Source organism: Perognathus longimembris, chromosome 18, assembly GCF_023159225.1.
Source record: "Perognathus longimembris pacificus isolate PPM17 chromosome 18, ASM2315922v1, whole genome shotgun sequence".
NCBI lineage: Eukaryota > Metazoa > Chordata > Mammalia > Rodentia > Heteromyidae > Perognathus > Perognathus longimembris.
Window position 1 is genome coordinate 11,268,723 of NC_063178.1, and position 70,679 is coordinate 11,339,401.

Genomic DNA, 70,679 nt, shown 5'->3' on the forward strand with positions numbered 1-70,679 from the left:
ATTTATCATGTCCCCATGTACTTTAGATATAGCTTCCACATATGAGTGAAAATATGCACTGTTTGTCTCTCTGAGTTTGGCTTACTTCACTTAACATGATATGTTCTAGGTCCATCAATTGCCTTGCAAATGACATAATATTATTCTTTGAATGGCTGTATAAAATTCCATTGTGTATAGGTACCACACTTTTTTGATCTACTCATTGATTGTACAGCATCTGGGCTGTTTCCATAGCTTGGCTATTATGAATAATGCAGCAATGGCCAGTGATGTTGAGCATTTCCTTATGTGTTTCTTTGCCATTTTTTACCTCTTCTTCTGAGAAGTCTCTCTTTAACTTCTTTGCTTCATTTAGTGATTGTTTATTAGCTTTAGGAGTTGCTTGTATATTTGGATATTAGACCTTCTCCTATTATAGGAACATTTTGGAAAATGACATTAAACTTGGCAAATCTCAGCCTCTACAAATTCTAAAACCAAGGAGGAAGTAATATGTTAAATCCATAGAAGAGATCTCCTGCTGGAGCCTACCTTGTGTGAAATTCTCCTCCCCTAAAACTTCTCTGATGCTCATTTTTATCTCCCCTTAATATGGCTTGAAATAACTTGTCAAAGTTCCAACAGTTCAGTTTAACAACCTTCTTTATGCTGTTGTTGTTGCTGTACCAGTACTAGGGCTTGAACTCAGGGCCTGGGCACAGTCTCTTAGATTTTTTGCTTAAGGCTAGCTCTCTACCACTTGAGCCACAGTTCCACTTTTGGCTTTTTTGCTGGTTAATTGCAGATTAGAGTCTCATGGACTTTCCTGTCTGGTGTGGCTTTGAACCTTGATCCTCAGATTTTTTTATTCCTGTGTAACTAGGGTTAAAGCCACTGCCTGGTTTTAACAAGCTTAATTGGTTGTATTCTTTACCGTAGATTCAGCAACACTTCACTCCAACAAATAGGATAATAAATGTTCTGATAAGCCAGGTCAAAGAGATTGGTTTGCAGGCCGAAAAGGGCTGAAAACAGAAACAAAACCAGAAAGTGGAAGGCAAGGTCAGAACAATTGAGAAATAACCGATTGGTTAACATCAGATCTGCTTTTCTGTGTGAGAATTAGGGCAGGGGGGACCTCATTATTGTGCCAACTGAAAACGCTGGGAAGTTTGGCTTGCCAAATTTCTAGCTAGCCATGATGAGAAGAATGGATGCCTTGGCCTCCCAAAGTGCCTTCTCCCGGCTCCCACCCAGTAGAGACCTTTCCCTGACAGTGCTTTCTAACTTCCTTGTATTACCTCATCACCCTGATAACCAGTTGTAAAAACAAAAACAAAAAAATATCTCCTGGCTTCTCAGATCAGATCAGATCAACAGATTAATTCAAGCTTGGTGAATGGACTTTAGCATGAGTTTTTGTTTGATTTTGTTGTTCTGTTTTGTCTGTTTCTTGAAAAAGGGTCTTCTCTCCAGCTCAGGTTAGACTAGAACAGATTGTCCCGCCTCTTCTCCCAAGGGCTACGATTTCAGGCCTACGCTGATCTTTAAGCATACCATAGCCTGGTGTGGTAGATTTTACTATAGAAACATAGTCCAAAACTGTGGCAACAATGCTGCCCTGTAATTTTTATTTAAGAACTGGAGTACGGGCTGGGCATCTGTGGTTCATACCTGTAATCGGAGTTGCTCACTAGGCTGAGATCTGAGGATTACGGTTGAAGTCAGGTACAGATATTTGGCCCCATAGAAAGTGTCTGAGACAAACTCACCTGGGAGTATACAAATAGAGGACATAAATTATCTTTCTGGTTCATGCCTCTGGGACAGCAGGTTCAGAGTCCTCCCACTTTTGCCCATCCTCGCTATTTACCTTCAGCTAAACTTATTGTTTACTTTTCTTGCCTTTTTATTAAGAGAAAAGGACCTAAAACACTCCTTGATGGAGACTCTTATCTGCAACAAACCACCAAAAAGCTGGAAGTGGAATGGGAGCCAGCCTTGAACAGAAACTGCTAAGGGACAGCACTCAGGCCTTGAGTTCAAGTACGTGCACATGTTGCACGCACACACCACACACACACAAAACCTGGTGATGCATACCTGTCCCCCATGAATGTTGTTCCACCCACCCACACAAATGACACAAATGCACTGATTGTGGAAGAAAATGACCATTTCTCTACCTCTTTCCCCAGGCTCCTCTTCTCCCACCTCACTCTCCTACACCAGGACTCTGGGGCTCAGGGCTTGGGTCCTGTTCTGCTAGCCCTCTGTGAAACTGAAATATACATTCAATCTTGCTCCCATGCCCTGGCATACAACTCCCCAAATATTTGGAATCTTGTTTTTGTTTTTGTTTTGTTTTGTTTTGCCAGTCCTGGGCCTTGGACTCAGGGCCTGAGCACTGTCCCTGGCTTCCTTTTGCTCAAGGCTAGCACTCTGCCACTTGAGCCACAGCGCCACTTCTGGTCATTGTCTATATATGTGGTGCTGGGGAATCGAACCCAGGGCTTCATGTATATGAGGCAAGCACTCTTGCCACTAGGCCATATTCCCAGCCCAATATTTGGAATCTTGAAAATGACAGTTGTCTTTTTTTTTTTTTGGATGCTAATAAATTGATTGGTGGTTAGTGACTTCTAGGTAGCTTCTAGATGTGGGTAGTTAGCTGAAAGATAGGATTAGAGGCTGGTAAATTTTCAGTCCAACCCCAACTTCTGGGGTGGGGAGAGGGGCTGAAGATTAACCAGTGGCCTATGAATTAGCCAGTCATGCCTCTATAATGAGGCCTCCATGAAAACCCCAAGGTGATTGAAGACAGTGGCTCCTTACTATTGCAGTGAGGTGATTGGGTCTGGCTGGCACCATTTTGGCCACGTGGTAGACAGTAGGGTCTGGCATCTTATCTGCATGGTGGGAAAAAGTGAAGCCAATACCTCCCAGGTGATAGGTGTGCCTAAATCCCTAGAAGTAGGGGTGGGGACTTAGGTGATAGATAGGTTACTAAACTTGTTACTCCAGTGCCTGGGACTCCAGTTTCCTGTGACCCTGCCCCCTGACCAGCACAGGTGCCATTACGCCATGCCACGTGTGTTCTTGCCCTGTCTCTTGTCTCCTGTCTTCTGGCTCTTCCCCAGTCGGGTCACCATGGTGCCCCACTTCAGCTCTCCACTGGAGCTGACTTGGTTCGTTGGTATTGTTTGTATTCTTCAGTTCCTCTCCAGCCTTCCTGGCTCAGTTTCCTAACAGTGTTGAGGGTATTTGCTGGCTTGCTGGGCTTTGAGACAGGAGTCCACCAGGCAGACACCAGCCTTTTAATAAAGACTGTAAAATTCGACCTCTCAAAATGTGGTTTCTCAGTTTTCATGCGGTACACTGTAATCCCAGCAATTAAGGGGGCAGAGATTAGGAGGACAGAGGTGAGAGATCAGCCAGGAGAAAAAGTTAGAGCACCCTCATCTCAACAAAAACAGCAAAAAATCCAGCTGTATGTGGAGTCATCTCAGCTACACAGGAAGTGTAAGTGGGAGGACCCAGGCCAGCTAGGCAAGAGCTCAACATCCTATCTCAAAATCAACAAAAGCTCCACGCAGTGGAGCACGACTCTAGCAAGTGTAAACCCTGAGTTCAAGCACTGTGAGAAGACGCAAACTTTCCTGTTAAACTAACATGTCTCCATCTGGTAATCAGTCACCATTATATACAGATACTTTCTGGTACTGCTATTACCTGGAAGTAAAATTTCTTGGCTTCCATTGTAACTATCATCTGTGTTATTTGTGACCAATCAGTCATGTCAGGTGTATAAATCTTTGTCAAGTGGGTTAAAGAACAGCACCCCTCCCCTTGAATGGGAACTTTCCACTGACTTTACCAACCTCCTCCAACAGTAACCATTCCCAGCCAGCCAAGAAAAGAATGTGTGCCATTGCCTCTACAAGTATACCCACCTCTAGTAGGGACCTTTCACTGACAGAGCGCTAACTTCCTTGTATTACCTCATCACCCTGATAACCAATCGTTTAAAAAACAAATGTGAGCCTGACTCCTTAGCTAGAAGGAAAAGGGCGACTGTCACCCCTGGGGTTAGGATAAAAACCAAGCAGACCACCCCACCCAGGGTGTGCCTGCCTAGCTCTTGGGAGATTGGCAGACTACCCTTCCATACAGAAATAAACTACCTTGACAAAAAGCTCCTGTATCTCTTGTGTATCTATTCCTTTTCTGACACTAGAGGGGGTCATTGTGTGTTTCCAACAGCCTAATACCACCAAAACAAAACACTGAGAGGATGGGATCTGGGGAGCTTCCGGGCGACTGAACACATAGAATTTCCAGGGAGGTGGGCTAGGACATGTCCTTGTGTGTGGAAACCAAGTAAAAGGTGTAAGGGAACCCCCTTTTTTGAGTCCCTAGAAACAGGGCAAACCTAAGCAGAGTAACAGGAGCCAAAAGCAGCTTGACTTTGAGCTGCTTAACCTTGGCAAAAGAAAGGAATGGGGAAGACCACTCAGTTTAGGGGAAGTTCCAGCGAGAGAAAGATTTAAGACCAGTCACATCCAGAACCAAGAATTGTATCGCTTTGATTGCTTTGCTTACTGGAATTTACTGGGCTTGTAATCACTAACAGCAATTCCGCTTTTGTATGTCTGCCTGCTTGCTTGGCCTAACTTGCCAGACCACTTGCGTGTGGTACATGTGATTTTTTTTTTTTTTTTGGCCAGTCCTGGGCCTTGGACTCCGGGCCTGAGCACTGTCCCTGGCTTCTTCCCGCTCAAGGCTAGCACTCTGCCACTCGAGCCACAGCGCCGCTTCTGGCCGTTTTCTGTATATGTGGTGCTGGGGAATCGAACCTAGGGCCTCGTGTATCCGAGGCAGGCACTCTTGCCACTAGGCTATATCCCCAGCCCTACATGTGATTTTTGCTTAAAAAAAAATCCCAAACCCAATGAGAGGCCCAGCGCTGTTTGTCACCATCCTGGTGGTGGCGAACAGGTGCTGTGCCCAGCTAAATGAAAACTCCTAGCCCAATTGACTGAGTGCTGGTGACTGTCGTGAGTCCAAGTTTCACCTGGGTATCTGGTATACCACAGCTGCGCTAGGACAGAGCATCTGCACTAGCCCTATGTAACTCCTCATCTGGCTATTTATTGATATAATTTCAAATACTCAAAATGGTAAACAAAAGTGTTTCCTTGCATTCTGTAAGCTGCTGTAGCAAATTAATAAAAACCCAATAATGGGGTCCTAGGAACTCCGATTTATAGCAGATTAATTAGTCAGAAACTCAGAAAGAACAACCCAGGGCTTTTAAGTGGGGGTCCATCTGGTGTAACTGACTCCTTAGCCTATGGGATTTACTGTTAGTATTTCCCCCACCTCAGGTCCTCTGCCCCTCCCATTAGCCCCCAGCTCTACCCATACCTGAACTCCCTGCCCTAGAACTATAATGGACCACTCCCACTCACCATTCAGACCTACCTACTTCCCCGTTAGGTTTAGGGCCACTGATATATAAGCGACCACCTGGATTCAGTTACAGACGCCATATTGCTCCCTTTCCCGTGGAAGATATGGCCCCACTAATAAGCCTCCTTATAAACTTTCTTCTCCTGTCCGAGACTATCTCCGCATGGTTCCCTGGGATGGCTGAGAGAGATTCTTTCATTCGCTACTACCACGCAGGTAGGAGACAATGACTTTGCTTATTAACTATTCTCAGAGCCTGCCTGCCTGCCTGCTCTAGGGGCTAAGCTAACATCAACCCTGAGGGACAGGCAGCAGCAGGTGGTCTAGACTTTTCCATATACTAGAGTGTTATCTGCCGTTTCCCTGCAGGGATCAGGGTTTGCTTGTTCCTTCCAGTCTGAGAGCAGGTGGAAAGCCAGCCACACGCTGCTTGATTCCACTGATCCGAGCAGCCTCAGCTACCAAATCAAGTCTTTTTCCCGTGAAGCATCCTTTTCGACCTGGGGCTCGAAGCTGCTCACAGACTTTTCTCCACATCCCCTGGGACCCCGCCCAGTGTCTCCTGTCTTTCCCTGGGATCCTGTTGTTTGGAGGGAGGATTTGGCCAAGACTTAACCTTGCAATCGGGCGCCACGGGTGTCCGACGACGAAGCCCTTAATGGTGCAAGGGCAGGTGCTTGGCATGCAAATCCGGGCAGGCCTTCTCCCCGGCCGCGGCCGGCCCTTTAATGCTGCCGTCTCACGCAGGGGCACCTCCTGCCCTCCGCTGAGCAGATCTGTGTTTTCCACCGCCTCCCAGACAGAATCCAGGGCAATCCGCTAAGCTCACGAGCCTGGGGTATGGGAAGTATCTAGGTACTCACGGAGCTGGGAGCATTCGGCCGGCTTTTGTTTGTAATTGGGGCAAAATGACGTGGGAGGCAATAGAGGCTGTTACCTGTGGCCAGGTGTGGGGCTTTCTAAGGCAGCCACTCGTAGATGAGCATGCCTGGAGCCTCCCCGCCAGGGGCGCAGCGACCTCTGGTGGCTCCGGTCTCCTCTTAGGGACCTCGCCAGGGGGCCCTGGGGAAGCCCGAGTGCCCACACTTGGCCTAATTACCAGAGCTTATTGGCGTCGGGCACCTCGGCGTCTCCTCGGTTCGCGCGGGTGGCGTCCTGGCTGGGGCGGGGGGCGTGGCCCCGAGGGGGCGTGGCCCCGAGGGGGCGTGGCCCAGGAAAGTCCCCGGCAGGGGGCGGGAGCGGGCGCCGCGGTCAGCTGAGCGGCGCCGGGCAGGTCGCGCGGCCGCGCGCGTCAGCCTCTCGCCGGCCGCGGTCCCTCCGCCCCCTCGTCCCCCCGCGGCCGATCGCCGGGCCGGCGCCCGCATCCGGGTCCAGAGCCGTCCTCCCGGAGCCGCGATGTCGCCGACGCAGTGACTCAGTGGGAACCGAGCGCGGCGGCGGCGGGTGAGCCGGGACGGGAAGCCAGCGAGCTGGGCGGGCAGGGCGGGGCGGCCCAGTGCCCGGCGGCCCGCGCCCGGGAAGCGGTTCCCCGCGTGGGGGTACGCGGCGTGGGGGCGCCCCTCCCGCGGGACGGCGGTCCTGAGAAGGCTCCAGGCCCCGCCGATCCACCCGCACCTGGCGGGAAAGGGCGTCGGGGTGGGGTGGAGGGGTGGGGGGGCGGTACCTCCGAGGACCCCCGCCCCCCAGCAGGTAAACCCACCACCAGCCGCGGGTGAGTTCCTCCTCAGGTCATCCAGGGGGATTGAGGGTGACGTCTTCCCACAGGTGGAGAACGACTGTGCAGCCAGTTCTTGGTTGTAGTTAGGAGATGGCTAAAATGGCTAATTACTGTCTTCATGCCGTGTCTGTGTGACCCCTCTCCAAGGTGGTGGGCAAGGCTCAGTGGGGTCTATCTATATGAAGCCTGGTGTCAGGGAGAGACTGGAAAGGTGTGTCACACACACACACACACACGCACGCATGCATGCACGGTGTGGGTATGAATATTTCATGAGGCTAAGAACCTCCAAGGAATCACTTACCCCGGGAACAGTGTATGCAGGAAGCAATGAAGGAGGCTCAGAAAATTAGAGAAGCTTCTGACCTGGTCTCACCTCCACCCCCAGCAGGACTGCTTTACAGGCCTAAGGACAGGACCAAAAACTTGGAGTCAGGAAAGTAGGGCTGGGATGCCCAACCCCTTCAGAATTCACTGGACAGCCACCCTAGGGAGAAAAAAGGTAGGGCGTCCAGGCTGCCTCCCAGGGTGCACTGCGGTTTGTACTGTGCTGAGAGCTGCCTGGAGCAGAGGTCAAGAGCAAGGACTACCCTAGAGTATGGGACACAGTGACGTGTCAGTGTGACCTGAGGCTAGAGGACAAGGAATGATGAGTCTGTTTGGTCCATTTTTGGAGTTGTTTCTATGTTATGGGTCTTTAGATTGCATATTATGCTATAAAATCTTTCCCTCAAAGTATATGTGTGGGTGGGTGGGTGGGTGGTGTCAGTACTGGGGCTTGAACTCAGGATGTGAATACTGCCCCTTAGCTTTTTCCACTCAAGGCTGCCTGCTCTACTAGAGTCACATGTCTACCTCTAGCTTTTTGGTGGTTAGCTGGAGATAAAAGCCTTCCCCCACTAGCTTCTAATCCCTGACCCTCAGATCCCAGGCTCCTGAGTAGCTAGAATTACAGGAGTGAGCCACCAGCACTCAGACCAAGTAGACTTCTTGAAAGGAATTGGTCCTCATATTCCCTTCCTCCCTATATATAGTAACAGCATACGATATATACCTACTCATCCCCAACCTGCTTTTCTGAGCTTTGTATACACTTAGCATATTTCATGAGTTTTTAGGATTTATGAAATAGTAAAACCTAAATTCAAAGGAAAGGTTAGAGATTAAACTATTCTGTTGAAAGTGTTCACGGTTTCTACTTTGTCGTATGTATGGTAATGAAATATTAGAGTGTGTTATGAAATAATATTCAGTGATGAGATAGGCAGTCATTTGGAAAGCAGTTCTGATTTCTAAAGTAAGTTTTCAAAGTAGCCTTCTAGAAGGTGGAAACGAATGCCGAGGAGCCGTGGGGAAACCACAGCAATGCCAGCATGTGGGGTTTGTCGTTTACACAGCAAGAAGCATTTTCCAGGTGTTCGTACAAGCACCCCATTCTTCTGTAGTTTAATTTCATTTCAACAAACACTGAGAGCCTGCTGTGTTCCAGTCTCCAGGTAGAATAAGATGGAGGAAATGCATGCACAAGGTGATGGTCATAACTGTCAGAGAGGCCAAGGCAGAAGGACTGCAAATTGCTCTTGGGTGCCTGAGGAGAGAGTTCAGTCTTCAGTCATATTGGAGCTGGACATTGAACTGTCACCAGGATATATGCCAGAGCAAATGGGAGCCAGCCATTTCATGCAAAGGACATAAAAGAGGGAAGGGCACAGAAGCTAAGAATGCATGGAACTGTGAGCCCTTTGTGGAACAGTGGCTGGGTGGCAGGAGGTGACCCTGGTGGGTAGATAAATTGGGCCCAGACACTGGGATGCCTTATTTATCTTTGTTGAAAACTCTCTTCTATATGAGAATAGGTGTGCTCTCAGGGGACGGTGCCTTGTTCCCAAAGAAACCATGAAGCCAGCCATGGGACTGAAATGGGGAAAGATGCACGTGAAGCCATTGAGGGAGCCATTAAAATTCATTCCACAAATACGTGTTTGTAAAGTTCTCAGTGCTGAGGATACAGCAGTAGAGGACACAGGCAACCCATTGTCGGTGGACCTCATCAGCACCGAAGTCCAGACAAAATCAGAAGCTCCCAGGCTAAGCCTGTCGGATGGAGAGGAGGTGGGCTTCACAAGCATTTGGGAAGTGAACTGACTGGAATTGATGGCTGAGGAGAAGAAGGGAATGGAAAGAAGGAAGTATCACTCCCAGACTCCTGCCTGGACATCCAGGTTCACTCTGTATCATATTAAATCAACCTCATGTCCCATACTGGAATGGTGAGACGCCTTTTAGTCCTTTAGGGTCTGTACAAATTCGGAGTGCTTTTCTAGAATGCTGATGGATTTAGTCAATGCAGCCTTGGAATCTTGCTCAGGTCCATTGTGAACCCAAACCAAAATTTGCCAACAGCCAGATATTATTCTAACCAAGAAACAGGTTGTTAGTATGTGCAATTAACTTACCTAAGAACTGAACCTGTGAATACTTCATAAGCAAATTTGAAGACTGTCCTACACCAGGGTAAGGGCCTAAGCTTATTGTGTCACTGGATAAAAGTCAGTGGAAGACAGATGCTGTTTGACACAAGGGGCGGTCATAGAATGGAATGGAGAGGACACTGCCTGCTAGGCTCAGTGCCCTGATTGATGTTGAAGTCTCCAGGCCTCCCCTCTGTAACCCTGCACCATGGGGGACCAGACAAGATGTTCTTGCCTTGAACAAAGTGTTGGACTAGGTTATCTCCAGAGCCAACTCAGGAATAAGATTTATGCTCATGTCCTACAAGCTCAAGTCACTACCAGAATGATGTATTCTCTGGAATTAAGAATAAGAATGTGCTGGGCGCTGGTGGCTCACACCTGTAATCCTAGTTACCCAAAAGGCTGAGTTCTGAGGATTGTGGTTCAAAGCCAGCCTAGGCAGGAAAAGCCATGAGATTCTTACCTCCAATTAACCACCAGTAAACTGAAAGTGGCACTATGGCTCAAAGTAGTAGAGTGCTAGCATTGAGCAGAAGAGCTCATGGACAGTGTCAAAGCCCCAAGTTCAAGCCCCACAACCAAAAATAAAGAAAAAGAAGAAGATTTATTGTTAAGTGTTCAGGCAGCAGATCTGGAAATAAAATCCCTCCTTCCTTTCTCCTTTCCTCTTTCATTCCCTCCTTACCTCTCTTCTTCCCTCCCTCACTCCTCTTCCTTCCCTTCTTTCCTGGATTGATTTTACCAGAATCTTAAGAATATCAGGCTGCTGAGCTGAGATCTGCCATAAGGATCATTGCTTTAATAGATGAACCTTTAAATAATGACAAGAGGCCAGGTGACTCCCAAAGCTACATGACTGGCAACTGCTACATGTTGCTACTTTCTCTATATATAACCCTGCTTTTTCAGTGTCCTGATAAAATGGCAGGCAACCTAGGCAAGTTTGAAGTCATACCAGTCTTAACTTTATTATGTCTGTATCTGTGGTTTGTAAAGTTGTAGGTTCCGGAGGAAAGAAACCTGACTAGTTTTCAAGAACACCATCTCTCACACCCTTTTCATCCTCCGCTCCCTCTCCTCTGCCTTCTCCCTCCTTTCTGCCTCCTCTCTCCCTTTCTTCTCCTTGCTTGGAAATAAAGCCATTAAGGGGAAATTTGTGCATATAAGAAGATGAAACAACATGTGTTAAGTGTTTCCCTGGCCTTTTGGAAGTATTACATAATCACTGTATATTTAAAGGAGCTTTATGTTGGCCAATAAATTATATATATATGTTACAAGGATTTTTTTTTATTTTTTTATTTATTTTTGCCAGTCCTGGGCCTTGGACTCAGAGCCTGAGCACTGTCCCTGGCTCCTCTTTGCTCAAGGCTAGCTCTCTGCCACTTGAGCCACAGCGCCACTTCTGGCCATTTTCTGTATATGTGGTGCTGGGGAATCGAACCCAAGGGTTCATGTATATGAGTCAAGCACTATTGACTATATGGCACTAGGCCATATTCCCAGCCCAAGGATTTTCTTTTATTAGACCAACTACCCAGAATTTTAGCATCCTTCTACAAAATAGGTAGAAAAGCATTTTTTCAGTAAATATTTTATGATGTCATTGATACACAAATGAATTTTATGGGAAGTTAACAACTGGAAATTTAGCCAAATTACTTTTTTAGGTGAAAGATGACAACTTTGGGAATAAATATCAGTCGTTAATAATTAATTGATAACTAAATGATATATTATTATGAGCTGAGTTTGTAATATAATTATTTAATAATTATACTCTGTTTGTAGAAGAAATTGTATTCAGGTCCACTTTGTCTGTGTCTGTAGATACTATCCTGGTCCCCATGTCATTGTGCCCTCTTTCTCCATCCCCAGTTCCTCACTGGGTACCTTTACACACCTGTCTACACACCCAGGCACACATCCCTTCAAACTGGTATATGTCTTTTCTGTTCAAAAGGAAGAATCTATAGTGTTTGAAATGCAATGGAGGGAAAGTTGACAACTTTGGGAATAAATATCAGCCATCTATAGTTAAATAATTGATAAGTAAATGATATGAGCTGAATTTGTAATATAATTATTTAATAATTATACTCTGTTAATAATAACTTGCAAGACTCATGGAGACACCTAGGAGAGATGGGAACATGGCTTCCGTTTGTGGCTTTGCCGTAGGACCTGTTGCCATGTCCCACCAATCTTGGGGCTGCCTGAGTGAAAAGGGGGACAGCCCCAGTGAAACCCCAGGAAATGGACCCCCTCACCTGGCCCACCCCAGCCTGGACACCTTCACCCCAGAGGAGTTGCTGCAACAGATGAAGGAACTCCTGGCCGAGAACCACCAGCTCAAAGGTGAGCAGTGCTGCCAGCCCTTGAGCTTTGCTTTGGGGGACTTCTGGGAAACAGAATCCCTGGGCACTAAGCTCCTGGATGAGCTTGCTCTCTTTGTCTCTGAGGAGGAATCAGCACAGGGTGGCTTTCTGCAGAGCTAAAGTGCTTTTAATTGTCTATTTCTAGATGTAGGTAAAGTATAAGAGTTTATGTAGTCTATCTAAGAGGAAAAGAGAGAAAAAGTGTTACTATGAATACAGACAGCCCTGACTATTACCTCCTAAGCAAAATCACTCTTCGTGCTTGCATGCATGGGGGGGGGGAGGAGGGAGTGGGGTAATACCTGAGATCACAAGTTCAAGGTCTGCCCTTCTGGTGTGTGACTCCCTCACTCTGGACTCTTCCCCACAGAAGCCATGAAGCTAAACAATCAAGCTATGAAAGGGCGATTTGAGGAGCTTGCAGCCTGGACAGAGAAACAGAAGGAGGAGCGTCAGCTGTTTGAGATACAGAGCAAAGAAGCGAAAGAGTGCTTGATGGCCATGCGTCATGAAAATGAGAAACTGAAGGAAGAGCTTCGAAAGCTGAAAGGGAAATCACAGAGGTCATCTGAGGTGAGTAAGCTGATCAACTGTGATTTTACTCTCTAATATTAGCTGTCCCATCTTATTTATCTAGGCTTCTTGGTCAGTACCTTTCCGGGTTCAGACAGGACTGGTATTTTGCATGGTCTTGAAAGTAGTGTTTCTGCTGAAAAAGATTGGTTGCAATTTTAACCATCCTGTATTAATTACCTCCATTGGGAGAAATTTGTAAGGCTTTAACCAAATTGACTGTAGTCATTTTGTGGCAATCTGCCTATGATTTTTCTAGAAGGCTCTTGAGAGAAGTTGAGATTTAAAAACAAAAAAAACCCTGGAGCTCTGGTCAGTTACTTTCAAGGCAGATGATGGCTGGACTCCAGCTCCAAGCTAGACTGCATGGGGAGAAGGGCAGCTGGGAGGAAGAAAGTAACAAACAGCTCCTGAACCCCACTCCCCCACCCCCCCCACCCCCGCCCTTCATCCTCTCACCCCAGCTCTACTTCCTTGACCCACCCATTGCTTCTCTGCCTCTCCTTTCACTTTTACTCCATAGGCCTTTTTATTATTTAGTCTTTAGCTTCCTCAGACTTTTAGCTCACACTCATGCTGCCCATCCATAGTGCTGTTTTCTACAGATGCTGTCTGGAAAATCTCCCCAAGCCATCAGGGCTTCTCCAGTGTTCTGAGCTACACAGGGCAGGGGTAAGGATTTTCTGTGGAGCTTTGTCTTCCTGTCCTCCGAGTGAGGCGGAGGCATGAGCACTGCTGCCTGACTTCACTGAATTAGGCATAAAGTTATCTCCAGAGAGCACTTTGTAACTTTTAATTGTGCAGGTAGCAAGGCAAAGGTTATTAGACTGACTTTCTCTCTGGGATTATAGCTGGTGTGTTAGCCTGGGCATAAGCTTTCCCAGACTGTGGGATGGAAGGCTTTACATACATGAAAAGATAAAGAAATTGTGTTATCGAAAGGGCAAAGGGAAGTGCTCAAATGTGATGGGTGTTTCTGATGGCGCTGTAGAAAAGATTGGAGAGATGAACCATAGGAATTCCAGTGCAGGAAAAAAGGAAGTCTCAGTGGTAAAATGAAGGGGAATTTAAGGAGTTGTTTACAAGGTGTTTATGGCTAAGTAAATGGATTCTTGATTTCCCAAAGTGAATAAAGAATGAGTCTGGTAATCTGAAATTCTAATGTCACAGACTTATATCCCTGGGCTTACCCTATTGAAGAGTATGTAAAAGTTCATTCTAAGCCTAGAAAAAGCACTTATCTAGAATGCCCTGAGTTCAATCATCAGGAACACATACAGACACACTCTCTCTCTCTCTTTCTGTGTGTGTGTGTGTGTGTGTGTGTGTGTGTGTGTGTGTGCTCAGAGTGGTCAAAAGGATACAAGGGTAAAGATTCCTAAAGTAGTATAGTCTTCCCTTTATATGCCTAGTTCCTAGTTTCAGGTTAAACTTGATGGTTTTCATTCTTTAAATTTGCTTCTTTCATCTGAGTCATTACTGAGAGGTTGTGCAGAGATAACTCTCTGGGTGCACAATGCGTTGTTCTTCTCTGAAGCCTATGGTGGTTTGCCAGCAAGAGACAGGTCAGTAGTACAAACGGCAAATCATGTTGCAAGTCAGCACCCGTGTCTCTGTTTTTCATATCTTAGCAACTATCAGACTTATGGCTCATCCATGTGTTTTCCTCATACTGCTCTGGTTCTGTCAGGAGACTTGGGGTCAGTTTCATGTTCCTTAGGAAATCTATCTGTGAGGGCAGGGCCAGGAAAGGGATATGTTGAGATCACTTCTCTAAATTCTGTATTTGGAGAATCTGTAGGTGCTGATTGCTCATGCTTTATGCCTAAGGGGAAATAAGGTGTTTTTTTCTTTAAAAGCTGATGGCCTTGAGGTATTTGATATTTTCCACTCTACTATTAAAATGAAGGCCTGGGAGTTTGTACTGCAGTTTTCTGATACTCTCAGGCATCTGTTCTGGTTTAGAAAGGGAACTGATGCATGATGAATATATATATAAGCACCATGGAGGTTCTTGGGGAAAAGCCAGGAAGCCCCATAGGTCACCACTGGAAGAGACCATGAGCCATATGGTATCAACATCTTTCCTCCTTGCCCAAGAAGACCAAGGCCAGGAACTTTGGGGAGTCTGTTCAAGGTCATTCCCCCAGTCATTGGCAGAACAGTCTGCATCTGTTCTCCCTACCCCCAAGTAAAAACGCCACATCCGACGGGCTTTCTCCTAAAACTTGGTCTTCTATAGTCATTGCAACAGGTGAATGAAACACATTCCTCATGGTAGTGGGATATAAATGTTTTTATTTTATTTTATTTTTTTTTAGCCAGTCCTGGGGCTTGGATTCAGGGTCTGAGCACTGCCCTGGCCTCCTTTTGCTCAAGGCTAGCCCTCTGCCACTTGAGCCACAGCGCCACTTTTGGCCATTTTCTGTATATGTGGTGCTGGGGAGTTGAACCCAGGGCCTCATGTATACGAGGCAAGCACTCTTGCCACTAGGCCATATCCCCAGCCCCATATAAATGTTTATTTTTTGTGTGCTGATCCTGGGGCTTGAACCCAGGGCCTGGGCACTATCACTGAGCTTTTGTGCTCAAGGCTAGTACTCTACCTCTTGAGTAACAGCTCCACTTCCAAGCCTTTTGGTGGTTAATTAGGAGTCTCACAGCCTTTCCTGCCCCAACTGGCTTGGAATCATTAGTAACTAGGATACCTAGTATCCATCAGGCAGAGTAGCTAGGGTTACAAGTGTGAGCCACCAGTGCTCTGCTTAATGCTTATTTCATGTTTATATGGGCTAAACTTTCTTGCTATTGGCACCCATCTATGAATTTTAAATTGTATGTCATCTGATTTACTTTTAGCAGTCTTAAAACACCCACAAAGAATATTCACCAGCTAACACTGAGGGAACTTGAAACCTTTTGTTGTTTTACTATTGCCAAATAGTATCCTTGGTATTCTGACTTCTAACTAGGTTATGAGGAGTGTGGGAAGAGTGGGGTAAGTAGGCTTTTGTGGGAAGGAGCAAAAGTAGGAGGTAGAAGTTAGGAGTTTTTGTCTTTGTTTTCTGGAATTTTGAGCTATGAATAGTTTACCATTGCCAGTTTGGGTTGTTATTTTCATGATGCCTGATTGACTAATTAGTGTGCTGTAGAAGCTTTTCGTTTGTCCTAGGAAATTATGTTAGCTTTCTATTGTTTTTAATACCACAAAATAATATAATTCTCCCATTTTATTTTATGGTGTTGGAGACTGAACTAGAGGCTTTGTGCATGCTAGGCAAGCACTCTACCACCGAGCTTCATCCCTAGCTCCCAAATTTCCCTTTTAGATGATATGTCAGAATAAATAAGAACTAGTATTGCTGGGCGCTGGTGGCTCATGCTTGTAATCCTAGCTACTCAGGAGGCTGAGATCTGAGAATTGCAGTTTGAAGCCAGCCTGGGCAGAAAGTCCCTATGGAGGCTCTTACTTCCAATTAATCACTCAAAAATAGGAAGTGGAGCTGTGGCTCAAGTGGTAGAGCGCTAGCCTTGAGCACAAAGAGGCTCAGGGACAGTGCCCAGTTCCTGAATTCAAGCCCCACACCAGCCAAAAAAGAAAAGAACTAGTATCTTCTACCTAAAACATGAAGGAAGGCCAGGTGTAGTGTTACATGCGTGTAATCCCACAACTCAGGAGGCTGAGGTAGGAGGATCACAGATTTGAAGCTAGCCTGTTACCTTCTGAGATTCTGCCTCAAGGGGGGAAAAGCATAGGGGACAAAAATTAAGAAATGGTATTGTTTGTTGATGGTGTGGATGGCCAAATCAAGTTTGGTGATTAGGCCCTTAGTTGGTTTTGCCTATTCACTTTACCCCTGTCATTTCTAGGACCCCACCAGTGAATTCAGACATGCCAAGGTGGAAGTGGAGCAGGAAGTAGAGCAGCTAAAGACACAAGTGGCCCGCCTTCAGGCTGAGAAAGCCGACCTGTTGGGCATTGTTTCAGAATTACAGCTCAAGCTCAACTCCAGTGGCTCTTCAGAAGACTCCTTCGTCGAAATTAGAGTGACTGTAAGGAGTTGGGGTTGTGTTTCTGTCTTAAGAAAACTACAAAACCTGGTTTGGATAAATGAAACAAATACCACTATTTTGTCAACATAGAGAAGGTGAATAGTGAGGAATTTTGGAGGGTAGCAGAGACTGCTGTGCAGTTTACCGCTCCTTTTTGTCTCTTGTAAACCTTGTGACCCTGGGGATGGACCCCAGGGCCTTGTGCATGCTAGGCCAGCACTCTGTGCTGACAGTTTCTTATTTTGCCAGTCCTGAGGCTTGAACTCAGGGCCTGAGCACTGTCCCTGGCTTCTTTTTGCTCAAGGCTAGCACTCTGCCACTTAAGCCACAGCACCCGCTTCCAGGTTTTATTCTGTTTATGTGGTGCTGAGGAATTGAACCCAGGGCTTCATGCATACTACTAGGCAAGCACTCTACCACTAAGCCACATTCCCAGCCCTTAGATATTTTTATGACTGACCTAAAAGCAAAACTAAAACAAAACAAAACACACACACACACACACACACACACACACACACACTCAAAAACCAAAAACCACAAACAGGAACATTCTGTCATTTTCACAGCCAATCTAATCTCAAAGCTCTGTTGAGCAATTCACTGGGGTGAGTAGTGGTCAAATGGAGTAAAAGAATGCCTCTCAAACACCTTTTAAAAACTCTAACAGGGCTCTTTCAGAATCTAATGAGGAACTATGGGAATTAAAACAATAGGAGAAGAGCTGAGTGGCTCTGGTGGCAGGTTGAGAGGTATGGAGCATTTTTCTCCCTTCTAACAGCTGCTCCCCGGACACCCCTGGGAATGAACTGTGATACCATGTCTGTAGTACCCAAAACAAAGTGGGCTCAGTGAGGTGGTGTGTGAGAGACAGTCATTTACCTTGGCCAAGAGACACACCTGATATAAGAAACAGAATCATGAGAAAAAGAACAGTGTGCTTCAGAGATAAGTCACGAGGAGTAGAAGATAACTTGCAAAAAAAAAATAAAGCAAAACTACCAGGTATGTCTGTAGTACACTGTTGGGCTTCCGGGTTCACTTGCTGCACTAAGGAGGTAGAGTTTGGAAATGGCTCTTACTCCCCTTGCCAGCCATGCATCCAATAAATTGTAGATTATGAACAGTGGCCTGAGTCTCAAAAGAAAAATCAAGATGTAAAGCATACTTTGCTGGGAGAGCCTGTCTAAAAGGCTGTTTACCAAAGATGCCTGAAGCAGGAATTTGAGCTTTTTAGCCCACTGCAAATAACTGATAAAATTCAGGAAGCCCAAACATCTTATCACAAGTTTCCAAATGAAGCTTCTTTTCGCAGTTGACATCACCTTCTGCCTCCCAGAGGGGTGACAGTTATTGTTGGCATAATTTTTTTTGCCTGCCTGGCTTCTGTGAACTAGAAAACACCCCCTATGGTTTAGAGAAGAGCATTCCCAAAACATATAGAACCATCCTTGTGCATTTTTGAAGATTTTTCTCCAGCTTATTGGATTATAACTGTCTTGCAAATCTTGTAAGATGTAGTCTTAGCTTTTTTTTGTTTTTGAAGTGACCAGTGATGCATGCAAATTTATAATGGCAGCCAGCTTGACAAACACATTGCTTTGTAAGTCTGGCATGGGGAATTTTGATTCAGCATTATTCACTTCAAAGGAACATACAAAAAAAAATGCGTTGGACTTGTCTGTCACTAGCTCCGTGAGAGTTTAACCTGGGGAAAGAGGAAACTGCCATGGAGAGAGACAGGAGTCAGGTTGGAGTCAGGTTGAATGTGTTCAGTAAGAAGAGCCCAACCTTCTTGCCTTAGCCTAGATATTTATAATCCTGACAGAATCTGAAGCTAAGTAAATTTCCATTGCATTTGAATGACCCATTTGCATCATTTCACATTCAAATAGTGGGTTGTCTCCCCAGGTGTCATTCTTGATCTTTTGTCTTTTTCCCCCCTTTGGATAGTTTGTCTTACAAATACATTGTGTTAAATCTCTTTCATGTCTGCTTTCCTTTTTCAGGAAGAAGCAGCAGATGGGTCAATAAAAGAAATGAAGAACAGTCCTGGGCCCACAAGAATGGACTCTATTGATATGTACGTGGTGTATGGTGTAAGATGAGAGCTATCAGGCTGACAGATGGGGCAGTCTTATCACTTTGAACCTGTCACTCAAGATCAAGCATGATATGATAAAAAATAATCTTTGAAACTGGGCACTGGTGGCTTATTCCTGTAATGATACTCACTCAGTAGGCTGAGATCTGAGGATCCTGGTTTGAAGCCAGCCCATGAAGGAAAGTCCATGAGACTCTTTATCTCCAATTAACCACCAGAAAGCCAAAAGTGGGACTGTGGCTCAAGGGGTAGAGCACCAGACATGAGGGGAAAAAAGCTAAAAGACAGTATACAGAACCTGACTTCAGTGCCAGTACTGGCACAAAAGAAGAAAAAAAGCATTTTGTATTTATTTATTCTTGGACCTTTAAAAAATAGTTTGAGTGGTATTTAATGTTGGAGCCCACCTTGTAAGAGAATAAAAACAATGTCTGGTGCCATTCAAGACTTAGAAATGCTCACCACTCTGCTTTAAGAGAGAAATGAAGACAAACTTGTGCTAGAGCAAAAGAAGGGATTTGTTCCTTGTCACCAGACCCCTGCTTGCTCTTTACCAGTGCTATCTGACCTAGACCAAGATGCTCAGCTTCCCTAGGTGGGCTATGTCTATTTCCTGATCCCTCTTCTAGAGGGCAAGCCAGGAGGTCTGTAATACCAGTTGACAGAGCCCTCCGTCACTGGGCATTTCTTCAAGGTGTCCAGGTATCTTACGTGTGGAGTCACATGTTTACCTGTTCCAGAAAGATACTGGAAAAGAGATATCTCAAATAACTGGAGGGCCTATGATGAGGGAGGCAGAGAACTGAGGATCTGAACCTTTCGATTCAGCGCTCACCCAAAGGGCTTGTTAGCTTCTCCTCGCATCTGTGGGTTACTTCTGTGTTCGTCTACCTTTAAGTCCATTTTCTGAAAGTTTCTCTAGATGTTTTCCTTCATGGACTCCCTCTCACCCCAGTACTGGGCTTAAGTGGTTGGTGTCCTTGAGCTTTTTCATTCAAGACTAGTGTTCTACCATTTGAAACACAGCTCCACATCTAGCTTTGTGGTGGTTAATTGGAGATAATTCTCAGTGAGATAATTTCTGCCCTGGCTGGCTTTCTTGAACTGTGATCCTCATATCTCAGCCTCCTGAGTAGCTAGGATTACAGGTGTGAGCCACTGGTACCCAGCTCCTCATAACATTTTTTCTTCAATAACTTGGTGAATAAGCATACAAAATGATGTAAAAGAAGTTAAAAAAAATCAACTGTATTCCCAAGCCTTCTTATCACAGAGAACACAGCAAGGCAGTTGGCAAAAATGAGCTTTATTTCTATTTTTAGTTTGAAATTCATCTTTCCCCAAATTGCTGTTTTTAATAGCAAAAGACTTTTCTAGAAGTAGAAGGAAGAAAGAAAACTATGTTTGAAGTTTTCAAACCACTTCCTCCTCATTCATATCCAGTGCAAAGACCACATCCTCTTCTAGGCCACACTGCTGGTTTAAAAAAAAAATAAGACAGGTTCTGCATTGACTTGAGTGTCAAGAGTCTGAGATTGATTTCAAGGTTTAGGGTTCCAACGTTGGAGTCCCGATAGCTGAGATTTAATCCTGGCTGTTTATTACGTATGTGAGCTCAAGTGGGTGGCGTCATAATCCTCATCATCCCCAATTTTTTTGATTCCAGGGTGGTTGTTGTGTTTGTATTGGTCTCATTAAAATGCCTCATTCAGTCATACTTGCAAATCAAGAAATATCATTGGCTACGTTACCAACATTTCTCTGCCGTATTTGGAACCCAAACAGGCTTTCTTTTCTTGCCTTGCAACTGTGACCGCTCCTGTCAAGTGGGAGAGAGGCAGTGGTATGCCCACATGCACCCACATGGTTTGAGACTAGAGCTCTGGAGAGCCCGGCACCTACCCCCAGCCATGGTGGTGTGGTTTGTGTTGTGTCCATGTGGCCATTTGGGGGAAATGATCTCCGGATCCTCCTGTTAATCCTCACTCCTTCCCCAAAAAGCATGGCACTGTGGGTCACAGCATTGCACTTGGTCAGTAGATGAGAAGTTATTGGAGAATGTTCTCTAGAAAGTAGTTCCTTTAAGTTGGTCACAGTTCTATTGGACTACTCTACTTCTAGACTTGACATTTTCATTTTCTTTTTTTTTTTGCCAGTCCTGGGCCTTGGACTCAGGGCCTAAGCACTGTCCCTGGCTTCTTTTTGCTCAAGGCTAGCACTCTGCCACTTGAGCCACAGGGCCACTTCTGGCCATTTTCTATATATGTGGTGCTGGGGAATTGAACCCAGGGCTTCCTGTATACGAGGCAAGCACTCTTGCCACTAGGCCATATTCCCAGCCCCGACATTTGCATTTTCTAATGAAAGCTGTTGTAACCTTTATACTGACTGTGGTGGTGATGTCTTAATGTAGGAGCAAATCTGCTGAAGGTGCCAGAAATTGTGCAGAATTTGAGGAATTAACTGTGAGCCAGCTCCTGCTTTGCCTAAGGGAAGGAAACCAGAAAGTAGAAAGACTTGAAATTGCACTCAAAGAAGCCAAAGAAAGGTATGAAATAGATATTGTGAAATGTGTATACATTTTTAACAGCTTTCTGAAGACACCAGAGTTCACTCTTTGTGTGTGTGGGGTGGGGGGGGAGGGCATGGTTGAATATTTCATTCCTTTTTGCTGCTGAATAACCCACTATATGGATATAAAACATTTTACTTTTTCATGCCTCATTTGATTCATTCTACTTTTGCCAGTAAGGAATAACACATCTATGAACATTGGGTGTACAGAACTTTCCTTGGCCATGTGTTTTTAATTCTCTGTGGTATATCATTAGGAGTTAGAATTGTTAAGCCCCATGGAAACATCTGCAAGTATTCCCACCAGCAGTGTAACTGTCATTTTGATTTTAGCTATCCCAGTGGAGAGAATTAGTATCTCATTTTAGTTTTGCATGTCACTAAGGAATAACAGTGTTGATAACTTTTACATATTAAATCTTCTTTGGAAAAATGGTTTTCAAATTCTCTGCCCACTTAACAAAGTGCTGTCTTTTGTTATTGAGTTCCAAGGGTTTATTTTATGATTTGCATATTAGTTCATATTTTCACTCTTCTTGGGGTTGTCTTTTTTTCCTGTCTCGTCCTGTCCTTTTTTGGCAATACTAGGGTTTGAACTCAGGACCTCAAACCTATTAGACATTTGCTGAGCTGCTGAGTCGCACCTTCAAAGTTGTTTTTTCACTTTCTTGATGGGTATCATTTGCATCCTGAGATGTATATTGGCTTGAGGCTAGCCTGGTCTATAATGAGATCCTGTCTCAAACAAACACAGCAACAACACCAAGCTCATCACAAGACCTATCATTTGTTTTCCTGAAATAAATCAGTCTTCAACCTTTTCCACTAATCACAGAGAATAGGATTGTAAATGTTAGAAGTCTTATTACTCTGAAAAATGTTTCTCGGTGATGAATGGTTGTTTTGCCAAGATTAACATTTGTATGTTCTAAACGTACACTGACAGCTGGTAAGGGAAGGAAACATATCCGAAATGTGGTCCAGGCAGGAAAAGAGCCTTTAGGTGACAGTTTGCCCTAGGAAATTAAGAGCTTGTAATTCCAAAGTGGGTCAACTTTGCATCCTATGTGAGCATGTTCAAAGGCTACCTTCCCACCCCCACCCTCTGCTTAATCTACTTATTCAGCCTGGTCAAAGTGGGTGAGGAGGGGAAGAGCCCGCACTGAAGGCCAATTAGGTTTGACAATTTGTAACCGATTCTAGTGTGGCTTATATTATTTGTATTTTATCACTAAATTTTCTTTAAAATCAGTTGACTGGACATAGTGGCTCCAGCCTGTCACCCCAGCTACTTGGGAAGTAGTCCAGGCTGTCCTCCAACTCAAGATCTTCCTGCCTCAGCCTCTAGAGTACTAGAATTACAGGCATGTGCCACCACGCCCAGCACTTTGGATGCTATTAAATATATCTAGGGATATATATATATACCTAATATATCTAGGGATACTAATGATAGCCCCCTCCTATACATTCTGCTGATGACAGAAAAAGATGTTTTATTTTAAGGTTCCCCTTAAATGTCTGGTGGTTTGGGGTGCTTGATGAGGATTAAGAGGTAGGGAAGTTAGGAGCTATTTTGAGCCGGGCCAATCACTCATTCCTCTGATCCTAACTACTCAAGAGGTTTTGGAGCCAGCCTGGGAAAACAAATCTGAGTGACCCTTATATCTCCAGTCACTCAGCAAAAGCTAGAAATGGAGGCATGGTTCTGGTGGTAAAGTGCCAGCCATGACCAGAAAGTCAAGTGTGAGTGTGAAGACCAGAGACCAAGCCCCAGTACCACCCAAAAATGAAGAAAGGAGAAAGGAGGAGGAGGAAGAAGAAAGGAGGGGTGGGGAATCATTTGCATCCTGGTGAGCAGCTGTAGGAAGTTCTCTTTGAAGAGGCTCTATGTCCAAGATGGAATCTTTGTTTCATGATCTAGTCCAGTTCTGCAGAGAAGACTTCCAGCCTCTTGTTTGATGGTATTTTTTTTTTACATGTCTTGAAATGGGTTGGAAAAGATGGCCTGAGAGCCTCCGGTGGCTGTTGTAAATTCCTTCCTTTCTAAGTAGGAAATATAGTCCTTCAGCTTTGCCTACCATCTCCAGGTCCTGAACCAATGGACTGGCTTGCCCATGCACAGTTCTTGACGGGTTACACAACAGACAGGCTAAAGCCCTTTTGCTGATAACTAAACTTACAATAATGAAAGAAAACATACTTTGCCTAATTACTGTGGAAGACAAGAGCCAGGTGATATTAAATAGGGAGTCAGGCAGGAGACTCTCATCTTCCAGTGCCTTGTTCATCACTTTCAGAGGCACCTGATGTCCCCTTTTCCAGCATTTTGGGGTCTCTACTGTGTGAACCAGCTTACATAGTGGTTCTCTTATTTCTCACTTAGGTATACCTTCCTGTAATACTCAGCCTATCCCCACTGATTCCTAGTCATCTCCTCTTCCTCTCTTTGTTCCTGTAGGCATACAGTTGTTCAAGAATCATTTTCATAGGGCTTGGGATGGGAGAAAATCTACATGCATATACTCAACTTCCCATATTTTCAACACAGTCTCTGTTACATTGTACTAGGATGGCTTTCTTGTGATTCTGACTCAATGTAACAACTGTGCTACATTTGTTTGTGCAAGGACTAGAATCTTCAATGGATCCTCCAAGGACAAGTCTTTCTTTCTCTGATGATTCTTTAGTTGATTTTGGCTGGTACTGGAGCTTGAACTCTGGGCCTGGGAGCTGTCTCTGTGCATTTGTGCTCAAGGCTAGTGCTTTACCACTTACTTGAGCCATTGCTCTACTTCCAGCTTTCTGTAGTTTTAGTAGAGATAAGATTCTCGTAGACTTTCCTACCCAGGCTGGCTTCAAACTATGATCATCAGATCTCAGCCACCTGCACCTGGCCTCTGACGATTCTTAGGAATGGGACTCACCCACTCCTGGCGTGCATGCATCCCGACGTTGTGCACATGCAGGAACAAATTTCAAAAATCACTCTGGATCATCTAATCACATGAAGACAAACAGTGTTTAAGATGAGTCATACTGTCTTTTTCATTTTGTGTTTTTGAGATGGGGGTCTCATTATATAGTCAAGACCTAGCCTTGAACTCACACATTTTCCTGCCTCAGCCTCCTGTGTGCTAGGATTATAGGCATGTGCCACCATGGTCAGCTTATATTCTTGTCTTTTATCCTTGTGTGTATTTGTCTATGTCACATCAAGTCTAGTCAGTCTTAGCAGGGCTGATATGGTCTAATGAAGAGACCTTTGGGAACCCTGATCCTTGTCCAGGTTTTGAATGATGTTCCTTTGAGAGGTTCTACAACTGTCATCCCTCTTGAAACCAAAGAGAAAGTAATCTGTGTTTTTGTAATTTTTCAGAATTTCAGAATTTGAAAAGAAAGCAGATGATCATTCTGATATTGAGACCCAGACAGAGGAGAACACAGAAAAAGTGAATGAAGAGGAGACAGGCACAAAGACTGTGGGTACTAAGATTCCACACCCTGGTAGACAGAGAGTACAGAAGCTGGATTCGGGTTTTGTCATGTGCTGCTTGTTTTAGAATTGTAGAAATGGTATTCATGTTAATATTCTCTATTTATTTTATTTTTTTTTTGCCAGTCCTGGGCCTTCAACTCAGGGCCTGAGCACTGTCCCTGGCTTCTTTTTGCTCAAGGCTAGCACTCTGCGACTTGAGCCACAGCGCCACTTCTGGCCGTTTTCTTTATATGTGGTGCTGGGGAATCGAACCCAGGGCTTCATGTATACAAGGCAAGCACTAGGCCATATTCCCAGCCCCAATATTCTCTATTTTTTTTCTTATTCCCTTACTGTGAGTTTGAACTTCACTCTATGTCCATCATAATGAGATATATCTTATCTATATAAAAAAAAAATCATTCCTACATCTTTTCTGGACTGATTGCATCTCCTAAATCCTTAAGTAAACTTTAAACACACTAAATGGAAAAGGAGTTAGGATTATTTTCTAATAAGATCATTTTGAGGATATGACTCCGAAATTTGTAGAATTGAAAGATCTTGGTTCTATCTAGTACTGCTAGGAAAATTGGCATAAAAATAGCATAAAAAGTTGGCATAAATATATATTGAGTGTTGTATGGCAACTTAGTCAGGCACTTTAACCTGCACAGTTTTAGCTCAGGGAAAGTTAACAAAGCCAGCAACTTTGAAGAGCCCACAGGATAGGCACTTACATGAAATACTCATTTTAGCTAATTAACTTCTTTAACAATACATTAAATGTCTACCATTTGTTTTTGTTGGTTTGCTTTTGTTTTTGTTTTCTTTTGAGATGGGGTCTTTTTAAGTAGCCAGGGCTGGGAAACTTTGTCTTCTTGCTTCAGCCTCTGGCAGCTGGGATTACAACTGTGGACCACTCTCCCCAGCTCTGAGTCTCCTGTTTTTAACACAATGGAGAACATTTAGAAAACAAAGATGAGCTGCACACGGTGGTAGATTCCTGTCATGTCAGCACTCAGGAGACTGAGGCAGGAGGATCCTCAGGTTGAGGCTAACCGACGCTAGGTAGTGAGTTCCAGAGCACCCTGAGTTACTGGCTATTTTTTCAGACCATTTCAAAAATAAAAAAAATAGAAAAAAGTAAAAGGAAAAAGATGAAGTGGCCATCAGTGTATAACAGGACCCTACTGATTAAAACTAATTGAACAACTGATAATAAAGAACTAATGAAACTGCTGACATTATGAAATTCATTTCCAAATTGGAGAGTTGCCAAAATAGTTGAGACTATTTTATTTATTTTTAACTTGTATTTATTAAACTATGAAATTATGAAACTAATAAATTTTCAAGGCAATAGGATAGTCTATGCAAGCCCACTCACCAGAAAAATATACTTTCACACCTGTGTCTCCTGGGATCACTGAGGCATGGAGAGAGTGAGGTAGAAGAGTGACCAAGTCAGGATCACAAGTGTGCCCAGACTAGACTGATCAGCCCATTAGGAAACAGAATTGTATCCAAAAACATTCCTTTCACCCAGATATCTGGGATTAGCAAGTGTCAAAATTGACTCGGTTCCCCCAATCAGAATTAACTGGATATGAGTGGTTTGGGCTTTTCCCAGAGATTTACTCATCTGCTGATGATAACCACAGTTGACTGTTGGGCCTTTCCTGTGTGACAGGTTGGCTGTGAAGTACAAACCTTGAACCTTCAGATGACCTCCCTGTTTAGGGAGCTTCAAGAAGCTCATACAAAACTCAGTGAAGCCGAGCTCATGAAGAAGAGACTTCAAGAAAAGTAAGAACGAGAGGTTCCTTTAATCCTCCTTTGAAAATATTTATTTTTTCATAAAGCATGTGTTCATGTGTAAAAACACACCAACCTAGCAAGTGCAAGGCCCTGAGTTCAGCCCAAGACCCCTTGTTTCTGTGCTGACTAAAAGAAAAAGAAAGACCTAAGTCAAATGTAAATTCAGAAAGCACTAAGGTGTTTTCATGGTGAAGGATACATATGAAGTAATATACTGGTTTGTTTGGGTTTTTTCTTGGGAGGGGGGTCGGTCTTGAGGCTTGAACTCTGGGCCTTGGAGATGACTCAGAGCTCTTCAGCTCCAGACTAGCACTCTACCACTTGAGTCACAGCACCACTTCTGTTTTCTGGTGGTTAATTGGAGATAAGAATCTCATGGATTTTCCTGCCCAGGCTGGCTTTGAACCACGGTTCTCAGATCTCAGCCTCCTGAGTAGCTGGAATTAAGGCATGAGTAATATGCTGTGTTACAGGCTATAATATCAGAATAGGGACCACAGGGAACTTAGATCTAGTATGTGTCCCAACTTGTGTGCCACTTCAGAGCTGCAAGCTAGATTTCCTGTGAGTGATCAGCTGCCAATGTTAATGGAACAAGTGTAAAAGAAAGCTAGAAAGAACATAGAGGAGTTAAATGAGGTACATTTAGAAAAAAAAAATGTCTGGGTTTTTTAATTATTAAAGCTAACATATATATTGTGAATTTTCCATTTGTTTATTTCTCTTGATTTAGGAAGTTATCCAAGTTGGGCATGGTAGTCCATACCCACAATCCCAAACACCTTGAATTTGAGGCTAGCCTGAGCCTACATACTGAAACCTTCTCTCACAAGAGAAAAAAAATTAAAAATACCCAAAGCCTTTGAGTTCACTGGCAAACGTATTTCCAGCCTGGTGTGTTGATGTATGTTTTCTTGGGGTTAAACTTCCCATCACTTTACCATGGGATAACTGGTATAACACAGTGCTCAAAGGGAAGGACTTGGGACAAAGGATCTAGATTTGAAATGCTGGTTTAACAGCTGATCTGTGGTTGTGGCTGTACCTTGGACATTGTATATTGATTACATATTGATTATCTTTTCCAAAATTCAGTGTTGTCATTTGTAAATTGTCATACTTTCTAGACATACTTAAATAATAAGTGAGGTATTTGATATACTTGGTATTAATACCTGGCACATAATTCTATCCTATAAATGCTATTAAAATTCTCAACCTGATCATTAACAGATCTTAGGGGGGCTTCCTTTCACCTCACTGAATTTTTGTCAGAAGTCCAAGTCTTTGTGTCTGATAGAATTTTTCAAATATAAAAGGTACCCAAGGATCTATGTTATCTGTCTACATTTTTCTTCATCAATCTCAGCGCTCTAAAATTCTCCATATTTTATGAAATCTTACAATTTGTGCAAAAGCAGCTAAAAAGTGAAATCTTTATCTTAGGTGTCAGGCCCTTGAAAGGAAATATTCAACAACCCCACTGGAGCTGAATGAACATCAAGAGCTCGTTTATAACAACAAGAAGTTAGAACTCCAAGTGGAGAGCATGCGCTCAGAAATAAAAATGGAGCAAGCTAAGACAGAAGACGAAAAGTAAGTTTTCCCTGGTGGAATGGAATAGCTTTGTAAATACAGGTTGAGTTGGATTCAAGGAGTAAATTCATTTTTTTTATTTTAGAGAATTCTAAGATACTGTATCTTTGGAAGAATAAAAACTTTAAACATTACCAAAATTTTTTTTCAACTTTTTTATTTGTTCATTTCTTGCATTTGAAGTGCTCTTCGATGACATCCTTGGCCTGAGACTCTTTGCCATAGTCCTTAACCACACACTACTGCAACCAACAACTTTACGGGGTTTTTCCTCTTGATCTATTTTGCAGAGGCCTACCCACTCCCCTAGTTTTTTGTTGTCATCGAGCTTAATAAGGTTGATTTGGTGCTCAGCACAAAGGGCCTCCGCCAACTTGACAGACATGGGCTCATTGCAGTTGGATGCAAGCACACACAGATGTGCTTGGCGCTTGTCTAAGGCTTTGGCAGCTTCACAGATTCCACGTGCTAGGCCGTCGTGGATGAGGGTGGTCTTCAGCACCTCTTGTAAAGCTGTATTAACGTCCATTACACCTCCAGCAGCAATGCCTTCCTCGGCCATGGTAGTGGATTACGGGTGAAGCTGAATCTTGAGCGCACCGGAGCCTCTGCCTCCACGCGGCTTGGCGGGGGCAGGGAAAGAGCAACTACCAAAATTTTATAAAAATGATTTGTAGTCTTTTTTCCCATTACTTTCTTTGAGTATAAGAAAATGCTAGAAGCTGGTGCTAGAAGGATTTTGCTGTCTTAAGTTTTCAGATGATTAGGAGAAAAAATTATAAATTTCTGTGGTATTTTTTTCAAGGTTCCTTTTTTAAATATCTTTTTTAATAGGTCCAAGTTAGCTCTCCTGCAGTCAACATACAGCCAACTTCTTCAAGACTATGATAATGCGTTGATAGCAATTGAGCAGCTAACAGAAAGAGAGGTATTTATTTAAAAAAATAATCCCTGAAGCCCAGTGGGGAATGGAAACAATGGAACATTTTATATATTAAAAAATCGCATGAGTCCTCAAGTCTGGTTTCAAAGTTGCTTTGCAATTAATTTGTCCTTTTTGTTGTTCCTTTGGTTGTGGGGCCTGGGCGCTGGTCTTTGAGCTCTTTTTTTTTTTTTTTTGTCCTGGGGCTTGGACTCAGGGCCTGAACACTGTCCCTGGCTTCTTTTTGCTCAAGGCTAGCACTCTGCCACTTGAGCCACAGCGCCACTTCTGGCCATTTTCTGTATATGTGGTGCTGGGGAATCGAACCCAGGGCCTCATGTGTATGGGGCAAGCACTCTTGCCACTAGGCCATACCCCTAGCCCCCCTGAGCTCTTTTTTTACTCAAGGCTAGTGCTCTACTACTTTACGTTACAGCTCTGCCTCCAGTTTTTGAGTGGTTAATTGGAAATAAGAGACTTGTGGGGACTTTCTGCCTGGGTTGGCTTTGAACTGTGATCCTCAGATCTCTGCTTCCTGAGTAGCTACAATTACAGGTGTGGGCCACCAGGGTCTGGCCAATTTATTGATTTCTATGTAAAAATAACTTTTCTTGTTCCACATATGCACAGGTGCTTTGTGAACAGAGCTCATGCTAATGGACTGCAGTCAGGGATAGCCTTTGCTGGTTCTCAGGGTAGGTTGTTAGGAGGGCTAGGAGCTTGGACTCCCGTGTCCATAGTGAATAATGCACGGTGAGACATCTGGGTAGGGCCAGAGTGGCCATCTGCTGTATGCAATTGTTCAAGGCCAGCTTCCTGCTGGTAATGAACTTGAGACCCTGGATGTATCAGCCTGTGATTTAAATGAGTTGTGATGGTGTGATAATTTACAGATTATGGAAGCTCTGAGTTAGAAAAGATCTTTGCTTTCTATCCTCATAAAGACATTCTTTGGGGTTTTTTTTAGTAGAATATTTTTTTCTCTCTAGGTTTTTCTCTAGATTTTAAATTTAAATATTTCACAAAGTAAGAATAACATTGATAAATATCTATGAATCACCTCATCAAGGCCAGGGATTTTACTGTTTGCCAATTTCAGTGTTATATTTTAAACTTGCCATTTTGAACTTGGAAATTATTATGTGTAAGTCATAATTACATGAGTAGAAATCTGAGTAAGTTACCACTTCTAATTAACTAATATTTGAGCTATTAGATCTAAGAAGTTGAAAAAGAAACCTAGACCTGATACTTTACTAAAATAGGCTGCATTATTTCACAACCATTTCTGGAATAATACCCTGGTTCCTTTTTTGTTTGTTGGCTTGCTTTGTTTTAGGTGGTCCTGGGATTGAACCCAGGATCTCATGCATGCTAGGCAAGGTTCTCCCATTCAAGCCAAACTACCCATCTTTTGAAATTTGTTTTTGATATCTTTGGTGAGGTTAAACCTGGAACTTAGATCTTCCTGCCTTCACCTCTTGAGGAACAGGGTTTACAGGGGTGTGTCATGCACTGGCTTAACATTGTCTCTTTCAGTCAGACAAAGTGGACAAGGTACTGCTGCAGGAATTAAATGAGAAACTAGGTCTAGCCGAAAGGGCACTGGCTTCCAAGCAGCTTCAGATGGATGAGATGAAGCAGATCATTGCCAAGCAGGAGGAGGACCTGGAAACCATGGCTGTCCTCCGGGCTCAGGTAAGAGATGTTCTAGAACCCAAGCCAAGTGAAGTCAGCTGCTGTTCGGTTCTCAAATGCAAATGTGTTTAAGCAAACATGGACTCTGACTGACATATATACATACATACATACATACATATATATATATATATATAATCCTTCCACTAATGCATTTGATTTTTTTTTGTTAAGTTGAAACATGGCGGATGCAAAAAAGTTTTAAGCACACACCTTGGTGAAGTTTATGTTTCACAATTCATAAGTTCCACGTTATGGCATTGTGGCCGACCTTGCCATGACATTGCTATGCATGCCTGCTGTCCATGTGTTCTGATTCTGTCAGCTACATGCCTAAGATAGTGCTGCTTCCCATGCCATGCAGGCTGCCTGGTTCAGTAGGGAAACAAGTTCCAAACCAAGGATGCTTCTACCAGCAGAGGGCTACCAACACTTGGTTGGTCATTTTAATTTTAACCATTCTGTTAAACTTGAAAAAGTATTTATAACCTCCTCAATCATCAGTGAAATGCAGATTAACTACATTATGTACTGTGTATCTCCTACTTGCATGTAGTTGGAGAGCTGTGGTTGTTACGCTGGTCCCTTGCAGGACCCACTGAGGAGTAGCCCTCATTCACAAGGCCTGTCTCAGGATGCAGCACTCTCTCTCACTCAACAAGTGGGTAGCAGGGAGCCTGCAGCCATCTCCAAGGTGACTCCCGTGCCTTTGTCCTCTAACAGATGGAAGTGTACTGCTCAGATTTCCATGCTGAGCGAGCAGCAAGGGAGAAGATCCATGAAGAGAAGGAGCAACTGGCATTGCAGCTGGCAATTTTGCTGAAAGAAAATAATGCTTTTGAAGATGGAAGCAGGTAAGCAAAGTAAGAGGGAGGCTTGGGCTCGGCCCCTCCCTGCAGTGGAGGTGGGGGTGGGCTGTAGAGGGGGCGCCCTGTCAAAGCTGTTTAGTTTGAGCTTGAAAATCATTTAGCCTGCACATCACTTGTGCCTACACCACAATTACCTTAAACAAAACTGGACAGAACACTCTGAGAAATAAGATTTAAAATAAGCTGTGAAAGACTAACACCGAGCTACTCAGGAGGCTGAGATCTGAGGATCATAGGTTTGAAGCTATCTTAGGCTGGAAAATCTGTGAGACTTTAATCTCTGATTAAATACAATAAAGCCAGAAGTGGAGCAGTAGCTCAAGTGGCAGGAAGCTAGCTTTGAGCAAAAATGCTGAGGGACAGCAGCTAGACCCTGAGTTCAAGTCCCCTGACCTACAATTAAAAAAAAAAACACAGAGGATAAAATAACACATAATATGTACCTTGTTTGGTATTGGCTAATTTTATATGGAATTTAATTTTTTATTAAAGGATAAAAAGAAGTCGTAGTAAGTTAGTTTCTCGTTCCCCACCATTCATTTCCCGGTGCACCAGGAATTCGGTGGGTGACCATCTCTATCCTATACATACACCTGTGTAACGTCTTTAAACAAGATAATACCGAACTCTCTAATGAGACCACTGCATGTACTGTTGTACAACTTGATTTATTTAACATTGCAACTTGAAACTGTTGACATATATAATTACTGTCTCTTGATATAGAACTATGCCTATTTTCTCTAATCCATTCCCCTACCAGTTCAGTGGTTTAACTGATTTTTAAAAATGAAATGAGTCTTGGGCTGAGAATGTGGCTTGGTGGTAGAGTGCTTGTGTAGCATGCATGAAGTCCTGGGTTCAATTCTTCAGTACTGCATAAACAGAAAAGGCAAGAAGTGGTGCTGTGGCTCAAGTGGTAGAATGGTGGCCTTGAACAAAAGAAGCTCAGGGACAGTGGCCAGGCCCTGAGTTCAAGCCCCAGGACTAACAAAAAGAACAAAAGAAAAATGAGTCTCAAGTTCTGGCTTTTTTGTTGGTGATGCTGGTGGTAGGGCTTGAACTCAGAGCCTGAGTGTTGTCCCTCAGCTGTTTTGCTCCAGCACTTTGAGCCACAGCTCCACTTCCAGTTTTCTGGTGGTTAATTGGAGATGAGTGTCTCATGAGTTTCCTGCCCAGGCTGGCTTTGAAACTCGATCCTCAGATCTCAAGCGTCTTGAGAAGTTAGGATTACAGGTGTGCAGTGGAGCTCTGAATTTCATGAACCTTAGTGTTGTGGTTACATGCTGGTGGTTTTTTTCATAGTGTTTACTGCGTGCTAACAGAGCCACTTGTCAGGGTTGTAGGACATCATACACTGTGTTGTTTTTCACCCCAGTAGGCAGTCCTTGATGGAAATGCAGAGTCGGCATGGAGCAAGAACAAGTGACTCTGACCAGCAGGCCTACCTTGTTCAAAGAGGTGAGTCACTCTAGGAAATAACACAATCTCACAGAGAAGATGCTCAAAACCAGTTCCCTCACACATAGGATGGATGCTTATGTCACACTACCAAAAGTATAGAGCCCTGATTGTCCCATACTCCAGTCTCTGTCACTTACTTCCTTGCTAAGGCTTCATCCGCTAGGTAAGGGCTGCTCTCTGAGTCAGCCCCTTCCACTCATCCTAAGCCTCTACCTGAATATATTTATGCACCGTTTTCCATAGACACTCTTCCCTTATGCATATTCTTGTCTTCTTGTAGTTGCCTCCCATGGAACTCTCTGCCCATCTGTAGAACCCATTTCAAATTCCGTCTCTATAAGTGTCCCTCCTGAACCTCCAAAGCAATTGATTTCTCTGTAGGTTGGTGTGTTTAAAAACTCACACGAAGAGCCTCACACAGTGCCTGGGCCTGGTGTTTGCACATAATGTTCACACTTACTGAGAGTTTACTAGGTGTAGGCTCTGTGTGGGTCTCTTATCTCTGCTACTCGCTGAAGTTTCAAAACTTCCATGAGGTCCATGAGGTTCATAACCACTTCTTACAGATGACAACTGAAGTTTGACATGGTCAAGTAGCTCAGATCCTAAGATTAGTACAGGCACTTACTATGGTACTGCATGTAAGTGCTCAACTTAGGCCTGTATATATCCAGATCTTCAGTTCCTAAAAGACTATGGCAGTTTATGGTGCAAGGGCTGGGAATATGGCCTAGTGGCAAAGTGCTTGCCTCAGATACATGAAGCCCTGTGTTCGATTCCTCAGCACTACATATATGGAAAAAGCCAGAAAGTGGCGCTGTGTGTGGCTCAAGTGGTAGAGTGTTAGCCTTGAGCAAAATTAATCTAGGGACAGTGCTCAGGCCCTGAGTTTAAGTCCCAGGACTGGCAAGAAAGTTTTAATGTACTAATAATAAATCATTTATAGTATCATTTATAGTAAAGAATTGTTCTTGGTTTTAGATATGAAAAATAAAATTCAAAAATTAATGCCTAGCATAACTAGAAAATAAAGTTAATGGACACTTAACAAGAGTCTAGACTTATGATACCATCTTAAATTTCTTTTTTTTTTAATTCATTTATTCTTTTACTATTTATACAGTAGACTTTTTATTTGGCCTGAAATTCTCCAAATGTTATTCTTTTTTTGTTGTTGTTGTTCCCTAAACTAAGCTGCCATATACTCTAAGTAACATTCTCAGCTCTGATTTTTTTTTTTTTTTTTTGGTGCCAGTCTCTGGGCTTGGACTCAGGACCTGAGCACTGTTCCTGGCTTCTTTTTGCTCAAGGCTAGCACTCTGCCACTTGAGCCACAGCGCCACTTCTGGCCATTTTCTATATATGTGGTGCTATGGAATTGAACCCAGGGCTTCATGTATACGAGGCAAGCGCTCTTGCCACTAGGCCATATTCCCAGCCCCACCATCTTAAATTTCTTTTTAAAAAGAAAAGGAAAGCTGGACACACACAGGTGGCTCATACCTGTAGGCCTACCCAGGAGGCTGAGATCTGAGGATCATGGTTCGACCCAAGCAGGAAAGTCTGTGAAACTCTTATCTCCAATTAAGCACAAAAAGCCAGAAGTGGCAGCCTTGAATGAAAAAGCTAAGGGACAGCGCCCAGGACTTGAGTTCAAGCCCCAGTACTAGCACACATACAAAAAGTACTCTCCAGATGGAACTAAACATTTCCTTCTCTCATGACCAGGGGCTGAGGAGAGGAACTGGCAGCCACAGCAGCCACAGAGTATTCCAATTCATTCTTGCCCCAAATGTGGTGAAGTCCTACCTGACATAGACACGCTGCAGATTCATGTCATGGATTGCATCATTTAGAGGTTGCCATTCTCTCCCCTAACCCTCCCCACCCAGACTGCTGATAAACGTCAGTTTTTCTCCTCCAGGACTTGTACTTTTGACTCCTTGTGTGTTCTCTAATATTTTTTGCCTTGTGCTGTTTCTTTTAGGAGAAAAATTATCTCTTCTAAATAGAACACTGGATTTCCATTAATTCAGAAAATGGAATCCTCATCACAGCCTTCTGACAATAAAGTTGGTGTTTGCTATTTCTGTTTATGCGAATCACTGTTCTGTTCTCATGTGACAGCTCAAAGAGTCAGGTGGGAGAAGCTTTATGGATCAACTTAACACTCTTTGAGGGAGGCAGGGGAAATAGGTGATCATGGGTTAATCAGGAAAATGTCTGAGGTATTTTTAAGTACACCCAGTTAGAATGGATCTTTTGGGGCTGTTTGTGTTTCAGTGTTATGGTTGTAGCTCTTCATCTGAGCACTGAGCTTTTGGTTCATACTAGGGCAAGTGAACAAATTTGACACATGACAATGAGTTCACTGGTCTTCTTGGAACCAATCACAGTATTTAAAATTTCACTTTAGCCAGGCATCAGGGGATCACACCTGTAAATCCTACTCAGAAGGCTAAGATCTGATTATTGTAGAACAAAGCCAGCCCAGCCAAAGAAAATCTGAAAGACTGTTACCATCTACTGAACACCAAAAAGCCAGATGTGAAGCTGTAGCTCAAGGGTAGAGCGCCATCCTTGAGCAAAAAAGGGTAAAGGACAGTGCCCAGGCCCTGTCTGAGACACACAAAAATCATAATAAAAATCAAGTTTCTCTCAATTTATTATTTGTAGTTTCTCATCTAAATATTTACTGCTTTATATTTGAGAAAATAAACTGCTGTAGTATCCTGAGTAGAAAAGCAAACCAAATTGCTTCACATTTAAATTATTTGGGGAGCTTTCATATTTTGTTTAAATAAAAATATCCTGCAGGCCCAAACTCTGAAATAACAATGTGAATGGATGGAATTAGCCTGTGACTAAGTCATTTCTTTGCTGATGGGAAGGATTACAAATGGACTGGTTTAAATTAAGGCTGCTGAAGAGTTATCTGTATCCAACATCCACTGCAGTGTTACTCACAGTAGCTCCAATATGGAAGGCAACCTATGTGTCTGCCATCAGATGAGAAGCTAAAGAAGATGTGGTGTGCATACACAATGAAATACTATTCATTTAAGTGCTATTCACTTTTTTTAAAGGAGGAAAATCCTATCATGGGTCATAGTACTGATGAACCTGGGGAACTCATCATGTTAAGTAAAATAAAGGAGACACAGCACAATACCACCACAGGATCTTACTTAAATGTGAAATGTGGAAAAGGTGAACTCGTACAGTCTGGGGGCTGCTAGCTGTGCATGGGGATGAGTAGGGAAAAGGGTCCAGAGTTCCAATAGGAAAAACAAAAAATGATGACTGAATTAATGTATTTTTTAAATTAAGGCTGTTTTAAGGGCATTGCTTAGTAGTAAATTCATCAAGTATGCATGTCTTGTCTCAATTATTCAGTGTGATCTCTCTTTTACTTATTTGTATGAGACTGGGACTCCACCTGGCTGACACTTGCTTTCAAAGCTCCTTGGCTGGTGCTCCAACCCTGTGTAATATCTCTTCAACAGCCTTGTTTTACGTTACCAGTTAACTATAAAACATAGGAATTTTGGGCTGGGAATATGGCCTAGTGGCAAGAGTGCTTGCCTAGTATACATGAAGCCCTGGGTTCCACATATATAGAAAATGGCCAGAAGTGACGCTGTGGCTCAAGTGGCAGAGTGCTAGCCTTGAGCAAAAAGACAGTGCTCAGGCCCTGAGTTCAAGCCCCAGGACTGGCAAAAAAAAAAAAAAAAATCTAACCGAAAACAGGAATTTTGTGCATATGGGGTGAAAACACATCGCATGACATGTTTGGCTTTTCACTGCTGTGACACAATACCTGTCAGAACAACTGAAAAGGAAGATTTTGGCTCATGATTTCAGGGGTTTTGATTCATTGTGGTAGGGAAAGGCATGGCAGAGCTCATCAGCCTACATCATATTGGAAGGGAGTTGGAAGGAGGGAGATGGAGAGGATGAGAAGATATGAATCTCTGTTCTCTGCTTTTTTAGGTTGGAGAGGTAAGACATTAATATTCAATTTAACAGTAAAAAAGTGTGGTCCTTAAAAATGTTTATAACCGGGCTGGGAATATGGCCTAGTGGTAGTGCGCTCGCCTCGTATACATGAAGCCCTGTGTTCGATTCCCTAGCACCACATATGTAGAAAACGGCCAGAAGTGGCGCTGTGGCTCAAGTGGCAGAGTGCTAGCCATGAGCAAAAAGAAGCCAGGGACAGTGCTCAGGCCCTGAGCCCAAGGCCCAGGACTGGTACCAAAAAAAAAAAATGTTTATGACCTTTTGCCCAATAGTTTTACTCTTGGGAATACACTAAAAGAAAATAAGGATACTAAAAACAAGTTGAGATTGGAATCAGGGTTTGAAGCCAGCCCTGGCCAAAAAAAAAATTAAAAAAAAATCTGTGAAACTCTTACCTGTAACCAGCTGGAAATTGAGCTCAAGTGGCTAGAGTGCCAGCCTTGAGTGGAAAAACTAAGGGATGGCTACTCAGGTCCTGAGTTCAAGTCCCAGTAAAGGCTCAAGCAATAGACACTTCTGCTTGGACATTTTTGAAATCATGTAGAAATCATGTAGAATTACGTATTATTGCACATTTGGAAACCATGATCTTCTGTACAAACACTATCTTTAGAATGTGAAGACACATGTCAGTTTTACAATAGAATATTCTTTGAAAAACAGTCTCTGAAGTGATTCTCAGCTGACAACGGGTTACGTTACAATTCTCGAGATATAATGGGCCACAAACTACTCTGAGAAGCTGGGGGGTGGAGGGGGGCGAGGGAGTCCATCTTTCCTTCATTGTCCCGACGCTGGAGCGATAGCTAGAGGTAAGTTAACATCCGAAGGTCGGAGTTAAAGGCAGATTTTTTTTTTCTTATTTCGAGTCCAAACACCTTGTTTGGACACTAGAAGAGAAGGAAGTGAGACGCTCGGCCCGCGCCAGGCCCGGGTCGGTCACTTACCCCACAGGAACCCGTGGGGTTGGGGGCGGCGGGCGGGGGGGGGGGCGGAGCGGAGTGGCGCCAGGTACGAGCCCGGGCGTCCGTGCCTCCACCTCCGGCAGTCAGTGCCTGGGAGCGCCGGGAACCCACGTCCCACCCTGACCGAAACACTGAGGAAGACCCGAATTCCCCAGCGCCAGGGGGATCCAGAACCCGGCTTTACCTAAAGGACCTCACAGATCACCGGCCGACGGTTCACTGGCCGTCAGCAAAGATGGCGCCCGATGACGTATGGCTCTGCGCCGGGCGATCCCGGAGCGCCGGCGTAGCCAATCAGTGCGGCCTTGCGGTCGCGTGTCTCTGACGTCAGAGGCAGGGCGGAGCCCGGTTGGAATTTTGGCGGGTTCCAGGGTAGGCTTGGGAGAGGAACCGGCCACCAGGTGAGAAGCACGGGCTTCGGGACCGTGGGCGACCCCGGCGTCTTGGTAGGACGCCCTGCAGAAGCCTCAGGACGGGAGGAGCCCTCCGTGGAAGACATCTGGAGCCGGGCGGCAGCGGGGCGGCTTCCAGGGCGTGCGGCGGGGAAGTCGCGGCGGGGTGCGGGCTGGAGAATTGCTGGGTCGACTATGTAAGAAACAGGGTTTGGAGGGCTTTTTCGTGGTGTGTGTGTGTATGTGTGTGTGTGTGCGTGCGCGCGCGCGCGCGGGTGCTGGAACTTGAACTCAGGACCTTGCACTCTCGCTCGGACTCTCCGCCTAACGTTGGCGCTCTTCCATTTGAGCTTCCTCTTCCGGCATTTTGCTGGTTAATTGGAGGTAAGAGGCTCAAAGCTCACGGGGTTGTCTGCCCGCGGTGGTTTCAAACTGTGATCCTCAGATCTCAGCCTCTAGAGCAGGAGGATAAGCGGGAACTACCGGCACCCGGCAGGGCTTTTTGTTTGTTTGTCTTTAAAGTAACTTTTTTTTAATGTTTGCCATCTGTTCTTATTTATTTCTGTGATGATCGCAGCTTGTGCAAATCCGAACATTTTCTTTCCGACTTGCACTTTAATGAGGATAAGAACAGATAGTGGACGGTACACAATAAAGTAGCAGAAGGAGGCTTACTCAGATTGGGTGGTCTGGAGAGGCCTAAAAAAAAAAAAAAAAAAAAAAGGAAAACGTGGTACAGACTGAAGGAGGACAAGCTTCCCATCAAAATCCAAACTTGAGCTGCGCGCCCGTGGCTCATGCCTGCAATCCCAGCCACTCAGGAGGCTGAGATCTGAGGTTCGTGGTTCCAAGCCAGCTGGGGCAGGAAAATCCATGAGACTTTTGTTTCCAATAGACTACCCAAAAGAACCCAGAAGTGGTGCTGAGGCTTCAAGTGGTAGAATGCTGGCCTTCAGCAAAAGAAGCTCTGGGACAGCACCCAAGCCCAGATTTCAAGTTCCAGTTACTGGGGGAGAAAAATCCAAACCTGAAAGCATCATGGTTGTTCTATAACCTCAAAGCAAACTACTAGCCTGGCTAGAGCATGATCCTGAAGTGGTAGTATTGAATAGATGGCCCCAGAGAAATAAAGAAGTAGAAACAGGCTGGCAGACTTTGTAAATTAGTAAGGAATTAACACTTAGAGAATACCATGATCTAATTTATGTTCCTAAAAGATTATCAAGGAAAGCAAAGATTACTGTTAACCATTGTATGGAGAGTAGATTGCAGGAGGCAGAAACCCAGATAGGAAGCTAATATAGTCATCCAGGCCAGAGATAATGGTGGTTTGTCCTAGGGTTTGGACAGTGATGTTGGAGAGAAATGAAGGATGGGAGCAATATTTTAGAGATAGAACTCATAGTGTTTGTCAAATAGCCGCAAATGAAGGCCAACAGGAGGACACAAATTTGTTGGAGAGGAAGGCTGGGCTTAGTTATAGAAATGACCCAGGACATCTTGTCCAACCTCAGGAGGTTCACACTCCAGCAGAATGCTCAGTGTGCACAGGATGGGGCCCATGGAAAGATTTGTTGAATAAATAAAAAGAAATCACCTAATTGGTATCCTAACATTAGACTCATCCAAGTCTCATATATCTGGTGGTACAGATAACTTAAATAACCTTGGCCTTTAAAAAAAAAATCACTTTCAATGAAAAAAGGAGGCTGCACAGAATAAGACTTTGTCTTATGCTGACTGTTCCTCTGTGTTTTGCTAACTAGAATTAAAATCCTAATGGGGGAATTAAATAGAATCACACAGTAAGCGTGACAGTTGTTTGGACAAAGCAGCATTAAAATTCTAAAAAAGAGTTAGTAGCCTTAAAAGTATGCAAAATACAGTGGAAAGCCACTTATTTGCTACGATGAAGGGCACTAGTGATGGGGGAGTGTGAGAAATGTCAGGTGAAGTCTGAGGTTAGAGCCCATCAAGTTTGTAAGGTTCTTGATTTGCTGGATATGTGTGTTGTGTGAAGAATCAAAGGTGACTCTTCTGATGTTGATTTCACACAGCCAAGATCCTAGATTATTCATCTCCTGGGCGCTTGGTCCTCCAAACTGATCACAACTGTTCTGGGCAACATGGATGGTAAGGCCTGCTTGTTTTCTTAATTTCTCTTTATTTAACAAAAAACTGCCAGGTTATCTGTGGACTTGTTAATTCATTCTGCCTCTAAAATAATGAAAAGGCTCCCCTACTCACAGGTATTTTTCCTGGTTCCAAAGAGAGAGTTTTCACTTGCGTAACTGAGTATCTTCGTTTTTAATTTTTAAATTTGATGAGGCAGGAGACAGTTGGAAATAGTGGAATGACATCCCTGGGAGGCTGAGAGGAACTGATCTGCTATATAAACAGAGGAACCAGCTATAAATAGTAGACTCTTTGTATCAGTTTTCAGAAGAAGGAAACCAACAAGATTATGTTCAGAGTTGGTGGTAAAATGTACAGAAGCTTATTGCTTGTATTTTTAATGTAAAATATAGACAAGATCATGTGCTTAAAGTTTGGTTTTGGGTGCTCATATTGAGGCTTGAACTCAGGGCCTAGGCTCTGCCCTTAAGTTTTTTTTGTCTACCTCTTGAGCCACAGCTTCCCTTTGGCTTTTTTGCTTACTCGCTGGAGATAGATAGGAGTCTCATGGATTTTTCTACCTAAGCTGGCTTTGAGCTTCTTGAGTAGCTAGGATTGTCAGAATGAATCACTGGCATCTAGCCATCTTTGGCGTAGAGTTCAAAAGGAGGAAGACATAGCTGGAGATGAAACAGTGTGAAGTTAAAAAAAAAAAAATGAGGACACAGTTTCAGGGAGGTAAAAAGATCTAGCCTGATGCCTGGCCCACCCTGGCAAATATTGGTCCCTTCTCAGCTCAGTGCCCTCTCAGAAGTGCCCAAAGGTCAAGAAAAATAGACACAATGAGAACAACTGGCATACCAGGCAAGACAGGGACATCTGTAGTTGAACCTGAACTGCCACGTCAGTGTTGAGGGTTTGAGTTATCTGTGCTTGCCATTAGCGCTTTTTCTCAGGTTGACTTCATTTCTCTCCTCTAGTGGAGGAAGATGATTTGGCTGTGCTCACAGCTCTGCTGGAGGAGAATAAGTCAGCCTCGGCTTGTCATTCAGAAGAGAATAACTCTCAGGCCCAGGAAGATGGTGAACTGGACGAATTTGATGAGCTTTTTGATGCTGATGGTGACGGTGAATCGTACACAGAAGAGGCTGGCGATGGAGATGTGGGGAGGACAGAAGACCAGAAGGAAAATCTGGCCACTCTCTTTGGCGATGTGGGGGACTTAACGGATGAAGATGTTCCTGCATCACCCTCCACTGAACACGGGGTCCTCGCTGCTCCTGCCCCCAGACAAGAGAAAACCAATGAGGAGTTGCAAGGTGCCTTTACCTCATACTTTCTCTAATTGCTTCATGACAAAGTAGACAAAGACCACTGACAGGGTCCGTCAAAATAGCTGCAAACTCAGGGTGTCAGGAAATAGATGTAAAAGACAAATGATCTGAGTTAGAGGACAGAGACATTTTTATTTATTTATTTATTTTTGTTTTGTTTTTGTTTTTGTTTTTTTGCCAGTCCTGGGCCTTGGACTCAGGGCCTGAGCACTGGTCCCTGGCTTCTTTGATTGCTCAAGGCTAGCACTCTGCACTTGAGCCACAGCGCCACTTCTGGTCATTTTCTATATATGTGGTGCTGGGGAATCGAACCCAGGGCTTCATGTATATGAGGCAAGCACTCTTGCCACTAGGCCATATTCCCAGCCCCAGAGACATTTTTAATCAATGCTCTCTTGGCTTTTTGGCTCAAGGCTGGTGCTCTACCGCTTCAGCCACACCTACATTTCTAGCTTTTTCCTGGTTAATTGGAGATAAGAATCACTCGGACTTTCCTGCCCATGCTGGCTTCAGACCGCAATCCTTAGATCTCGGCCACCTGAGTAGCTAGGATTATAGGTGAAAGCCACCAGCACTTGGTTTTGGTGTATTTTTCTTATTGTTATTATAAAGGTGATATACAGAGGGGTTACAGTTAACATAAGTCAGGTAATGAGTACATTTCTTTTGGGACATTGTCTATCTATCCCTCACTCTCTCCCAGTTATTCCTCCCCTTCCCCACCCACTAGTAGAACAGTTCATTTTCCATATAGTGTTTAGTGAGTGCCAGTGCTGCATTTGTTCCCCTTTGTCCCACCATTTCTGTGCCACCCCTTATCTTCCCGAAGACAGATAAACGAACAAACAAGACAAAAGGGAATGAAAACAAAAATGGCAACAAAGAAAAAAAAAAACACCTCTTGCTTCTATCTCCTGGAGCTCATTTCAATAAATATGATTTCATAAGGTCAGATGCACATAGCTTTTGTCCTATGTGATCCTCTCCTAAGAGTATCTTCCTTTAGTCTGTGTGAATGCCTAGAGACCTGTATAATTTGTCATGTCTCAATGTACTTTTTTTCTTTTACCATCCAGTGTGCTTACTTTTCTGTTGGCACATTCTAGTTATGAACAATGAAGGAAGCCATGCCACCTATGTTTCTTTGGGTCTTGCATACTTTGTGTATAATTTTTCCAAGTCTCCATTCCTTACGAATGGTACATAGCAATCTTCCTGGTGGATGAGTAGAATGATACTGTGTATATATACCATAATTTCTTTATTCCTTTGGCCACTAAGGGGCAGATTTTTAAGTTATAATAAAATTCAATGGTTGGCTGTTCCTTCTAATACAGGAGCCATCATTTGTTACATTGCTTATGTTATTTCTGTTACAAAAGAAATACAATCACTGCTTGACTTTAAAAATGTGTTACCCTAGATGTGCAGTGTCTGTCAGTTGTACCAATTCTTAATGTGCCTAGGTGTCAGAGGCCTGCTGACTGGAGATGGTGTGTTTCTCTGGAGAGCTCTAGAGAGGTGACTATATTGTGAGTCTCAGTTGCAAACAGGCAGGCAACAAGAGCATTACATCATTCTTGCCAGTACTCTTGAATCCGTGTATTTTCCTTTCCTAGATGAATTAAGGAAGTTGCAAGAACAAATGAAGTCCTTACAAGAACAACTCAAATCAGCATCAATTAAACAGCCTGCAAGTCCAGCCCTCCCTAAATCCTCCGGTAACTTGGCTGTCATCATAGCATCTCTGTGACTCAAGAATTGTAACATTGTTCTTTGCATCCAAAGCAGCTTCTGTGCCTGTTCCTAAACTGGCTTTCCCTATTTCTTTTACTTTCAATCAAGGAAAGTGTCCCCGGCCCCCTCTGAAGGAGAAGAAAGTTCAGCGGATTCAAGAGTCCCCATGCTTCTCAGCAGAGCTCGATGCCCCTGCCCCACCCCGAACCAAGCGTCTGGCTCGGACACCAAAGGCTGCTACAGGTGAGGTTCTGAGGCCTCTAGTTGGTACCACTCTGGCTCTATTTAAAATCTATTTGGGGGCTGGGATGTAGCTCAGTGTCAAAGCGCTTGCCTAGCAAGTACAACGTCCTGGGTTCGATCCTCAGTACCAAAATAAAAAAATCTATTTGGGTGCTGCCTTGTGTATGCGCGCCCGTGCAGGCAGGCAGTCTGGACTGTCCTAGCTCCCTAATGGAAAAAGTCATTTTCTTAGAAGTAGGGCCATAAGAAATGCTTTGGGCTTATTCCCCATGTCAGAGTACTTAAAATATCCTTAGAGCCACAGTAGGTATTGTCTGTACAAGTAACAGGTTGATCATAGTCATTTAGCTTTACTTCGTCCATAGTTAATAGAACCTTGAATTGAGTTTTCAGGCTGGCAATCTGGAGATTCAACCTTAGGCTTGTGAGAATAAGGCACATAGGCCCTTATAAAGTGGATATTTTATTTGAAGCCAGGTTATATTAAGCCAAAAGGACCATTCTGTACAGGGGCAAAAACCTTCTACTCCAGAATAGTGTTCAAAGTAAACCTTATTCCAGCATGCCCATAGGTGCTCATAAGACAGAAGTGGAAACAGTGCGTAAGCTCAAGTATTGTTTTCTATGCACATTCCCTCAGTTTACCTAAGATAATTGCTCCTCCAAAGACCTAATGCAGAGTGATGAGGAAAGAGCCTAGTAAAGCAGCAGTTTAGACACAACATTTGAGTAGCTTTGGGCCAGCTCTTGTCTACATGGTAAGAGAGCTGCCCTCCTGGACGGTGGACATGAATTGAGCATTTGCTTTGTCCAGTTACAAATAAGTTTCTGTACCTTGAGACCTTTATCATTAGGTGTTTCATTACTGTGGTTTTGAGCACATGGACATGGTTTCTGAGTTCTAAAGTTCTTGGGATGTCCTGACCCTTAGCTCAGGACCAGTGATCCAAAGTCCCTCTGAGGGTAAACAACACAGTCTTACATAAGAATGACTGTGCCAAGACTTTCTGACCTTTTGGAGCATTAGATCACTTCTCTTTTTACTTTATTTATTTATTGTTATTATAAGGGTGATGCACAGAGAGATTACACTTACACAGTCAGGTAATAAATACATTTCTTCACTCTCTCTGAGTTTCTCCTTCCCAGCCCCACCCACAAGTTATATACTTCATTTTCCACAGATGTCTAATAAGTACCACTGCTGCATTTGTTTGCCCTTTGTCTCCCTCCATTTCTGTGCTTTCCCGTTATCCTCCCAAAGACAGATGGGTGGAAAAACAAGACAAAAAGAAAACAAAAACCAGCAACAAAGGACAAAACCTCTTGTTTCCATTTCCTAGAGTTCATTTTGATAAATATTGGGCTGGGAATATGGCCTAGTGGTAAAGTGCTTGCCTTGTATATATGAAGCCCAGGGTTCGATTCCTCAGCACCACATATATAGAAAAAGCCGAAAGTGGCGCTGTGGCACAAGTGCTAGCCTTGAGCAAAAAAGAAGCCAGGGACAGTTCTCAGGCCCTGAGTTCAAGGCCCAGGACTGGCAAAAAACAAAACAGAACATTTTGATAAATATTGTTTTATACGATCAGATGCCTTTCTGTTCCTCTCTTAAGAGTATATGTCCCAGGGGCTGGGGATATAGCCTAGTGGCAAGAGTGTCTGCCTCAGATACAGGAGGCCCTAGGTTCGATTCCCCAGCACCACATATACAGAAAACGGCCAGAAGCGGCGCTGTGGCTCAAGTGGCAGAGTGCTAGCCTTGAGCGGGAAGAAGCCAGGGACAGTGCTCAGGCCCTGAGTCCAAGGCCCAGGACTGGCCAAAAAAAAAAAAAAAAAAGAGTATATGTCCCAATGTATTTTAGATCTAACTTCTGCATATGAGAGAAAACATGTGCCGTTTGTGTCTGAGCTTGGCTTACCTCATTTAACATGGTTTGTTGTAGGTCTATCTATTTCCCTATAAATGACATAATCTTATTTCTGATGGCTCTGTAAAATTCCATTGTGACAGGTACTGTATTTTTTGGATCCACTCATCTATTTTAGAGCATCTGGACTGTTTCATATAGCCACTCCGAAAATATGAAGATTAAACCACATCAGGAATATTTAATGTATTCATTGGTCGGGAAAACACCCTGGTCCCCTCCCTAAAGAAGGTGGAATGGAAAGGAAAACAATGAAATAGGAAAGAAAGAAGAAAAAAGAATTGGCTTTGAGTGTTTCCAAGGGAGAATTTGGTGTATGCACAAAATCTCTCAAAGTACAAAGCCATGCTGGGAATATGGCCTAGTGGTAGAGTGCTTGCCTCTCAAAGTAAGAGGCCATGAGATGGGCGCTAGTGGCTCATGCCCATAATCCTAGCTACTCAGGAGGCTGAGATCTGAGGAAGGCATTTCAAAGCCAGCCTGTGCAGGAAAGTCTGTAAGATTCTTATTTCCAATAAACTACTCAGAAAAGGCTGGAAGTGGTGCAGTGGCTCAAGTGGTAGAGCATGAGCCTTGAGTACAAAGAGGCTCAAGGGCAGCACCCTGAGGACTGGCAAAGCCATGCTGGCAAAGCAAGCCATGCTTACATGCAATGAAAATCTGCAAATGTCACTGCATTTAGAATGGCTGCTACAGTAGGCCCAATTACAAAGTCTTCTGTAAATGTAAGGTAGACATGTTCTTCCTTAATAGTACGAGTCCCATTTGAAGTGGCGGGTGGCTGCCTGTCACTGATGGCTTCTGCTCGAGTGGATAGCACTGATAGAAAACACTTCCGTCGGACCACTGGAGACTGATGTGGGCTACCTGTGTTCCCTCAAATTTTAGTGACTGTATGCATTGCTTCAAAGAATGCTGTAAGCAGATTTCATGCTGATCTAAATTCTAAATTAATTTTCTAGAGTCCCAAAGCTCATCTTTAAAGATGACAGTTACTCCCCCTGAACCACTACAAACTATTCCTGGGAACAAACCTAGTCAGATGACCAGAGAGCCGAGCTCGAGCTCGGCTGTCTCCAGGAGTTCAGCTGTCTCCAGGAGTTCCGGGGAACCAGCTCCACCTGTGTCTGTGGAAGCCTTCTCCGGTCTGCGGCTCAGGTCAGTAGCTGTGTCAGCTCTCCGTCCCTCCATACCACTAGATGGCACTTCCTACTCAGAAGATGGAGTCTTTTATAAGCAGTGTGCCTGGGTAGCAGATCCACAGAAGATCAAGAGCTCTTCAACTGGACAGAGTTTGTTGGTAAATCTAGCAGCAGCACTTAGCTTGACATAGTACAGCTATGTATGAAGTGTTTAAGGAAAACTTTCTCTGGATTTATAGTGAATAAAGTATTTATGGGGGCTGGGAATATAGCCTAGTGGCAAGAGTGCTTGCCTTATATACATGAAGCCCTGGGTTCGAGTCCTCAGCACCACATATATAGAAAATGGCCAGAAGGGGTGCTGTGGCTCAAGTGGCAGAGTGCTAGCCTTGAGCGGGAAGAAGCCAGGGACAGTCCTCAGGCCCTGAGTTTAAGCCCCAGGACTGGCAAAAAAAAGTACTGAAAAGGCCAAAAGAGGGCCAGGCACAGTGGCTTTACACCTGTAATCCCAGCTACTTGGGAGATGTAGATGGTAGGATTGCCATCCAAAGGTAACCTGGGAAAAAAGTAAACGAGACCTCCCATCAACAAGCTCCATGTGCTAGTGTGTGCCTGTGATCCTGGCTAGGAGAGGCTGTAGGGTAGAGGATCTTTGTCTGAGGCTGGCCTTGGGGGGGAAAATGTGAGACCTTATCTAAAAAATGAGCCAAGGGGCTGGGTGGGCATGTGGCCTAGTGGTAGAGTGCTTGCCTAGCTTGCAGGAAGCCCTGGCTTCAATTCCTCGGCACCACATACACAGAAAGAGCTGGAAGTGGGACTATGGCTCAAGTGGCAGAGTGCTAGCCTTGAGCACAAAGAAGCCAGGGACAGTGCTCAGGTCCTGAGTTCGAGCCCCAGGACTGGCAAAAAGAAAAAATGAGCCAAAAGGGCAGTGAGTATGGCTCAAGTGGTAGGTGGGACACTTGTCTAGCAGGTGTAAGGCACTGTTTTCAAACCTTAGGACCACACACACACAAAAGTGTGCCTTATACATACTACATCACTAAGCCCCCCTAAAGCACCACAGCGCCTCCTCTGACAGCTGGGGCGGTGCCAGGTACCGTTCATTAGAACAATAATCAACTGTTGGTTTTTCTTAACGCAGGAGGCCTCGAGTATCCTCCACAGAAATGAACAAGAAAATGACTGGCCGAAAGCTGATCAGACTATCACAGATCAGGGAAAAGATGGCCATTGACAAGCTGGAGGAAGTGGACTGGGTGACATTCGGGGTGATAATGAAGAAAGTCACTCCCCAGAGTACTAACAGTGTAAGCCGTCCTTCTGGATTCTGCATTGCCTCCTTGCACACAGTGGTGACCTGTGTCCTTGTCACCTGTCAGTACTTCCTCTCCAAGTCACTTGTAGCCACAGCTCCTTAGAGATCTCTATTCAGGGGCAATGCCCTGCTTAAAGATCTGGTTGTACTGCTTTCTTGGGTCCTTCAGTGTCCAAATCACTGTCATAGTGTTTCATGTGACGTGGGTGTGGGTGGCACGTGTGGCTATCTATCCCTGTAGGGGAGAGGATTACACTTAATGGTGAAAAGTTTATAAACCATTTCCTGTAAAATCAAGAACAAGACAAGGCTGTCCGCTTTCTCCACTCCTCTTCAATATAGTATTGGAATTCCTAGCTAGAGCAATAAGGCAAGAGACAAACATAAAGGGGATCCAGATAGAGAAAAAAGAAGTACAACTCTCCCTCTTTGCAGATGACATGATCCTGTATTTAAAGAACCCCATAGATTCCTCTCCCAAGTTACTTGAGCTGATCCAAAACTTTGGCAACATAGTAGGATATAAAATTAACCCACAAAAACCAGTTGCTTTTCTCTATGCCAACGAGAACAGTGAGGCTGAAATCAGGAAAGCAACTCATTTTGTAAAAGCCCAGTGCCAGTAGTGCTGAAATTGCATGGTATGGTCTGTTATAAAACACCTAGCAAGTTTCAACATTGCTGTAAGTGTTGTGAACTGGAAAAGTCAAGAACAAAAACAGGGTTCTATCCTTTGCTCTTGTAAATAGTGGCATGGCCTCAGGATAACACTTAATCTTTCTTTAAGGCCTTTCATTTCTACATCCATAAAATAAAGAAGCTCACTTACATTATACTAATCTCTCAGCTCTGAACTACTGTGATTGAGCTCATATTGATGTTGCACTCATTCAAATGAAGTTTTACCAGGAATAATAGTAATTAATTATAGATTGCTTGTTGTGTTACTGTGGAGGTAAACATGAACAAGTGTATCTTTCATTTGATTAAGTTCTTCATTGCTTTACAAGTGAGTATAATGACATTGAAATAGTGACTCATTGTATATGAACTCATAAAAAAGGTTTTGCATAAATCCGGCACTCAAAGTCGAGACAAAATAACTCACCATAGCCTAAAACTGTATCCATCTGGGTTGCCTCTAAAATAGCTGGGTTCAACATTTATCTAAATGATTCTCTTCCCCCCCCCCCATGGATGTTATTCATGATATAAATAGCTTGCATTTTGAGTTGTATCTCCAGATACTTTGTAATACATCTGACATTTTTCATTTTTCAGTGTCTAGCTTTCTTTAAGTGATTCAGACACTTAACATATAGCAGATGCCTGTTTGTGACTGTTCATACATAATATTATCAGCTAGGCATCAGTGGCTCACACCTGTAATCCTAGCTACTCAGGAGGCTGAGATATGAGGATCTCATTTGAAGGCAGCCTGGGCAGGAAAGTCCATGAAATTCTTCAATAAACTACTCAGAAAAGGCTGGAAGTGGCGCTGTGACTCAAGTAGTAGAGAGCTAGCCTTGGACACCAAGAAACTTGCCCAGGCCCTCAGTTCAGGCCGTAGGACCAGCAAAAATAATAACGATCAGTGACAAATAATCAATTTGAAAAATTGTATATTATCTGTTCATATCAGTAAGTTATTAAATGTTAGTGCCCATTGCTGCTACTTATCCTCTGTATGCTGTGTAATGTGTATGTGAATGGGTGTGTGTGTTTGAATGTGTGCATATGCGCTTGAGTGTACATGTCATTAGAAAAGCAGAGCTATCCCACCCCTAGACCTGATGCTTCGATCTGACTGGCCTGGCCTCACCTCCATCTTTAAGGTGGGATGGGTAGTAGACAAAGGCCTAGAGAAAGTAGCAGATGTTCCGATGAGTACATTTGTGTAGATCATATTTCTTTCCCTGCATTAAGACACTCAAACCATAAGTGAAGACTGTACACAGTTCAAAAATTATTAAGACCAAAATTAAATATTCATTCCAGGGGAAAACATTTAGCATCTGGCGACTGAATGATCTTCGAGACCTGACCCGATGTGTGTCGTTGTTCTTGTTTGGAGAAGTTCACAAGGATCTGTGGAAGACGGAGCAGGGCACCGTCATCGGCTTGCTCAACGCCAACCCCATGAAGCCGAAGGATGGCTCTGAGGAGGTAAGGTCTGTGAAGCCAGACACTCGCTAATCAGAAAGCTGAGATCTGGGGATCATGGTTCAAAGCCACAAGGAAGGAACGCCTGTGAGACACATCATCTTCAATCAACTACCAAAACCTGGAAGTAGAGCTGTGACTCAGGTGGTAGAGCACGACCCTTCAGCAAAAAAGAAGCTCAGGGACAGTGCCTAGGCACTGAGGTCAAGCCCCAGGGCGTGCCTGCGCGCGCACTGAATCTGCCTGTGATCTCTTTAACTGGGTGATTGGCTAGCTGAGTTTTATTGAAACATTTTATCTGTCTACCTCTAGACAACACGCCATGCTTTTCGATTTGTCTCTGTTAGTCTGGCTGTCATTGATTGTTTCATCATCTCTTGTTCTGGATTTCTGCCTGTTGTGAAGTGCTCTGGAACAGCTGTTTTTAGTCTTTCCCAGTTGGTTCCAGGGCTCCTGGGGTTCATGGTACTCTTAGGTCCTGGTTTCTTTGGTGACATTAAGCAGGCAGTATGTATGGGTGAAAGAATTTTGTCCTGTTCATTATTACAACAGCTGCTGTTTAGAATCAGAGTGAATTTCTAGCTTCTCTAGCAGTGAGTTTGGGGCTATCTCCTGCCCCTCTACTAAACCGAAACCTAAACCCATGGAGAATAGCAGTAGGTAATTTTTCTATTCCCCACCCCACCCAGCAAGAAGCCTGTACCCTAGTCAGCCTATTTTCAGGAATGAGGCGGGAAGAAACCAACTTAGTTCCTTGTTCTCACCTTAAACTGGCAACAGTCCTTGTTTGCATAGTAGAATGGCAACAAGTCTTTATCTGTTGGTTAGGAATGGATCAGAAAAACGCAGGGTAGTTTCTTTTTAAATAAACAGGCAGTATAGTTGTAACATGTTCCTGTAGGGTTTTTTTGCTATTACCTCTTGGTCACAAAATGGTTCTGAAGATCCAGCCATCACTTCCAGGCCCTGGGAGGGAAACACTGTGTAGGTTATCAATCTCTGGAGAGGATTCTGAACTGCTTGCTGATGTCTACTAGAGTTTCTGGTTCTAGCAAGGGGCTTTGCACAATCCCAGCTTCCAGAGTGTAAGGCCGGTAAGACAGAACTCTCACACTAGACACATAGCAACTTTGTTACTCAGGAAAACTGCCCAAGGTGGATGGAGTATTGTCTGCCTCGTGCCCCAGTCTACCCCATAGCCTTCTTTCTTTTTTTTTTTTTTTTTAAATTTATTTGTTGGGGTATTTTTTTTTGTGGTCCCACTGGGGCTCGAACCCAGGACGTTCTGCGTGTAAAGCAGACTTGATAACTGCTACACTGTGGAACCCACGATAGCCTTCTGCTCCAGGCTTTATTACCTAGTAACCAGTGGACTACCTGTTGTAGGATTTCCTGTTCTTGGAGAGATGAGGACAGAGCGTGGACTGCTGGGAAATGCTCTTCTATGGCAGGATATTGATAGCTTCTTGATTCTTGATAGCTTCTGCCTGAGAATTGCCAGCCATAAAGGGGGACACTGGGTCAGCCAAGGCCATTCTGGGCCATTCTTCCCATGATATCAACATTCGAAGCCCAAAGTAGAGTGTGTGGCATTGGTGGTCTAGTGGTGAGCATGCAGAGCTGCCTTTTAAAGTAAAGGTGAAGGATGAGCCACCCTCTTTCTCCTTTATTAGGAAGGTAAGAGCTTTCATACTGTGTCCTATTGGCTAGATTTGGTCACGTGATCACTGCTAACTATAAGGAATGCTGGGATTCTTTCTTTGCCTGAGGCTGAGCACTTGGTCAGTCCTGACAAATCCAAGATGCTGGTTGGAAGAGGAAGGAAAAGACTTACTGGGAAGAGAGCTGAATGTGTCTGCTACACTTCTACTTTCTGTTTTATAAAATACTGAGTTCAGATTTGTTTAGACGTTTTGTTAAATCATCCCCATGTAAATGTAAATTCATTCCTGCTAATAAAAAGCTATACCTTAAGTCAGGCACCTGCAGCTCATGCCTGTAATCCTAGCTACTCAGAAAGCTGAGGGGCTGGGAATATGGCCTAGTGGCAAGAGTGCTTGCCTTGTATACGTGAAGCCCTGGGTTCGATTCCTCAGCACCACATATATAGAAAATGGCCAGAAGTGGCGCTGTGGCTCAAGTGGCAGAGTGCTAGCCTTGAGCAAAAAGAAGCCAGGGACGGTGCTCAGGCCCTGGACTGGCAAAAAGAAAGAAAACTGAGGTCAGAGGACTGTGGTTCAAAACCAGCCCAGGCAGGAATGTTTGGGAAACTCTTGACTCCAATTAGCCACCAGAATGCCAGAAGCACAGCTGTGGCCAAGTGGTAGAGCACTAGTCTTGAGACCTTGAGCAAAAAAGCTAAGGGACAGGGCTCAGGTCCTGAGTTCAAGCTCTAGTGTCAGCACACACCCAAAGCCTCACCTTGCCAGGCATAATGGTCCAAGACGATAATCAGAGCTACTTGGGAAAACTTCTTGCAATCAGCAGATTGCAATTCATGGCCAGCCCGGGCATAAAAACTGTTCTAAAAGCTGGAAGTGCAGGTTAAGTGGTTAGAGTTCCTGTGTGAGGCCTTGAGGTGGCACTCTAAAACAAACACACACACACAATGCTTGTCTGCTTGTCAGTCCTTAATTTAAAGCCTGCTTCTCCTTTACAGGTGTGCTTATCTATTGATCATCCTCAAAAGGTCTTAATTATGGGTGAAGCTCTGGACCTGGGAACCTGTAAAGCCAAGAAAAAAAATGGAGACCCATGCACACAGGCTGTTAATTTGGTCAGTTTCAACCTTGTTGTGTCAAACTCTACTAAAAAAAAGAATTATTGGGAATAATAACTTTTTAGTTACTTTAGCCTCAATGATCAAATTGAAACAACAAAGAAGAGTCAAAATGAGTACACTGAACCTATGGTTAATAATTGCCAGGTTTTCAAGTTAGGAGCAAGGAAGTTTAATCTCTCAGAAAAGTTATTGTCTATTGCAGCTGGCTTAGGGGGTTAGAAGAAGAATTTGAATGTGCTCTTGTTTCTGTGTGGTTCCAGAGATCAAATAATGAGGATCAAACAGAGAACTCCATACTTCAACGTTATTACACCTTTTACTAGAGCTTTTAAGAAAAACAACTTTCGAGATAAAAATCATACAGTTTACCCTTTCAAAATATGTAACTCATTTGATTTTTATGAATTCATACTTGTACAACCAACACCAGTATGTAATTTTAGAAGACTTATATTACCCCAAAATGGAACCCACACACATAGTAGTCATTCCTCAGTCCCTCCTCCCCCACCCCTAGGAAACAACACTACTTCCTGTCTCTGTGGATTTGCTTGTTCTAAATATTTCACCTAATGGGTCACAAAATAGGACTTTTTTTATCTACTTTACCTATAGCCGAATTTTTATTACCAAGGTTTATCCATGTTTTATCATATGTTACCACTTCATTCTTGATTAAATAATATTCTTTTGTATGGATAGACCACATTTTTATTTATCCATTCTTGAGTTAAAGTCGTTCCTACGTTTGGCTGTAATGAATAATCCTGCTATAGACATTTACGTACAAATGCCGGTCCCTTTGGCTATGTAGCTGGGGATAGAACTGCAGGGTCTGATTGACCCTGATGGAATTGCAGACTGACTTGCAAAGTGGCTGGATGATTCTACATGCCCACCTAGAGGGAGGCGTGAGGGTGGAACTTCTCCCAGAGCAATGAGGTGGGCAGATGGGGTTGAGAGGCTGGGATGAAGGAGCCACGCCCCTGCCCACTCCCCTGCCCACTAACCTGGTCCTCATCCTCTGCCCTTCCTTGCAGAATGACTGTGAGTACTGCCAGTATCACATCCAGGCTCAGTACAAGAAGCTCAGTGCAAAGCGATCTGAATTACAGTCCACCTTCTCTGGAGGACGAATTCCCAAGAAGTTTGCTCGCAGGGGTGCTAGCCTCAAAGAGCGGCTGTGTCAAGATGGCTTTTACTATGGAGGAGTTTCTTCTGAGTCCTACGCAGCCTCAATGTAAGACATTCTCAAGCTTTTGCTTATCTTCTAAGAGTACAGATGATGACTAGAATTTTCTATATCTATAGGGGATACTTGTCCAGGTCTTGCCTGTCATAGCTTACTATCTGCACCAAGTTGGATGTCCTTTCTCTCCTGCAAAGAGGACACACAGAAAAGAGAGATTGAGTCATTTCCTGGCTCATACTGTACCTGCACTTTATAGGTGATCTTTGACATAAAGACTATGCTGCTTTGATTTCTGACACACTATGGCTTCACGGAGGCCGGGTGTATGGAACCCCTTGGGTCATTTTGCTTGTGACAGTTTGAGGTTGAAGACCTCTTTGAACTGAAATTTAACTGCATGCTGGATGATACCAGCGAGACCATCATCTAGGGACTGATTGCAGCAGTCTCTGAGGTAGGTGTTGGACAGCCTTGTCACCATATTGTGTTATATGGACTGCATCTGAGCATGTGACAGGTAGGGACTTCAGTCAGTAGAATTGTAATTGGTCTAAGTACAAAACACTCTGTTCCTGATCCAGTAGGAATTGGACTTTGTGTACTTTCTCTGTATTTGGTAACATCAAACACATTTTTTACAGTTTAAAATGATTCCTCTATTTTTTAATACTGCTAAAAGCAATACATGTATAGTATTTTTTGAATAAGAGTATACAATCCAATCAAAAGGAGAAAATACTTGTTTCTAGATGTTTAGAGCATTTTTAGGGCGTTTGTCTTTGTTTTTTGTTTTGCTTTGTTACTTGGGATTAAACAGGGTGCACTCTACCACTGAGTTACTTCCTTAGCCCAACTAAGTTATAGCAATGTAAGATGAACTCATACTATATATACTCAACTGAAACAATATTTTTATGTCAACTACTCATCACGGTCATTATTTTTGGTGACCACATAATATTCTCAACTTGTTCTTTTAGATACTTCTCCTTGGGTAAATATTAATGGCATTTCTAATAAAATTTTAAACATGATATAATGTCCTAAATTTTTACAGTGCTTAATTAAGATAAATTTCCAGACTTATAGATCAGAGTGTAGGAGGGGATTGTTTTGTTTTTCTTCAGCCCTTTCAGAATGGCCTCAAGCAATGTGCAGGTTGCCTCTTTTTTAGATTATTATATATGCCTTTTACTCTTGTCTGGGCTGTGGTACATAAGCCGGGTAGGTCGGTAGTGGGCCATGACAGAAGGACAGCCTGCTTACTACACTGCGGAGCATCCATGGCTGGTAGTCGACCCTTCCTGTGCTCATCAGTGGATTCAGTGGTGCTTGTCATTTCAGCGCAGCAGCTGTTGCTCCTAAGAAGAAGATTCAAACCACGTTGACGAATCTGGTTGTGACGGGCACAAAGTCGATCATTCAGGAGACACGGCAAAAACTGGGTAACTTGTTTCTCCGCCCTCCCTGTCCAGCCTGTTTCAATGTGCAGTGTTTGTGATTGAGAATGGCTATCCATTGGTCTCATGCACTTAGTGGCTGATGTGGCCTGAGTTAGACATTGAGGAGACCAGTATCCTCACCCCCAGCTATGGCTTAGCCTTGCCTGTTTGCTAGTTTCCTAATGGGCAGACCGAATATCCAGCATTACGATGGCAGTCCTGTCGATTATCTTTTTTTTTTTTTTTTTTTTTTGCCAGTCCTGGGCCTTGGACTCAGGGCCTGAGCACTGTCCCTGGCTTCTTTTTGCTCAAGGCTAGCACTCTGCCACTTGAGCCACAGCGCCACTTCTGGCCATTTTCTGTATATGTGGTGCTGGGGAATCGAACCCAGGGCCTCATGTATACGAGGCAAGCACTCTTGCCACTAGGCCATATCCCCAGCTCCTCGATTATCTTTTGTTAAAGTAGGCCTATGCCATTGAATGCCAGCTCATCTGGACACATAGTCCTAACAGCAGCCTGGGCCTGACCTGGACTCCGCCTTATCCACCAACCGTATTCCAGAAACACTGTGTCAAATGATGCCGCTGCTGCTAAGTGCTTCATATTCTAATCACTACTTACAGTATCCCTGCGGTCCCACCAGGCTGGTGGGAGAGGTTCAGGGTTCTGTGTGTTCTCTTATTATCCATCTCCTTCATTTACAAGTGAGTAAAGTATGAATGCAGAGTTTGAAAATAGCATGCCATTGTTATGCCAAGTCGCTTCACCATCATCATGGGAATTTCGACTCCTCTAACACAGCTCCTTGCATCCCAGGGATTCCCCAGAAGAGCGTGGCTTGCTCCAAGGAGTTCAGGGAATTGATGGCCCTGCCAACATTTGGAGCCAGATACTTAAAGCAACATTTAGCCAAAGCTGAGGCTTCAGGTACAGTCAGCATGTGTGTCCACGTGAGAGAGAGAGAACATGTATGTGTGTGTGTGTGTGTGTGTCTGTGTCTGTGTCTGTGTCTGTGTCTGTGTCTGTGTGTGTACACACACATGTCTATCTGTCCAAGTTCCCTCGGCTTCTCAGAGAATCTCTCAGTCTGGGCCTCTATTTTAGGCAGCCTGGGGATCCCCAAACCTGCCATCCAATCTATCTCAGCATCAGCCCTCCTGAAGCAACAGAAGCAACAAATGCTAGAGATGAGGAAGAGGAGATCGGAGGACATACAGAAACGGTAAGAGTGGCACACTTAACATTCTCCGGGTAGATGACTCTTCTCAGGCGTCCTCAGGACACTGTGATCGATTTCAAAAGATGTGACTTCAGATTCTGATGGGCTGTGTTTTTGTCATAATCCAAGTAGCTTTGAAGGCCTTGCACTTCAAACTTGCGCTAGTGAGACTGAAGCCCAATGGTCCAAAGGAGAATCATTAGTATTACCCTGGAAAAGAGAAAGAAGAAAGTTGTAAAAGGGGTTTTTAGCAAGGTTTTTAGCATGTGTTTGCCTGTTGGTCCTCATTTCCTGGCTTTGCAACACTTGGGTTTTTAAAAACAAGCTTTAGTCAGTGAACAGATTATTGCAGTTCGGGTAAATCACAAACATGAGACACTAAAAATGGAGTCCTTTTAGAGCACAATTAAGTGAAAATGGCTATAAACAATAGTCAAAGGCTTCCTGAACACAGGTGTTCTGGGTAGTGATGAGTTACTCTCAGCATGTTTAGCATGTCCTGTGCAGGTTACTCCATAAATATAGTATCTCATTCCCATCATCCTAGTTTTACTGATGATGTATTTGAAGGTTAGAGGGCATGATAGAGCATGATTTGACTCACACTTGTTCTACTCCAGTATTTTAACAGTTTGCTATCCCAAACTTGGGCTTGAAAGGCCGATGGTCCCATGAAAAGGAAAATATTAAACATCAAGGAAAATTCTTTGGAAAAATAGGTTAATTTGAGGAATTGCTGGGTATAATAGAGGTATTATATCATGTGCCTCTAGGTAACTTATGTACATGTTGCATGCACACAAACACTGTATATGTGGTTCAAAGACTTGTGGGGAAGAAAGCGTTACAGCTGACATCTTTCAGAACTTCCTTGGCCAAACAAAACTTCTCTTTGGACAGGATTTGATAGGCACTTTGCAAAGTCAGCCTAGAGCTTATAGAAGTGTTGATAGTGAAAGGAATTCTGGCATCGAATTCTGATCTGGGCCTGTCACTAATAAGAATATGATCTTGGGTCTCAGCTACTTCATATAAAACAATGCATTTGGATGGCATTTCTCAAGTTGGCTGTTTTAAAATAGCTTGTAAAAGCACATCAAGGCGCCATGCAGGTTGTGGTTCCTCTGTGTATTGCCTCTCCCAGTAGGGCAAGCTCAAATGCAGAGAGTTGAGTGAGGTTCTGAGGGTCCCAGAGCTAGTCACTCCGCATCTCTCTTGCATCCTGTATCATCCACAACATCCACTGGAAAGCTAGTGGGTAAAATAGTCATCACTTTGAAAGTAGTAGAACAATTAAAGCTTAGTCAGTGGAAATTGACATTAGCCAAAGGTGAGCAAACTGGTGTTGTTCTTATCATTTGCTCATTCGAATCATCCAAGAAAAGGAAACTCTTCTGCTAACAGCTAGTTATCCTCTGCTGGCCTGCTTAGAGGTTCCCAGTCGTGCTGGAGTTCTGGAGTCCTCATCTTTGTAGCGCTCTGGCTGTGCATATTTGTTGTTGTTACTATTGTTATTCGTTTTTGCAGTACAGGGCCTCGTCCACACTGGGTAAGCCCTGTACCACTGCCCCAGCCTCAACTCTATTTCGTTTCCAGATTTCTCCAAAGCTGCAGTGGAGCCCAGAGCCCGGCTGCGCCAGGCTCATCTCAGCTGCCCCCGAGTCAGCCTCCACGAACAAGCGCTGAGCTCTCCAGGCCGGAGGGAGCCACAGCCCCGCCAATACCCAAGCTCGGGCGAGGCGTCACAGAAGGAGATGAGGTTCTCTTCTTCGATGTGTCTCCACCCCCAAGACCAAAACTGAGTGCCGTCGCAGAAGCCAAAAAGGTATGTGGTCCCTGTTTTCTTCAACACTTGACTGCATTCTTTATGGCGCAGCTTGAGTTTCAAACTCTGTGGATGCTCAGTGGCCAGAAAAGATAACAGCATAGCGGAACATTTTACCGATTGTGATAAGCAGAGTCAGTGTCATTTTAAACCATAATGCTCTCAACATAATACCATGAATTTAATCCAGGAAAGTTAGAACCTGTTACCTCAGTGCCCTTTACTGTCGGGCTGAAGGAGACAGCGTCCAGGGAGATAGTGGGTCACCTCTTGACATATTGGCATTCCCAGAAGTTCTTGGAATGAATTAGTTAAAGTAAAAGTGGAAACTTGTGGTTTAAAGAATCCTCGGAGCTGGGCACAGTTGTTCATACTGATGATCCCAGCTACTCAGAAGGGGAGAATTGTAGTTTGGCACGAGCCTGGGCAAAACTTTAGCAAAATCCAACCTGGGTGAAAAAGTTGAACAAATAAGTCTGTCCTCCTTCGTGTTCTAGTCTGTTCCTTTCAACTGCTTCTTGTAAAAGTTTTAAAAAGTGCTTACACAGCATGGACTAGGCTCCAGTACCCTCCTGCACTTGCACTGTGTGGACTGGGCTCCAGTACCCTGCCGTGCTTACACAGCGTGGACTAGGCTCCAGTACCCTGCTGTGTGAGTAAATAGGAGAATCGTGGTCCAAGCTGACCCTAAGCAAAAACGTGAGACCCTTTAAGAAAATAACGAAAGCAGAAAGGACTAGGGTGGAGCTAGATGTGATCTAGCACCTGTCCAGCAACTAGGAAACCCTGAGATGGGTACTACCAGAAGTTTTTTTTTTCTAATTCTTGAGGGCTGGGAGTATGGCTCAGTGGTCACAAACTAGTATGCACAAGGCTCCGGGTCTGGTTGTTTAGAAGAAATCAGACACAAGTGTCCTCTGTTGGCAGATGAAAGCTGAGTAGCCCTAGCTGAAACGGGTGGGGTACCCAGAACCTCACCGGCCCACTTCCTGAGCCCCCTAATTAAGACTGTATGCAATTCTTTAGTTAGCAGCTACCATCAAATTAAGGGCAATAGCTTGCCTTATTCTGAAGCCTTACCTATAACAATAATAGCAGTAATGCCAGGCTTGGCATTGTGGTTTATACCAGTCATCCCAGCCTCAAGAGGTTAAGGTAGGAAGATCTTGAGTTTAAGGCAGCCTGGAGAATACATTGTTCGGCCTGGACAACATAGGCAGATCCTGTCTCAAAAAGAAAATAAAGGAAGAGGTGACACTGTCCCCCCCGCCCAAAAAAAAGTACTCAATACCTGACTCCTGAAAAGGTAGCCCCTTTGTATAACACCTTAACAATAACAAAATGATTTTTTTTTAAAACCAGGAATACCAGTAGTAATCATAATTGTTGATGTTGGTTCATATTACTGTGTGGCTATGCTGTCGGTATGCTGTGCTCTTGAGTGTGTACAAATGTGTGCAAGGTCTCATTCCATTCAACCACCCACAGCTATCAAAGATAGCTCCTTGCCTCTTCATCTTTGTTTTATAAAGGTAAAACCAGAGAATTGAAATGATTTGCCTGCAGTTATATGCTAGTCAGATGCCAATCTAGAATTCTATCTGGATTTTGTCAGGTCTAAAACTTCCAAAATGGTCACATGATTTCCTTACAGAGATAAAATGCCTGCCGTTACCTGATATTTAACTGTTTAGTTTAAGTAATCTGTACATTTGTCCATCAAGTTTGAATGACTAGGGCTGGGAATATGGCCTAGTGGCAAGAGAGCTTGCCTCGCATGCATGAAGCCCTGGGTTTGATTCCTCAGCACCACATATATAGAAAAGACCAGAAGGGGCGCTGTGGCTCAAGTGGCAGAGTGCTAGCCTTGAGCAAAAGGAAGCCAGGGACAGTGCTCAGGCCCTGAGTTCAAGCTCCAGGACTGGCAAAAAAAAAGTTTGAATGACTGTCAAATTTGAATGCCTGTGTTCCTAAAGCTGGATAAAATGGGGGGAAAAAATTCTACTCATTTCTGTTAAAAGAACAGCCAGATACCATTCTGCTGATGCTGGAAAGGGACAAGGAGCAGGATGCCAGTGGCTCACGTTTATAATCCTAGCTACTCAGGAGGCTGAGCTCTAAGGATTATGGTTCAAAGCCAGCCCAGAAAGGAGAGACTCTTGCCACCAATTAATCACCAAAAAGCCAGAGGTGAAGCTCTGGCTCAAATGGTAGAGCACTAGCTTTGAGCTGAAAAGGTTCTGAGTTCAAGCCCAGGACTAGACAAAAGGGGGTGGGGTGCCACAGGTCTGACAACAGGGGCCTGGATAACTCATCCTTCTGATTCTTACCTCTCTCTCTACTTTCTCCTAGTTAGCTGCAATCGCCAAATTAAAAGCAAAAGGCCAGATCCTTGCAAAAACAGACCCAAACAACATTGTAAAGAAGCACAAGGGCCCACAAGACGTGCTGGAGGTGAAGGGGCGTGTGGAAAAGAACAACACGTGTTCTCCTGAAGGTACTGGGGTTCCAGTCAGCGCTGGGACCTTTGGGAGCTCCAGCTTAACTAGTTTGGGGAAAGGTTTGCATGTTTATATTAGTGTGAAGATTTACTTTGGAATGGAATTGTATAAGTAGCATTGTTGTTACCGTTACTGTACTGGAGTGAAGTGAAGTTGGTCCTGACACTGGTCCAGTAGGCCCTCCCCACGCGCTAGCTCTCCCTCCCAGCTGCTTGTCAAGCTTTCCTCCGTGCTCAGCGGGCCTGGGGGAAGGAGTGATGGCAAGCTGAAGAGACGAGGCCCACAGGCTTTCTCACAGCTCTCTGATGATGTTTTTCTTTCTGCTCTAGCTGAGGATGAATTGGAGCCTGCGAGGAAGAAAAGGAGAGAGCAGCTGGCCTACCTGGAATCTGAGGAATTTCAGAAAATTCTAAAAGCAAAGTCGAAGCACACAGACATTCTGAAGGAGGTAGGAGCCCAAAAGACGGGGCCTATGGAGACAGTATCGTTGCCCTTCAAGGCCTAAGGGGTTGTCACAGACCCCAGGAAGCAGTTCCCAGGACACTTCCGATCAAGTGAGGCTTGGCTCTTGTCCTTACACTGAAGTGTAGCAATTGCTGGGTTATCCAGATCGACTTCAGGTTGCGCAGTCCGTCAGAGCAGTTGAAACGACTGCTTACTGGCCAACTTTATGAAATTCACATCATGATGTTAGGTTCTTTTCTTTCATTTGTATTTGGATTTTTTGTTGTTGTTGCTGGGGTTTCTTTGTTTTGTTTTGTTTTTGCCAGTCCTGGGGCTTGAACTCAGGGCCTGAGCACTGTCCCTAAGCTTCTTTGGCTAGCACTCTACCACAGCGCCACTTCCAGCTGTTTATGTGGTACTGAGGAATTGAACCCAGGGCTTCATGTGTACTAGGCAGGCACTCTACCACTACGCCACATTCCTAGCCCAGTATTTGGTGTTATTAAAACCACCAAGTTGCCAGGTGCTGGTGGCTCACGCCTATAATTCTAGGAGGCTAAGATCTGAGGATTGCCGTTCAAAGCCAGCCCAGGTAGGAAAGTCCATGAAACTCTTATCTTCAATTAACCACCAGAAAAGTGGTGTCATGGCTCAAAGTGGTAGAGCAAAGAGTCCAGGGGTAGCACCCAGGCCCCGAGTTCAAGCTCCACAACAACAAAGAAAAACCTGTTCCCGAGTGGTGTTCAGCGCTGCAGCCTCTAAGATACTACCTCCCCTTGCAAGACTAATTGTGCTGTAGCAATAAAGCCTCGTTTAAAGCTAAATAAAAAGAAAAACCCACCCTGTACTTTCAGGGACGCCTTTACTGCCCCCTCCACTCAGCCCTCCATGTTTCAAGGATTCTCTTCTTTCTTTCTCTCTCTTTTTAAATTTTTTTGGCCAGTCCTAGGCCATGAATTCAGGGCCTGCGCACTGTCCCTGACTTCTTTTTGCTCAAGGCTAGCACTCTGCCACTTGAGCCACAGCGCCACTTCTGGCCATTTTCCATATATGTGGTGCTGGGGAATCGAACCCAGGGCTTCATGTATACGAGGCAAGCACTTTTGCCACTAGGCCACATTCCCAGCCCCTCAAGGGTTCTCTTGTACCTGTTACCATCTGTAGTCTTCATTTAGCTCATGGAGGTTCTGTCTAGGATCCTGTCTCCCCAATCCTGTTCTGCTTATTATTGAACTGAGTCGCTGGAGACCCTGCTCAGTTGTTCTTTATGATCTGCCGAGGTGTCGGTGTGGATTTTGGTAAGAGTACTCACTCGCATGCGTGTTCTCTTGCAGGCCGAGGCTGAACTGCAGGAGTGCTATTTCGAGCCACTGGTGAAGAAAGAACAAATGGAAGAAAAGATGAGAAGCATCCGAGAAGTGAAATGTCGAGTGGTGACGTGCAAGACGGTGCGTGCGGGGCAGGCACTCGACACGCGGGCCTTAGTTTGTGCCGCTGCGAGTCTGGAGACCGGGGATCTGGGGGTGCCGGGCACTCCTGTGCTATATCACCCAACGGGGATGGAAACCAGACGGCCCGGATTAAGTGGGGACGGGGGTCCCTGCCGGACCTTGTCTCTTCCATCCTTCCAGGGATCTAACCTGGAGGTGCAGTATGTATCTGATGCATCTCTGCCTTGTCCGATGGTAAAGGGAAATGAAAGAGCTGCTGACCGGCCCTCCCATTATCCTGCCGTCGGTGATCAATGTTTCATAGCAGCTCTAGGGCAGACTAGCCTAGATGATCGAGAGCTTTACAGTCCTTTTATGTTTTTGCCCCAAGACAGGATCTCACTTTGTAGTCTAGGCTAGCCATAGACTCATGATCCCCGTGCCTTCATGAGCGCAGATTGCGCGTGTGTTGCACTTGTGTGTCACCACACTTAGCCTCTTAATGTCACAGAAGGTGACTGTGTGCTGCAAGCCCAACCAGTAATAGGAAAAATAGTTACTGACGTGAGATACGAGAATCAGGACATCACTGCGGTCACGGCCGCTCGGTGGGTGTGTGGAAGGAAGACCTCGGTGGGAATGAGGGCACGGCGCTCCCTCCTCCCCGCTCCTCACCGGGCCGGGTCTGGGTTGCTCTGTGCAGTGCGCCTACACCTACTTCAAGCCTCGGGAGACGTGCGTCAGCGAGCAGCACGACTTGCACTGGCATGATGGCGTCAAGAGGTTTTTCAAGTGTCCGTGTGGGAACAGGAGCATCTCCCTCGACAGGCTACCTAAGAAGCACTGCAAGTACGAACTGACGGGGGCTGGGCTCACACACGGCCCTGACCAGTGTCCCTGTCCTTCATCCCTAGTTCTCCTTTCCCACCCCTGCCCCAGGGAAATCCTTTAAGCTTCAGTACGGTTTTGTACATGCACAGCTTTTGTTGGTTTCCAAGGTCTTCTCAAATCCCCTATGTTTACCTCAGCACTCTTCAGTTCCTTCAACTCAGTGAGCCCCCCTGAGCTGTACACTAAGCCCTTGAGGGTTTTGTGAGGCAGCGTCTCTAGGTTCCCAGGCTAGCCTTAGACTCGTGGTCTTCCTTGCGAGTCATCCTCCCAAGTGCTGGGATTACATGTGTGCACCACCATGCCCAGCCTTGGCATGAGTTATTTATTTATCGCAGCATCCTTCTTAGGAGGCCTAACTTGTATGATGTTGATCGTTTGGGATCTGAGGCAATGGCAAGATTGCTTTTAGTCTTCCCGACAGTTTCTTGCCTGGCTATTTTCACTACCTTCTCGTTTACTGCTTGGTGTGTTGCCGCTTATGTCCTGCAATCTGTGCTTTGCTCTCAAGTTCTCCTGGGTTGGTGTGGGGAAGGCGCCAGGAACCATAGTCGGGTCCTGTGCATTTTGGAGGTCTTTGATATTGGTATTTGATCCAAAGTAAATGACTGAAAATGGTGCAGTAGTGAAAGCTCTGTGAAGCGTTAGGAAACCCAGAAGCGTTGAGTTCGTTGGGGATACCTGTAGGAGAGTGGGTGCTTTTCACTGCTTCCCCTGGCCTTCCTCTTGTCGACTCACCCCAGCAACCATCTATAAAAAACAAGGTTGCGTTCATCAGCCGCAGTGCCGTCGTCTGTAACTCCAACCCTCACGTCTGCAGCCGAGGAACTCAGTACCTTCTCTGTCATCAGTGCTTACTCTTGGTAGCATTGGAACGTAGCCTCAGATGGGGCTTAATATAAAGGCCCACTTTGAGTAACACCTTCCTCACCCCCCCAAGGTCAGTGAGCTGAGGCCAGTCCACCCTGCTGAGTAGATCTGTCTTTTTCTGTTCCAGTAACTGCGGCCTCTACAAATGGGAACGGGATGGAATGCTGAAGGTACGTGTGTTCCTTAGCTTTTTGTTGCTGTAGCAAAAATACAGAAACAGCAGGACCAATGGTGAACAAATGCAGCAGAGGTACTCAGTAGACACTACGTTGAAAATGCACTATGCAACTTGTAGATGGAGATGGGAGGGAAACACGGAGAGAGCAAAGGAAGGGTGACATTGTCCAAGAAGAAATGTCCTCTTTATCTGACTTACATCACTATAACCCCCTTTGTACATTACAATGACAATCTAAAAACATTAAAAAAAACTCTTTTAAATGCCCAAGACAAGTCAACTTATGAGGAAGAAGGGTTTATTTTGGCTCCGAGTTTTAAGAGTCCGATTGGTTGACACCGTTGCTTCTGAGCCTGGGGTAAGGCAGCACATGGTACAGAAGGTTCTTTACCTCATGGCTAGGAACAAAAAGAGCTTAGAAGAAAAGACAGTGGGGGCTGGAATTTGGCCTAGAGGTACTTGCCCCACATACCTGAAGTCCTGGGTTCGATTCCTCAGCACCACGTACAGCACCAGCACCAGATGTGGCGCTGTGGCTCAAGTGGTAGAATGCTAGCCTTGAGCAAAAAGAAGTCAGGGACAGTGCTCAGGCCCTGGGTTCAAGCCCCAGGACTGGCAAAAACCAAACCAAAAAAAACCCAACAAGCCGTGACCCCAGTTGACCTGTGACCTCCCATGGGGTCCACCTCTTCAAATCCCCACCACCACCCCCGCCAGTGGCTCCGAGCACTCGTGGGCCTTTCTGAAGACATTCCATATCCAAATTACAGCAGTGTGCCACTCGTAACCAGTCATAGTTCCCAAGGAAGTGGTGCTAAACCTTTAATGCTCTCGTTTTTCTAGGAGAAGACTGGTCCCAAGATAGGAGGAGAGACCCTGTTGCCGCGAGGAGAAGAACATGCAAAATTTCTGAACAGCCTTAAATAACCCAAAGTCAGACATTTCCCACAACTGCCTGGCTTCTCATAGCTCTGAGGAAGCAAGGAGTTGATTGGCGTCGTTGGAAACAAGAGCTTGAAAGCACCAGAAGCTTCCTGCCTACTCTTCTCCATGTGTAGCTTTGACCTGGAAGGAGAAAATCCAGTTACCAGGGTGTTGCCTGTCTCCCACAGGTTATTGTATTAATTCAGCCACACCAAGTGTGCCCCAAAAGGGGAAAGTGAACTGAGAACTGTGCATCCGGACCACTTAGTTATAGAGTATTGAGTTATAGAGTTATTGAGTAAAGTTGTAGTGTTTTGTAGACAGAGTCAGAGTCTAAAACAAATCTCACCCTCGTTAATTAAGTTGCTTCACTTCTGGACTTGACACAGAATATGTAAAATGCAGAAGATTGGACCAAATGAACCTGAAATGGACCTCTCGGCTCTCAAATTCTGCAAATGAAATTTTGTTTTTTTTATCTACAATAATATAGGAGAATCCTCTGCCTGGCAACATACTTTTCTGTCATTGGACCCCAGTGGAATCTAGACACATCTCAGGGTTCGAAGGCTTAGCGAGGTTATGACATTGGAACTTGAACTCTAGATAGAACTGGCTTTGCATTTTCTCCAAGATGGTCCTGTTCCGAACCTAATATGTGTGGGAAGGAGCTATGGGATGTGGCCGATGGGTATTTTCAAGAGCCAGAAATAAAATTCACCCTGCTCTTGTTCTGTGTGCACTGAAGATTCCAGATCATCCCCGAATTCTCCCTAAGGTCACATCCTTAGCTTAAATTGCTCTTAAGAATATTTCATTTCCTAGAAGATTTTCATTGTCCTTTCTTAATTTGACTAGCAAAGTAAAGAATAAAGTGTTTAATTATTAATAAGAACCAAAAAGTATTTGGAACTCTGGGATTTCCACCTTACACACACACCCACGGTCCTAGAGATTGAACTCAGAACCTGATGCTTCTTAGGCAGGTGCACTACCACTTTGAGCCATGCCCTGAACCCAAAACTGATTTTTGGGGGGAGGGGGAGTGAGGAAGGAATCAGTCATGGGGCTTGAACTCGGCCTGGGCGCTATCCCTGAGCCCTTCAGCTCAAGGCTCGTGGCTCTACCACTTGAGCCAAAGCACCACTTCTGGCTTTCTGATGGTTAATTGCAGATAAGAGTCTCACCGACTCTCCTGCCCAGGCTTTGAACTGTGATCTGCAGTTCTCAGCCTCCTGAGTAGCTAGGATTACAGGTGTGAGCCACCAGCACCCTGCCAAAACATTTTTTTGGGGGGCCAGTCCTGGGGCTTGGACTCAGGGCCTGAGCACTGTCCCTGGCTTCTTTTTTGCTCAAGGCTAGCACTCTGCCACTTGAGCCACAGCGCCACTTCTGGCCGTTTTCTGTATATGTGGTGCTGAGGAATCAAACCCAGGGCCTCATGTATACGAGGCAAGCACTCTTGCCACTAGGCCATATCTCCAGCTCCCAGTGCCAAAACATTTTTTAATGGCTCATTTAGAGTAGACTCATTTGTCCCATAAACTTAGAACAATGTGTACAAAGTAGGTTATAACTACAGAGAACTTGAAAGCAAGTTGTTCTGTTTGAGTGATGTCCTTCTGTGGAAATATGTTCTTTGACTAGATCACTGGAGTCCATGTGTTCTAAAGCTTGAGCGTGGGTGCCTTTCTTAGGATTTGATTTTAAGATTTTTAAATAGGATTTAAAACCAGTATAGTGGAATCACTTGCCAGTTTCACTGAGTCTTGGGGAGCTTTCATTGGGGCGTTTTGTACCTGTGCTTGCTTAGATTATTCAGGGATGAGAGGGTGCAGCAGACGGAGAAATTGTGAGCCATTGCATTACTCCAGATCAGTCTTCATGTATTAAATGTTTTCATACAAATCCAGCCCACGTGTTGTATTTTTATTAACCTGTCATTGGTAACACTGTCAGCACAGTCCATCAGAGCCCTAGTACTGGTGCACCCGTGCCCACATACAAGCACACAAATTTATATATACATATAAAATGTTTATGACTAAAATGAGCAAGGAAAACTTGATGCAGCTACTCAACTATAAATTAATTGTACAGCTTTAAAAAGAAAAATAGCATAAACGGCACTGGTGGTTCACACCTGTAATCCTAACTCCTCTGGAGGCTGAATTCTGAAGATTGAGGTTCAAAGCCAGCCAGGGCAGGAAAGTCAGTTTGTTGTTTTGTTTTGTTTTGTTTGCTGGTCCTGGGGCTTGAACTCAGAGCCAGGGCACTGTCCTTGAGCCACTTCTAGACAAGGTTAACATTCAACTATGAGCTACATCATGACGTCTGGCTTTTTCTGAGTAGTTTATTGGAGACGAGTATCATGGACGTTCCTGCCCAGTTTGGCTTTGAACTGTGATCCTCACATCTCAGCTTCCTGAGTGGCTAGGATTACAGGTATGAGCCACAAGCACCCAACTTGTGAAACTGCAATTAACCATTGGAAAACCAAAAGCAGAACTGTGGCTCAAAGTGGTAGTCAGGGAAAGTGCCCAGGCCCTGAGTTCAAGCCCCACAACTGACCAAAAGAACAAACAAAAACGACATGGAAGTATTCATTTGGGAAAAAAAAAAAAAAGTATTCATCTGACCACAAGTAGATTTTAAGCCAGATACTTGTGCCCAAGGCCAGCATGCACTACATAAAGAGGCTAGCCAAAGGAATGAGTGAATAAATAAATCAGCATTATCAGTAGTGAATTAGACTTCATAACCAAGTAATATTGATGTTTTTGCTAAAGCACATTTTGCAGAAAGTTGTAAGAATCATTCTGGAACTGATGAAAATGACCACCTCCCCCCAATTTAAATAGTGAAGGCACGTAAGAAGTCACTATCTCCCCTGGAGCACACACAGATTATTTCATTTTTCTGTTTGGTGATAGACATTGAACCTAGGGTTTTAGCAGACTAATAAACACATGGACCACTGGTGTATACATCCATCCCTCCCCCCTCCACACACACCAAAAAAAGATACAAGACAGTGTAGCTTAAGTAGTGGAGCATGTGCCTAACAAGTGCAAGTTCCTGGGTTCTGGGTTCAATCCCAGGGAAGAGGGGAATTAAATGCCAACATACACAAAACTAGTGAATAAAAATGGATGACGAGCTGGGAATATGACCTAATTAATGGCAGAGTGCTTGTCCTGTATACATGAAGCCCTGGGTTCAATTCCTTAGCACCACATATATAGATAAGCCAGAAGTGGCGCTGTGGCTCAAGTGGTAGAGTGTTAGCCTTGAGCAAAAAGAAGCTCAGTGCTCAGGCCCTGAGTTCAAGGCCCAGGAATGGCAAAAAAAAAAAAAAAACACCAAAAACAAAAAACAAACAAAAAAAAACAGATGACAAAATCGTCCTTTGACTAATTTGTTTTCTTTTTTTTTCTTTTTTTTTGCCAGTCCTGGGGCTTGGACTCTGGGCCTGGGCACTGCCCCTGGCTTCTTTTTTTTTTTTTTTTTTTTTTGGCCAGTCCTGGGGCTTGGACTCAGGGCCTGAGCACTGTCCCTGGCTTCTTTTTGCTCAAAGCTAATACTCTGCCACTTGAGCCACAGCGCCACTTCTGGCCATTTTCTATATATGTGGTGCTAGGGAATCAAACCCAGGGCTTCATGTATATGAGGCAAGCACTCTTGTCATTAGGCCATATTCCCAGCCGACTAATTTGTTTTCAACCACTGACCTGAAACCTTTTGAGGCGATAAGCATGAGGAACAGAAACAACCAAAAGAATGTCCCAAAGGCCCCATTTTACATGGCTTCTGTTCAAAAATTCAAACTACTCTACTACTAATTTCCTATTAAATGTGGCTGCTCCCGTCCCCAGTCACATTACCTTTGGCTTCCTTTCCCCCCTGGCCAAGGGCTTTCAGCAGAGGAATTCTAGGCTGAATTGGAAAACCCTGAACTAGAATGGAGCCTTTGTTAAGGATGAGGGTGAACAAGGTAATAGAATTCTTATTCAACTCTTTTCTGCCAGAATTCTTTATCTACAGCCTGCATACCAAATGTGGCTATTGGACAGGCAAAGACAAGCTGTTTGTTGGCCATTCTCCCAATCCCATCTCCATTTTTGACATCTGAATGGCTCCAGCATTATCCTGCAGACACAACAAGCAGGTGGTCGTGCCATCCCCGTTTGCTAGCATAGGAAACAGCCGCTCACCAGCAAGCAAGGAAGTGTGTTATATTTGCTGATAGGAAGAGACAGGCTGCTCTTGCCTTCCAGCTGCAGTTAGAAGGGTATGGCCTTGGGCTGGGGTTATGGCCTAGTGGCAAGAGCGCTTGCCTCGTATACTTGAAGCTCTGGGTTCGATTCCCCAGCACCACATATACAGAAAATGGCCAGAAGTGGCTCTGTGGCTCAAGTGGCAGAGTGCTAGCATTGAGCAAAAAGA

The 70,679-nt window shown here is 44.4% G+C and overlaps 2 protein-coding genes and 1 pseudogene across 6 annotated transcripts; 2 read left to right on the forward strand and 1 right to left on the reverse strand.

Annotated features, from left to right (window-relative positions):
* The first annotated feature begins 6,761 nt into the window (after positions 1-6,761).
* On the forward strand, positions 6,762-35,261 carry Optn (optineurin). Of its 5 annotated transcripts, XM_048367467.1 has the most exons (15): positions 6,762-6,897; positions 7,160-7,165; positions 11,827-12,003; positions 12,394-12,596; positions 16,467-16,649; positions 18,659-18,732; positions 21,167-21,301; positions 24,707-24,809; positions 26,499-26,614; positions 28,073-28,222; positions 29,057-29,150; positions 30,684-30,842; positions 31,566-31,696; positions 33,090-33,172; positions 34,904-35,261. In XM_048367467.1, exons 3-15 carry the CDS (start codon positions 11,838-11,840, stop codon positions 35,029-35,031), a joined length of 1,725 nt encoding a protein of 574 aa, XP_048223424.1. In that variant the 5' UTR covers positions 6,762-6,897; positions 7,160-7,165; positions 11,827-11,837; the 3' UTR covers positions 35,032-35,261. The 5 variants fall into 5 exon arrangements, with proteins under 5 accessions (XP_048223424.1, XP_048223426.1, XP_048223427.1 ...); XM_048367469.1 differs by lacking the exon at positions 7,160-7,165 and having other exon boundaries at positions 6,783-6,897; XM_048367470.1 differs by lacking the exons at positions 6,762-6,897; positions 7,160-7,165 and adding an exon at positions 7,955-8,196.
* On the reverse strand, positions 28,382-28,784 carry LOC125366774 (annotated as a pseudogene).
* Positions 35,262-38,519: 3,258 nt separating the features above from the next.
* On the forward strand, positions 38,520-66,562 carry Mcm10 (minichromosome maintenance 10 replication initiation factor). The gene is made up of 20 exons (XM_048367465.1): positions 38,520-38,561; positions 40,610-40,685; positions 41,648-41,986; positions 43,621-43,722; positions 43,847-43,981; positions 46,875-47,070; positions 48,199-48,364; positions 50,371-50,538; positions 53,195-53,311; positions 54,358-54,557; positions 55,854-55,954; positions 56,771-56,881; positions 57,059-57,176; positions 58,770-58,998; positions 61,351-61,495; positions 61,829-61,947; positions 63,278-63,391; positions 64,077-64,222; positions 65,259-65,301; positions 66,153-66,562. Exons 2-20 carry the CDS (start codon positions 40,679-40,681, stop codon positions 66,234-66,236), a joined length of 2,640 nt encoding a protein of 879 aa, XP_048223422.1. The 5' UTR covers positions 38,520-38,561; positions 40,610-40,678; the 3' UTR covers positions 66,237-66,562.
* The last annotated feature ends 4,117 nt before the right edge of the window (positions 66,563-70,679 follow it).

Coding starts and splice junctions, on each gene's coding strand:
- Mcm10 (XM_048367465.1), top strand. Junction 43,723..43,846: donor AGCCCTCCCTAAATCCTCCG/GTAACTTGGCTG, acceptor CTTTCAATCAAG/GAAAGTGTCCCCGGCCCCCT. Junction 53,312..54,357: donor GCACACAGGCTGTTAATTTG/GTCAGTTTCAAC, acceptor CCTTCCTTGCAG/AATGACTGTGAGTACTGCCA.
- Optn (XM_048367467.1), top strand. CDS start 11,838: ATGTCCCACCAATCTTGGGGCTGCCTGAGTGAAAAGGGGGACAGCCCC. Junction 12,597..16,466: donor AATCACAGAGGTCATCTGAG/GTGAGTAAGCTG, acceptor TGTCATTTCTAG/GACCCCACCAGTGAATTCAG. Junction 16,650..18,658: donor TCGTCGAAATTAGAGTGACT/GTAAGGAGTTGG, acceptor TTCCTTTTTCAG/GAAGAAGCAGCAGATGGGTC.